Source organism: Gopherus evgoodei, chromosome 7 (assembly GCF_007399415.2).
Source record: "Gopherus evgoodei ecotype Sinaloan lineage chromosome 7, rGopEvg1_v1.p, whole genome shotgun sequence".
In the NCBI taxonomy this organism is placed as follows: Eukaryota; Metazoa; Chordata; order Testudines; family Testudinidae; genus Gopherus; species Gopherus evgoodei.
In genome coordinates, this window is record NC_044328.1 from 92,065,983 (window position 1) to 92,138,071 (window position 72,089).

Sequence of the window (72,089 nt, forward strand, 5' to 3'; positions counted from 1 at the left end):
AAGCATATGCTTAAGAGCTTTGCTAGTAGTGCTCTCAGCCAAATATTAGCTCAATTGTCTCAATATTTTAACTGGCTCAGCACGAGCATATAGGAAATCTCTGAGACAGTCTCTGAAGCAATGGGAGAGAAAGCATTCAGGACTTTACAGATCAAAATCTGATATAATTGACAAGGCACTGGACTGGGGATCTGGATTCAGATCTCAGCTCTTCAAACAGACTTTTTTTTTTCTCACCTTGGACACGTCATTTAATCCTTCTTCTCCTCACTGTGAACTAGATTAGATACTGATATTCCTTTTGCCCACCCTTTGTTTGGTCTGTTTAGAAAGTACGCTCTTCGCATTTGTAAAACTTGTGTGTGTTTCTACAACGCCTAGCTCAGTGGAACCCTGATCTTTGCAGAGGTCTCTAAGTGTAATAGAATTATAAACCACCCTCACGTAAGAACTGGTACATCCCATATGAAATATGAAGAGGATACAACAAAATAGATTAATTTGTCGGAGCAGTTTTTTAGTTCTCTACTTGAATTTTACCTGGTAATATACATTCGGTTTGTAGATTCTTGTGACTGAGATTCTTTCAGTCTTCACTCCCACGTTCAGTGAGAGGCACCTTATGAACCTAAATTATTTTTTCACACAAAACCACTACGGATATTTTTCTGATATAAAATATTTTTATTTTTTCAAAGCTTGATTACAAAAACAGAATACACATACACACAGGAAAATACAATTTTACGGAGAAATACATTCTTCTGAATTATTTTATCATGGACTAAATCCTGCAGGCTGGTGCACTTCCTCCACTTTAATGGAATGCAGGATGGCTCATCAGCACACTGTCAAATTGGGACTTAACTTTCCAGTGGGGTGATTACACGCTCATCTAGCCCTCCAACATCATACTTCAGGATATCTAAACAACATAGGAAGTAGGCTTGCATTTGTCTTGCCATTATCTCCTATTCCTGCCTTTGCCATTCTGAATGGTGTCCAACATTCTTAAAAGAATTTGCTGAATAAGAATAAGCCTCATTCTTAAATCAGCAATTGATTTCAGAAAATTTGTACTCATTTTACTCCAAAATACATAATTTGTGGGATTATTCAAGTATTTGTTCCATATCTATTTTTGGTTAAGATAAGTGATATTTTGTACACAAGACTAGCAGGCTATCAAGCAGAACCTTTATTTTTTACCACCACCCCCTGCCCCCCAAAACATCCAACAAAAACCTGAGGAACTAACTAGTTATGTGTCCTAGCTCCACTGGGTTGTCTTTTGTTACATCTCAACCCCATCCTCCTTGTGTATGCCACTTACTTAGATTGTGAACTCTTCAGAGAGGGGACTTTGTCCTCTTACTACCCCTGAATCACAATGCTAGATCTAGATATACAACTGTTTCCTAATCTGAATAACTTTTGTTGCAGAATATGCCACAGTTAAAAGGAGTGCCAATTATTTTCTATTTAAAGGTGATGCAAGGATGAGAGTACCTTTCACCTGTTATGTGGGGATGATATTCTTTTTCTTTGTGCTTGGAGACTGACCTGTTTTCCCAGTTTCACTTTTCTCTTGCATTTCTGAATATCCTAGACTTACTGATTCATGGTCTTTCTCCACAGGGTACAGAAGCAGCTGCAAACCAAACTTTCTGAGCCTCTCTAACATACCTAATAGTATGAAGCAGAGACTTACTATTATAATGTTGGCAACTCATGGATGGAATGGGTTTTCAGCCACTCTCTACCTTTTTCCCCCCCCGAAACAATCAATATGGACATTTTAGCCTAACACATTGTATTCCTGAAAGTTTGGAAACCTAAAGCCTACCACTATCAAAAAGTACACATTCTACAGAAATGTTTGTCCAGTTTCCTTGACCCTATTCCAAGATTTGTAACCAACTACTGATGGGTGACAAAATGCTAGGAATATACATATAGGAAAGGCGGTTAATAGGAACATGGCTTTGGGAGGATATTCACTGTATTACCAGTCTTATTCCAATAAAGCTTTCAGTGGAACAATCTCGTTTTATTTACTGACTCTAGATTTAAAACTGAACCACTTTAGGATTTTAAAATCATAGATTGTAACATCTGTTCAATGGTGATGAAAGCAGAACTGAATTAATGAGCCATGTTACAATATGTTATTTCCTCAGCTTCCTACTCAAATTTCCAAGCTGCATGATATGCTTAAATTACTCCTTGGAACTAGGTAACAGCTGGTTTTACACCCTCAATTCTTTTTGTAATTTAAGATTTTCTTAAAACTTCCAATTAAATGAAATCAAATGATAAATTTCAGAAATTAAGGTCATGCAACAAAAAGATATAGTCTGTAGGAAAGTTACTTTTAAATTCCTAACCTCTTTATATTATTGTTTTTCCCTTATTGCAACTGCCACTGGCTTTAAAACCAGATCAAATTGTGAGAAAAAGGATGCCTCTGTCAAGATCCTTCATATGGAGAACACCTGTTAAGAAAAGCCATTTTTGGATAAGTAAGTAAAGCCACTTGATCCAAAGAGAAAAAGGTATTCTCAAACATTCCCGTTATCTACAGCAGATACTCCTAATACACCATATCAAAAATTCTCTTTACATTAAAAGGTCAATGCCTCCAGTGACGGCATCTTTAATTACTTATTGACAAGTAATAGGAATATGGTAGTTGAATCTTTTGTAAAGCTGATCTGATTAATTGGAGGAGAATAGGTTCTATTCTTATGGCCAGTATTTTCACACACATTTTACAGTTTACATTAATCAATTAGTTTATACTGTAACAAACAAAAATTTCCATGATTTTAACCAGGCTGATTTTAAAGTACTTTGTGAGTTGGTAGTGCAGAACACTTAAAATATATTGCATAACTTACACATTACTGGACCAGAAGCTTAATGAAAATTGACCTTGTTTTGAAATATAACCTCCCTGCCACTACTTGGTTGTGAGTTATGTTGCTGTCAACTAAAAGGATTGCCAAGAATGGCTGACCTTTAAGATACCTTACCAGCTTGTAACTCTTCAGTTACCTATGCTCCCAGACATGGCACAGACAGTGAAATATATCCTCCAAAATGCTTCTCTCTCATTAAGTATTTTCTGGGTTGTGGGAGAGAAAAATGTATTCTTGATGGATCCCACTCTGCAGAAGGGTTACAGAGTAATATTGCACTCTTAAAATACATGTATGCTCAAATGGATTTAATGTAAAAAATAAAGCATTGTATGGGGAAAGTTTTAATATCTAGTTAAAACTCAGCTGGACCCCACAATTCTGTAAACTCCTCAGAAGAGGCTGGAGATGAGAACAGGACAAAGCTTGAGAAGAAAGTTTTCTTTTCCAAAATAGTCCAGATTCTATCAAACATACAGGACTTATTTTTTTGCTTTCAGATGTGCAAACAAGCATTTCTGGCAAATGTATTTCAGAGTCGAATCTCTAACATATGCAGGAAAACCTTAAGTATACTTGGAAATGAATTCCCTCAGCCTTTAGCAAAATATCTGCACCCAGTGGGGTCCGCACCCCATGTGAGAAAGTAGTTGTATACACATAGTATAATTATTGCCACCTATCCACAGTTTATGTAGGTAGGTAAAGCAACAGGTACCAATTGCACAATATTTTCAGAGAAAAAGAGATCTGTTTATTTACCTATACATAGTATGTACAAAACTTGGACATCAGGAAGTCTTCCTCAGACATCCTTTTGTCATTTTATACATTTTCTTCATACTGTAAGTCACTGATTTCTTGAACCCTAAGGAAAAAAAACAAGACAGGCAGAACTTAGGAAGAGAAACAACTATTTAATCCTTGAGAAAGCCTTAAGCAAATCTCCAGATAAAGTACTTCCCTGGAAAAGTGACCAAAGGCTATTTGTATTGCAACAACAGATAGCTAACTTTTCATTTTCTTGACAGGTTCATGATATAGTAGCTAATAGAGGCTGATGGCACGTGAGAAGCAAAATTGACAAATTCTGTGGATAGCAACAGCTAAGAATGATAATGCATGATTCAAGGCAGGGTAGGTACTGTTCACCTGGAAGTCTTCTGATGACAATAAGAGTCAAAATGAGTAAAGGACTGTGAAGTTATAATAGTATATATGTAGGCAAACATATCTGATTAGGCCAGGAGACCAAGTTACAGCCTGTTACTCCTAACACTTCTGAAGATACCTGCAGTGATAACTCAGGAGGCATTTGCATTGCATATACCTGTTGAACAGCTTGTCAAGCATTGCCGTGTCTCTTCTCTCCGTCACCCACTGCATGAGTTCTGCTGATTAGGAGAACATGACGACATGGGAGTGGATGCCAAAAAGTTGATGGAGACCATAAGTAATGCAGCAGAACATGCTGGCCCAGCAAAGGCAGAGCCGAACACTAAAAGGACTGTCTGGGGAAGTCAGAGCAGGGAGCTGAGGGGCCAGGGCCGTCACTAGCTGACAACTGAGGCTACGTCTAGACTACCCGCCATATCGGTGGGTTAAAATCGATTGCTCGGGGATCGATATATCGCGTCTCATCTAGACGCGATATATCGATCCCCGAGCGCGCTTATATCGATTCCGGAACTCCACCAACCCCGACGGAGTTGCGTAATCGACAAGGGGAGCCGTGGACATCAATCCCACGTGGTGAGGACGGGTGAGTAATCCAATCTTAGATATTCGACTTCAGCTACGTTATTCACGTAGCTGAAGTTGCATATCTAAGATCAATTTCCCCCTGTAGTGTAGGCCAGCCCTGAGAGGGGATCCTAAGTCCAACCAGCTAGGACTACCAGCTATTGGGGCAGAGGTCGAGAAGATGATTAGGACCTGAATAAAAAAATTATGCTTCTCCCAATATAAAAAAAAATCTTGAACTTTTCTCTTAAAACAGTCCTGCAGTTGAAAGAGCCATGAACTGAAAGATGAAATTTGGCAAGGTAATAGCTCTCTGAGGAAAAGTGCCTCTGAGTATTGCAGTAAAAATTTGTTCTGATTTGAGCTTTTTGGAGTAGAATGCTGCATATCACTTCTTCATTACGTGTTTAAGGAAGGACATTGCACCTGCACGCATGGCTAGTTTTCATGAAGGTGTGCAAGGGTTGAGCCAGAAATCTAAAGTAGCCATTGCCTCAGTACGTGTGCACATTCTGAGTGTGAAGGGCTGAGGGTCTATTTCTGTGTACTTTGCAAGATGCACCTTTAGTTACTGAGTTCCTAAAGTTTGCAGAAGAGGGGTCCTCTCTTTTGGGCCTAATGAAAGGGACATGATGTTCTGCTGTGTTTAACCATACTGTACCAAATTATGAAATTTAAAACAAAGTATTGCTCATTTTTGGCAAGCCAGAGCTTTGAGGTCCCAGAGAGTGAAGTTTTTTACGTATGCTTTAACCTCCTCCCCCAAGTTTTTTGTTTAAAAAAATACAATAAATTCCCTACATTACAATCAGAACAGTGAAGTTACAGGGGTAAGCACTCAGAAGTCTGAAAATCAAGATTTTAAGGCTGCACAACTATAGTTCTGCCCCCCTGTACGTATGCATCAAAATGTACTCTAAACTATATACTACCTTTTCTACAAACTTATGTATGCACATCATCATGCAGAACTGTGCACTACTCTGTATGCCAGTCTAACAAAGTCCATTAAAGTCATTTAACCATATTTGCTAAACATACTTCAGTATAACAGAAGAGTGACAGCTTGCTGACACAGATAAGCAACTTAGATTCAGAGTTAAAGCTATCATCCACTGAATAGCATCTTTGGAAAGGTGAAAAGAAGATGATTTACATCTCATTCAATTATTAAAATATACCTTAAGTGGTAATCAATTTCATATAAAAGTATTTTAAATAATATTTTAAGTCAAAGAAATACTGGACAATTAATATAATGAAAGAAGTGCAAGTGTAGATACAAACAGTTACAAGTTATTACTTGAGTAATAAACACTGTAGAAAAAGTATGATAAATCACAGAAACAATGGAATTGTGTCATTAAAAACTATAATAATGGTCATGCAGAAAAGGTTGAGTTAAGGATGTGCATGCAATCTTAATTTTTGCATTATTCACTTGAGTACCTAACTGTTCAACCCAAACATTAACACAGAACTTTGTTTGGAACATGTATCATACATACCATACACAATACTTTTCAAATTAAAATATAAATAGTTGCATGCATATAGACTCTAGAGTACTGCAGTCAAGAAAAATAAATGAAAACTAATCTGTTATTTGCATTATGGTACCATCTAGGAGCTTCGGTCATGGATAGGACTCCATTGCACTAGGCACAGTAAAACAGAAAAAAAGATAGTTCCTGTCCCAAATAATATTAAAATCGCCTAAAAAAAATATGACCCTGTTGACTACTGCCCAAGCTACTAGGGTACCATACACCAAGAAAACACAAACCTGTAATACTGAAGTTGCTGTATGTAAAAATTATGTTCTGCCATTCCAATGAAATCAATGTATTCTCACTGTAACAACAGTATGGCAAGTGGAGTATCAGCAGTAAAGCAGTTGTTATATCCCTGCAGGGCTCCTTTGCTGTATTGGCACTGCAGTCAGAAAAGCCAGTTGGATCTGCTTGCCAACCAGTACAGCCGCTTGCAGCTGTTGAACATTAAGAGATTTTCTTAATATTCTCCCTCCAGTGAGCACTCTAATGAACCCCACCCACTTGAGCCTTGAGACTGGAATCTTATGTAATCCCAACCCATCATGTTACAAACAAAATGCAGGTTCTTGCATATAGCCAACCTCTTATAACAGCCCTCTGGGTGATGAGTCACATCTGTAGTAAAAGTTAATGGTCACAATTCTACCCTCGTTTCAGAATCTGTTTGAAGACATACTCGTGAGCACTTGGACAACAAGTGTCTTTCAGCTTTTAATATGAATCCACGATTACTTGGTGAGTAGGTCTCCCTCCTTCCCCCTTAAATTTTTCCACCAGATGATGCAGAAGACTTAAAATAATGCACATGGACATACACAACTGCAAACGTTTTTAGGGATTGAGCCATAAGAGGTTGTAAGAGCTTCTGGTCATTAAGGATCCCGTATCAATTTTTTGTAAGAGTAAGGGGTTAGCCCAAATATTCTGGAATGTTGAAATTAAGCCACTTTCCCAAACTTCCCCTGTAGCTACAGTGGAGGGGGTATTCTTCACTTCCAGTCATGTACTCATGTTCAGGATTAACGTATGCACTATCACAGCGGCTCTCAACCTTTCCAGACTACTGTACCCCTTTCAGGAGTCTGATTTGTCTTGCGTATGCCCAAGTTTCACCTCACCTAAAAACTACCTGCTTACAAAATCAGACATACAAGTACAAAAAAGTGTAACAGCAACTATTACTGAAAAAATGCTTACTTTCTATTACTTACATTTCAGTGCATAGTGCATACAGCAGTATAAGCAAGTCATTGTCTATATGAAATTTTAGTTTGTACTGACTTTGCTAGTGCTTTTTATGCAGCTTGATGTAAAACTAGGCAAATATCAAGATGAGTTGATGTACCTCTGGAAGACTTGTGTGTACCCCCCGTACACACACTCCTGGTTGAGAGCCACGGCACTATTAAACAGCTGCATTTACAGTGAAGTGGAGCAGTGATTAATATTTGCTCTTGTCTGGTTAACAGCCACTGCACCAAACAATGGATGTCAACATATAAAGGTTGAATGCACATAAATACAGCAAAGCCTCCATAAAACATGAGGCAAATTTAGTTTCCAATTCTCAGAAAGCATCTCTTATTTAGGACAACACTCAAGCATGTGTGTGGACTACAATGGAACTTCAGAAACAGAGATTATTTAGTTTGCAATATTTTACCTATTAACCCTCACCCAGTCCTTGAGAGTGAAATAAAATGAAAAGCAGAAGCAGAAGAGTCCCTTGGTATAGCTAACTGACATGTATTTGTCAACATTCAATAGAATGTATATTTGTCTCCCAGAAACCTCTCTCTCAATTTTTAATTGCCATCAATATAATGATGAAGTGTGATTTTATTTCAGATAGTTTCCAAACTCAAAAATATCAACATACAATTGCTCCTTAAGAGCAACTAAATATAAAACTTTCGAAGTTTTCAGTTCCACAAGACTATACAGACTCCAGCCAGGAGGAAAAATAAATCAAATGATGGTGCCATCTCTAATAGAAAACAGACCAGAAATCTCCACACAGACTTCAGAAATTATACAGGCACATTTTCAAAAGCTAAATAGGGCATTTAACAACAAACAAAAATACAGAGCTCAAGCTCAATTTGAAAACCACACTGGCCGAGATAGATGAAGGACAGTCCTGTTAGGTGGGTTGAAATTCTTTGTTATGACTGTGTACTCTGCCAAATAATGTTAGCAAACAAACAATGTGCCAGCTAAGTAATGACCACCACCCTGGATATAAATTACTCTCACTTTAATAGTATGGTATAGATTAGCTTGTTAAAGGCTGGACTGTAGGTGTTTTAGGATCCACAGTTTCCTTTTTAAAGCAGCAAGACTATTAAAAAAGCAACAAATATTCTTTACTAATTGTACTAATTAAACATTATTTAGTGATTATCTGGAAGCTTCTGGAGTATTGATACATTATCTCCTTTTCTAAAGTCTGAACTACCAATCACTGGCTTTCAGTTAGCATGACGGTAGGAAAAATTAACATCAATGTTACACAAATGTACTAGGGATGAGATTCCAGACATCAGGCCTTGCTAACATGGTTGCCAGGAATACAAGGAAAATGAATGAAGAGCTTCAAACCATTGATTCAATGGCTGGCATTGCCACTCATCTATATGCTTGCCAGTATCACTTCAACAGGACTGTGTGAGAAAGAAGGGTGTGGACTACAATGGAACAGTTGCATACATAAGCGAAGATCCATAACACTTTTTCACATCTGTACTAGTTCAAAGTCTTCTTAGGAGAATTAGAGTTTAAAAAGAGATACCTTTGGTAAGGAAAAGAGTAACAGAATCAGTATCTTTAGGTGTAACTGAATTAAAATGAACTCAACTCTCTAAGGCCTGTCCCTAGAACAAATTTGTTGTATTGTACTATTAAAACAACTGCACCGCTATGGATTGTACCTCAATAAATAAGAAAATGAACTGGTCAGAGATAAAATAAACAGAAGTCACTCCTTTTTAAATATTAAGCAGTACAGATTAGACATTCTGAAGTGCATTGTAATGGGGCAGTAACCCTGCTCCTGCCCTGAAAGGCTTAAAACACTCCTGGGAGAGGGCTGTGGTGGGGGAAAACCTGGCCTGATTGGGGAAGTAGCCACAGCTGGGCCACACCCCAATCAGGCCTTAGTTAGCCCTTATAAGAGGGCAGTGAACCAGGAGCAGTCAGTCTCTCTCTGCTTTCGGGGGGGGGGGGGGGCTGGCTGGCTGCTGGGAAGCTCAGAGTACCTAGAGTGAGGCATTTTACTGCCTCACTCTATAGTGAGCTCCAGGAGGTCAACTCCCCAGGCTGCCGGGCCTTGTCCAAGGCCCCCTGGAGGTACTGGATTGCAGAGAAAGGCTGTAGGTCCAAAAACCCCTTGCCTGTGATGAGTGGCTTATACTACAGTCTGCCCCAGGGACCAGAGGCTAGTTGGTGACTGGCAGTAGCCTACGACTGAGGTGAGGCAGGGATGGGGGTTCCCTGGGGATGGGAGACCCTGAGACTGAGGAGTGTACCGCCAGCGGGCAGCACCCCAGATAAAGGGGCACCGGAGTCCAGGGAATGACACAGGGGGCCAAGCAGCAATGGGATACTGGCCTGCAGAAGGTGCTACAAGGGGGCTGGCAGGTCTAATTCTGGAAGAAACCAGCAGGAGGCGCAGCAGGGGTGAGTCCCACACACTTACATGCATGTATTAGTGACCATCCACTAGCAGCATATATCTAAAGTATTTATGAAACTTCACACTGCAAGCCTTCAGATCGATGGAACAATCACAAAGATTTCCTGAGCCTCACACTTGGAAGAAAATATAAATCCGTAGTAATAAGCAAATAATTCTATTAATATTTAATTTCAAGGGCAAATGAAAAAACATTCTTTCCTGAACTCCAGGAGAGATTTGGCATGATACAAATGTAAACTAAATATTTATTACATCTACAAACTTATGCTAAAAGAAAGTTAAGGTTGCGAAGTCAAGCACTCTGACATTATGAAATATCCCGTGGCAACCTTAATCTGGTCCCCTTGTTACCCTTTAATTCCATGCTTATGTATGACTTTTTCCCCTATAGAACCTCTACCTCAGTTCAGTGCACAAGATGGACGGTTTTCTGGGTATGAATCCAGGCTATGTAGTGAAAGAAACTCTTGTCCGTAGGACCCCTGCCCTTTGCTGCAGAATTTGGAAGCGGTGCAATGAGTTAGAGGATTGTAGGAAGATACAGGAGTCTCAAGGTTTAGCCAGTTGAATACCATCCTTGAGAATTGAATTCTACTTCTGTGCTGCCACAGTGTTCCCGTGTGATGGCACTTAAGCCAAAACTTTCATAAGTGGCCTTGAATTGGACATTCCAGACAGTGAAGAGGAACACAAGGTGAGACACCTGGCGTCAGATATGCAGAAGTGCTTAGTGCTCACAGCTGCAACTGAAGTTGACTGAAGCTTTGCTCAAACCTATGAAGTGCTATAAAAATGCTAAGTATTCTGGAAATACAGGCTCTCGAGTTAGGCACCCAAAATTAGGAAACACCTAACACTTTTGGCCTTCCTCCCTTCCTGCCTCCATTCTGAAGCTGTAAAAGCAGAATACCACGACCTCATCTCCGAGGGATGTTATAAAGATAAAGTAATTGTGAAGCACAAAGATACAGTGGTGAGAACACCACAGAAACAAATGCCCAGGAGGAATTAATAATTTTGTATGCAGTGCAGGTTTTGGTCTGGAGCTACACACTGCATGAAGATACAAAGAAAAACTGAGTAACTACACAATCACTGAATGATGCAGGGGTCCTGTGGGGGAAAAAACCCCAGCAGCAACCTAAATTGGAATTTCCTGACTTTTGATGCTTATCTTTGCAACCTTAGCATTCTTTTAACTTTTTTTAATTTAATTTCCTATATGCCTTTAATAAACAAACAAAAATTATCATGTAGAACCACACTGGCCCCAACTTGGGTCAGCAGAAGGGTTCAGACCTTTATATCCATACCACTTGAGCTCATGGAGGAACTGAGAGGATAACAGCCTACTCCTGCTATGTGGACCATCTCTAGAAGGGGATGATACACATTGCCAGTGGGTTTGACAAGTATTTGCAAACAGGAGAGGAATGCAGAGACTCATGATTCCTGGGTTTATTTTCAGGTTCTGGAAGGGAATAGCTGTAATAGTCACTTATCCTATTGCCCCTATGTCCCCCAGCTTCTGCCCTCCTCCCTCTATGCTTCTATCCAACCCTACCTCCTTCACACACCCCAGGCTCCTGCCTCCCTCCCTCTCTGCTTCTATACACTTATCCACCCTTCTCCCTCTCTGCTACCTCCCAACCTCTGGCTCCAGCAACCCCCTGCTCCTATTCTTCCCATTCCTCCCCACCTGTCTGCATTTAAATCAAGTAGCTTCCTCACTGCCTGGGCAAAGGTAGGAGGAGCTCTGAAAGCACAAGAGTCTCCCTACTCAGTCTCTGCAGTCCCAAGATGGAGCAGGCTCAGTGCAGACAATCTCCCAAGCATCTAGAAGTCTCCATTAAGTATGTGCAAATGGACATTTTATAGAGGTTCATAACTTGGCAAATTTGGTAGAATCTTCCTGGGGAGGGCAAAAGGCAAATCCCTGACCCCACTGCAACCCCCTCTGATAAATTTCAAGTCTCTGAATCAATGCATGGCAGTGCTAGAGCCCCACAACTCAGTGGTTGAAAGAATTTTTGTAAAAGGGTTAAAAACAACCTATTTTCCCTCAGAAATGGCTGAACCACTGAAGCTGAAATCTTTCCAATACTGTAGCCTAAGACAGACACCCAACTGGGAGATTTCAGCCCCAACAGTTAAACTTTGGCAGTCATAAACCAGTGAAAACAGGGTCTTCCATTAGGAAATGTCACACAACCGTAGCTATACAGGCAGCTCTTCCAGCTCTGCCTACAAGAAGAAAAGGATTCTGCACTTCTTCCATATTGCAATGTGGTTTAGAAAAGCTGCTCAGAAGCAGACTTTGCAGAGATACAGCACTTTTTCTGATACATGCTTTTTATAGACAGGCAGGTTTGAGACCTCAAATTGTTCTATTCACTCTGATGTTAAAATTAACAATGACCACACCTCAAGATGTGTGACTTTGGTAGGCATCCAGAAGTTCAGATCCTTATCCAAACTTCCCAAAGTCTGGAGGGCTCATCTCTGCACACTTTAAGGCAGGCCAGTAATCCTAATAAATCAATCCTATTTTGGTGCTTCTGCTTTTGGCAAGAACTAGGTAAGAGGTGTATGAAAAAGGGGAGGGAAGAAAGAAAAGAGAAGCAAACCTTTCAAGACTCACTGGGGTTTGGGTTTGGTTCAAGTTTGAGGCAAAGTTTCATGCTCATTTTTATTTGGCCTGAACTAGCACACCTAACCCTTCGTTTCCAAAAGTAACATGGAAATGTGGAGAGGGTTACCAACTTTTTCAGGGATAAATGTAATCCCACATGACTGGCTAGTTAAAAAGCAAAAATGTTGTTTATGGTAAGGTACTAAGTTAATGATACTGTGTATCTAGGCACAAAACCAACATTAGAGAAGAAGGTGAGAAAACAGATCTCAAGATGGCTCCTGATGGCCGCAAGTCTGCAAGCTATCGATAAAACATATGCAGGCATACAAAGCAGAAAGCATTACAGAGACAACAAGTCTTCATAATGTGTTTTTAGGGTCCCAAGACACAGGTAGCCACATCACAGAAATCCCTGTAAGTAGCCTGCTGAATAGGCATGGAGAAAGAACCACCAATGGACTGTCCGAGGTGGGTCCCTTCAGGTGAGAGTAGATCGGGGTGGCCAACCTGTGGCTCCGGAGCCACATGCAGCTCTTCAGAAGTTAATATGCAACTCCTTGTATAGGCAATGACTCCAGGGCTGGAGCTACAGGTGCCAACTTTCTAATGTGCCAGGGAGTGCTCACTACTCAACCCTTGGCTCAGCCACAGGCCCTGCCCCCACTCCACTCCTTCACGCCCCCTTCCCTCGCTCCTCCCACTCCCCCCGCCCAGAGCCTCCTGCACACCAAGAAACAGCTAATCCGGAGGTGCAGGGAGGGATGGGGAGGCGTTGATCAGCGGGGCTGCCGGTGGGCAGGAGGCGATGGTAGCGGGGGAGAGGGGTGTTGTAGATACTCAGGTAGTGCAATGGGAGGAAGCCTGCACTGCCACCCATGGCTCATACTATAGCAGTTTGTATACGAACAGTCTCATTCTCCCAGGCAGTCACCTAACTTTCACAAGCACTAAATTCAGAGACATTTTTGAAGGTTTAAAAAACAATATTTTGCACTTCTATAGCACCTGCCATCTGTGGATCTCAACGTATTTTACAAAGATGAATGGATCAAATGCTACAAGAAGTAGCTAAATGTTACCCTTTCTTTTACAGAAAGGCAAATTGAAGCACAGAAAGGTTAGGTGACTTGCTCTAAAATCACACTGGAAGCCTATCTCAGAGGCAGGAATTCAACTTCAGATCTTTCAACTCCTATTCCTGAGCTTCAACCTCAAGCCCATCTTTCCTTAGCTTCAGATGCATTTCCTTCTTTTGACATATTTGAACTTCACAAGCCAGTTTTTTACATCTAAAAATACTAACGTATTAATCAGTAGTGTGTGCATGTGTATGAAAGAGTGAGACGCACACCATGTGCGCAAGAGAGACAGACACATACCATGTGCTCATGAGAGAGACACGCATTGCCCCTTTAAGTATGCTGACCCAACTCTAAGCACACTGCCTTTTTAAGCAGATCAGCAAGTTGAGACAGCAGCTGCTGCCATCAAGCTCCCTCTGTCCTGAGCCCTGCCGTGCCCCACTCCTTGCTCTGTGGGATTGGGGTACAGGAGCGGGAGAAGGGGGACACCCTGACATTAGCACCTCTCCCCCCAACCTCCACAGCAAGCAAGAGGCTCCCAGGAGCAGCTCCAAGGCAGGGGGCAGGGGCAGCACAAAGCTGAGGGGGTAGGGACAGCTGAACTGCCCGGCAATTGATAGCCTGCTGGGCCGCTGCCAAAGAGGGAGCTTACATGAACTGATAGGGGGGAAGCCGGTCCACCCTGCTTCCAAGCCCCCACCAGCTAGCTCCAACAGGCTGCTCTTCCTGCAAACAGTAGACAAAGCAAGCGGCTGCCAAACAGCACTGAGACAACTTTAAACAAGCAACATAACAAAGACTGATCAGCAACATAATGAAACAATGTTAACTGAGATGAGGATAAGTGAGGAGTTACTTTATAAACGGACTGTAAAACATCATGATTTAAAAAAACAAAACACATCAACCTACATAGTACAATCATCTCTATTCTATAATTATTTTAGCCAAAGTAAGATAGTAACGGTCCTGAACACTGCAAAGCACATTGCTTTTAGACAAGCAACAGGCATAACATTTGGAATAGCCATAAGATTGATGCTCCCTAAAAGTGGGGTCCACAGGTACCCGAACCATGCCCCCACCCCATCCCTTCTCCCCGACGTCCCGTTCCACCTCTTCCCCTTTTACGACAGGTAAAAAGTGAATGGGCTACGGCCCCCTGGCTCCCCCTGTTCCAGCGCCCCTGAGTCAAGATGGATAACAGCTCTGGAAAGTCAATCCTTCACTGTGTGGTATGGAGAACAACTTCTTAAACCATAAACATCATAATTTTTATACGATCTACATTTGGAAGGTAGGGGACATTTATCTGAGCTACAACCTGCATCTAGTCACCACTTTGTGCAATGTAAGAATTTTTCTTGAAGTGAAATTTAGAAAAAGCTCCAATGTGCCAACCAGTGACCCTGGCTTAATGAGGGCCCAACTTACCCTGCTACTTTGATGACTCAGTAACAGCTTAGGCTCTAATATATTTCACTCTAAATTAGCTGTGAGGTAAATAGTTTTTTAATCTGGAACATCTTCATATTAGATCCACTGTAGGAGGCAGACAGGTAGCAGCACATCAGGATGGGGTATCCAGCTATCGAGACGGTGATGAGGTTTTTTCGATGAAGGAGGAAAAGTCACCCAATCTTCATGTGTTCCCCCACAGCCAATCAATTATTTTCCCTCAATCAGCTGGTCTTTCCCAGCCCAATGTATCTCTTTTTAATTTGAATATTAAACAGAGTTAAGCCTTTTCTCAAGTGGCTTTTATCAGTGAACTCCTTTTCTAAGATAGTTCACTTATTTTCTTTCTCCTTTAAGAACATGAAAGTATTGGTCTCTTAACTGCGGCTCACCAGCTATAGAGCAGTTTTGCCTAGTGGGTGGATCTAATGCTGATTTCTGTCAGAGAGATTCGTCAGAAACATGATATGGCAAAATATTTATTTTACATGTAGTCTGAAACTTCTGTCAGTCAATGCTTAGCTTAGTATCATTTTTAGGGAAAAAATTCTAGCCTCTGGTCTACATTGCGAATCTCTACTCTCATTCTGCTCTCCCCGCATGTGTAGAAATCCTGAGGGAATTCTAAAGGAATTTTACTCCTTATGGGAGTTCACAAGAAGAGCAGAGTATCGGTACAAATTAGCCAAGTGCCCTACAGAGCAGAACTCTAAAGTAATATATTTTTTTAATATCACATCCCCACCACACCCCATTTCAGATTCTCTTTGTCTTTTTATGATTTCCCAATAATTATAGAAAATAGAGAGGCAATTACTAGTGAAAGTTTCCAGTGGCTTCTCTGTTTCCCAAGACCAAAAAGTCTATAATTTTAACTTCTGTAACAGAGAGAGCTTGAGGTCTTAAAATTTGTACTTTCTGAAACCAAAAGACTCATTTGTATATAATGGCAGATGTCCTTACCAGCTGTTAGTATGGTTTTAGAACTCTGTATTAGACTGGAAGATCTCACAATTCCTGATATGCCTGTGTATAGAGAAGAGATATAAAACACACAGATGTTATCCATCTTAGTCTTAAAAAAGAGTTAAAAAAAATCACAAGTTAAATATTTTTTCAGTTATACAATAAAGCATCCTGGAAGTAAAACTTACAATTATTATAACAAAAACTTTCTATTTTGCTTTGTCATGCTCATTCGAGAATTTGTTCCAAATGCTCTTTTAAAATTTTGTATATAACATGGCATTGTTTATATGGAAAAACAATATTGAAGACTTGGTAGTAATTAATAGAGTTTGATTCCTTTAATTCAATCTTCCCCATTATATTTCTGTACCCAGTTGCCCAGTCCTGGGTGGTTCAATCAATCATGTTTCCTCAGCATGCACAGTTTCAGCAGGGCTTTGTCATTCCATATTTCACTGCCCGGGCTTGTTAAAGAACTGAACAAACTATTTCAATATGAAATTGTGTTTTCACATTCTGTTTTACACCCCTTTCCCCTGTCCTGTGTCAGTCTTATCTATTTAGATTATAAACTCTTTGGGGAAAGGCCTGTCTACTTCTGTCTGTTGACACAGTGCCAAGCACAATGGAGCTTCATCCTCGGTTAGTCCTTAGATACTGCTGTAAAAAAATACAATTAATAATAATAGTGGCTGTAAAAATACTTTCAAAATTGTTTATCCATTTTAAAACAGCACTTAATTTGTATTATGCAAATATACTGTCAATTATAATGCACACTTATTTGTGTGAACTTCTGTGTACAACACTGCCTTAGTACACTATCTCACACACAGAAGAACGTAGAAGAGTATCTGTCTCAATTATAATGTTTCTATCTTCATGTGCATTATTGTGCTGCATTACAAAGTAAGAAGTGAAATCTTTTTAGAAACTGTTTTTATCAAAACTGCATAATTAATTTTTTTCCTTGATTGGAGAAATATGTAGGAAAATACCTGTGCATAAAGAAGAGAAATGATCACTGCTCTGACAGACTCACTATGTGGTCCTGTACAAATCACAACTATGTCTGTTTCATTATTTTCTATGTCACAGTGTTGCAGCAAGGATTAGTTAGTGCTTGTAATGTACTCTGAAGGTGTAAAGAGCTGTAAAAATGCTAAATATTTTCATCTATCTACAGAAGAACAGCATTGGTGGCAGCAGCACAAGCGTCTATACATTAACCTGCTAACATGACTCAACAGTTCTTTTTTGCCCAAAGTTTGATGTCTCTGCCAAGACATCCCAAATATTTACTAATTATAATGTGAGGATTCTGCAGTTTGTTGGAGTTATTCTTCCAAATTCAAATGAACTGAGTAGCACAATACATATTTGCATACTATTCGATTGAAACTATGCATTTCTTCTCACAGGCAAGATAGTCCTCTCAGGCAACCAGAAAATTAAATATTCGAATTCAACCAAGTTCCTGTTTAAAATGATTTCTTTTAGGATTTGAAATGAGTACTTTATATTTTTCTGTTAATTTGGACAAGTGGAAGTTGATATACAAACATGAAGATTTTTGAGAAAGTGTTTGCATCTATTGTATCCTAAAATTAAGCATTTGGGTACAATGTAACATCTCAGAATTGTAATTTCTCTCTTCTGCCTCTACCCCTCTAAACTGATGGGCTGGATTCTCTTAAGCTGTTTCCATGTAGTATAATAAAACTAATTCTTAAATATATCACTTCCAATCAGAGACTGCCTCTCATGCATCCCAGACCTACCCTGATGTACCACTAATCCACAGTCAGGGTCATGGGCCACTTTCAGTAAAACCTCTTCCACATCTCTGTTCTTCCCAGGAGGGTCCACAAAAGAAGTTATCTTTTGTTGAAGAGTCCTCGGCAAGGCCATTAGCTGCATGAATTGACCTTCTGGACTTTTATCGATCTGAACATTACAAATACAAAAACCAAGGAAAATTGTGAACTCAGTCACATGTAATAAAGATGGTTAACACAAAATCCACACATTTCCAAAATAAGCACCGATGGGTTTTGGCTATCTTTGGTTCCTACTAAAGCTGTGCTGGTCATAAAGCTACAAAGTTGCATATATATGCAGAAAGATAATACAGTCTATTACATGTGCACATACACAGAGTCATGGGCAACAGAAGTGAGAGCTGCTTTTCCCACTGCTTTTCCAGAGCATAATCTCAACCATTACCTTGAAATACAACCTAAGCGCAAGATTAAATTTTTAGGTAGCCATCCAATTTGCACATGTTATCTTGCTGATAGTGCAAGCAAGATAAGAACACAATTGCATATATGCATTTTTAATTTACTCAAATTACTCTTATATAAAACAAACGCAGAAAACAAAGAAAACAAATATAGTCTCAAAGACCATGGAACTGTGCTGAATACTCCATGCGCTGAATATGTTCAAGCATTGAGCAAAATTATTAATGTCATATATAGGGATTCTCACTATTTTACAATTAGTTTTCCTTAAAACTGTTTGAAAAATCTCTCTCTCATCTGCATTAAACTTTGCATCATGTCTGGTTTATGTAACTTGAAGGAAATGTTTTGGTCAACACTCTTTGCTCAACATTTTTCAGTTTTTCTATTTCTGAACTTACTAGTAAGTCTTTTTGTAAAAAAAAAAAAAAATCCCTCTCTCATCCCAAATAAAAAATTCCATTCTTCAAAGCAACAGTTCACTTAAAATATTTATTCCATTGCAAAGTTCCTCCGTGCACTGAACTGAGAGGAGCTAACTGTTACTGGTTTGCAACTTATGGTTTTGATTGCTATATTTCAACAATCTTTAGAATGTACACAAGAACGTGCACACTAGGGCTGAGTGACCAGAGTGTCCTGAGAGGACAAGAAAACACACCCTGGTGTTATGATGTAAGTCCCCAATCACCTGCAACATGGGATGGGGGGTAACTCAAAAGGGCCAGCATTTTCATCTGGTACTTTCTGCTCTGATGATGCACTTTCAAGTCAAAGTTTTATTCTTGGTCATCCACTTCCTCCAGGACCTTCTCAGGCTACCTGAATTTCAGGGATGGACATCTGGAGTATAGGCTACGGTGCGATGATGCCAGGACTCACTTTGGGTTTGGTTCATTGAACTGAAACTCCTCTGGATTCACTGAAGCCTAGGCTAATTTGGTTGCAGATAGTAATACCTATAAGCTATTTATTGTCCAATTCTTTGTTGCAAACCACTTGTTTTTGGCCATCACACTCCATAATCTGCTGCTTCTGAATGGCAGTTATCAAGCCACCTGTTTTAAACCAGCCTCCTCCCCCTTGCCAAGACTCCCTCCTTCAGCAGCAATACCCAATGAGAGGTTGAACAGCAGCTTACTGTGCATGAGAGCTAAACCTCGTTCGTATAGATTGGTATTTGTGTCAAGTCTGCTAATTACTGGAAGTAGTTTAACAGAAATATAATAAATGTAAATGAGAAAAAACAGAAATTCACACTGATGCATTGTGCGATTCCTGTTCTCTGTTTAAGTAATAAAGCAATTCCACTTGTGGGTTTAAAACGTACAATGTAAACCCATTTACCTCTAGTCTGCCCAGCTGGTGCTTATACACCACTTGAGGGCACTCCTGTAATATGTTACTGTAGAGCTTCTGAAAATGGGGCACATTCGGTTTCACTATATTTAGCACCTTTGACCTGTCTTCTCCAATTATCATTCTGAAATCACCTAAACCAAAGAAAGAAAAATAGTTAACTGACAAAAAATCAGGAACAGAGAACACAAAGCCATGGAACCCACAGGGGATTAACAAGGCATAGAATTAGATACCAGTCATCTGAAGCTGTTTATGCTCTGACTATTGCAAAGCCACATGCACTCCTCAATGAGGATTGTCTTCTAATAATGAAGTACTTTCCAGACACCTGCCAGCTCAAGGAAAATAGCCTAGAGATGGCATCTGGTTCACACCATACTGTGCTTCCACTAGCCTACTGTGCTGACATTTTTACTCAATTAAAAAAAAACCTACCAAACTGCTAAATCAATCCCATCTCTCTAAGATGGCTGAAAAGCCCAAATCCTTAACAAATGAAGTTCTTAGCCCTCACATGACAATCTTAACAGACAGCCAAGTGTAAAGTTATACTGAGCAGTGCTGGTGCTTTAGATCCTGAGATAAGCACTTTAAAAATACCAGAGGAAGAGAGCAAATGCTTTGCACTGAAGTCAATGGCAAGTGCATGCATGTATCTGAGGGCTGAATTTAGACCATAGTCAGCATCACATGACTAGTGTCATATTTCTCTAGGAATGAAAAGCTATGTAACAAAGAGTCCTGTGGCACCTTATAGACTAACAGACGTATTGGAGCATGAGCTTTCATGGGTGAATACTTGAGGTGGGTATACACCCACGAAAGCTCATGCTCCAATATGTCTGTTAGTCTTTAAGGTGTCACAGGACTCTTTGCTGCTTTTACAGATCCAGATTAACATAGCTACTCCTCTGATACGTGCTTTGTAACATACTTTAACACAACACAGGACTGAATATCTGTATTTTACTATCTGTAATTTACACTTTTACTCATTTCCATCACCCTCCAATTTCCTTTTTCAAAACATACTGGATAGTCAATCCATGTAGTTCCTAATCCAATCAATGGGTTTCAGTGCATAGCAGACCCATTTGGCCAGCTCTGCAGCTCCTTCTCCCCTCTTCCCACTGCTTCTAATAATCACATCCTTCCTGTCTCTTGTCCTCCCCATCCTCCATTTACAGCAGGATAAAATTTTCTCCTGCTACATCCATGAGGTGCAAAGTTCTGGGCTTCTCTCTTGGCAGGCCCTGCTGCTGCACATGCGTGCCCTCTGACCCTCACACCCCACCCCTCTTGCTCCCAACTCCCAACCCTGCACCCTGATTCATCTTTCAGCTACCATTTTTCTCTTCTGTCGTCCTCTCAGAAATAAAGACACTAGTAAGTATATCATAGACATGGTAATTTTTCTACCTGTAGGCAACAATTCATGCTTTTGTGATCATAATCACTAATATATATATTCTCACCCGCTTTGATCAAACATCTGCCCTGCTCCCTAAACCCACTGCTCTTTTTCACAGTTAAGACTCTTCTGTTAAGCACTACACACCACTTAGTTCTTTCTACTGCAAGACTGACATTACTTGTAATCTGGAAGTGCCTGGAGCAGTGGCTCTCAACCTTTCCAGACTACTATACCCCTTTTAGGAGTCTGATTTGCCTTGTACACCTCCAAGTTTCACCTTACTTAAAAACTACTTGCTTACAAAATCAGACATAAAAATACAAAAAAAAAAAAAAGAGTCACAGCATACTTACTGAAAAATTGCTTACTTTCTATTCTTACTATACAGTTATAAAATAAATCAACTGGAATATAAATATTATACTTAAATGTCAGTGTATAGTATATTGAGCAGTATAAACAAGTCATTGTTTGTATGAAATTTTAGTCTGTACTAACTTCACTAGTGCTTTTTATGTAGCTTGTTGTAAAACTAGGTAGATATCTAGATGAGTTCATGTACCCCGTGGAAGACGTCTGTGTACCCTCAGGGGTACACGTACCCTGGTTAAGAATCTCTGGCCTAGAGGGTCCAATCAGGAAAAGCCTCATCATACTGCACTCAGTCTCCAAAACAAGCATCCAGGAGACAGAGCTCACTCTGATTTGAATTAATGCACAGCTAATAGTATTATGTGAACAACAAAATCATGAATCAATTTTTGTTTCCCCACATTTACGAGCTGAATACTGCAAGGCAGCAATTTAGTTTTATTATTTAGTTTAATGGATACTGTGCTCTCCTTAGCCTGTTCTCCCACAGCCTCCAAAGAAATAGTCCAAGTAAACAGCTCGAGCTGAGAGCAAAACAAAGCTCTGTCATGCCAAGCACAGAAGAACTTACAATCACTGTCTGCCCAAGATGCAGTGTGATTCAGGGGTTTAAAAAGTAACTTCATAAAGCTCATGAACAACTTTATTTGAGTGTCAAATATACCAGGTAAGATACTGGTTGTCTCAAGGGGATTGAGCAGGCAATATATAAAACAAGTTTGATCTACTGGGATTGTGAAAACAGTAAAGATTTAGTTCAATAGCAACAAAGCAAATGCTGTCCATAAACATCTCATCAACACTCACTTATTTTCTCAAACATCCCAAAATTGGAATGTTACCACTTCAAATTTTATTCAGGCAGTAAAGCCAGTTCCAATTTTTTTTAGTCAAATAACTCATCTCCCACTTTTGTATTAACTATGTCGTTACTTACGATAGTCAAGAATTATCCTGACCACTTGTGGTCAGTGCAAATCCCACAGCACTTTTCAGATGAGACTCGATCAGATTCCAACTGGGGTGACTATGTAACCCACTAGTAAGTGTGTCTAGCTAAAACACCTTTACCATTTCACTTAGATATGGTATCCCTTTTTTTTACTTCATGATGGTTCAATGCATAACACTTTTCACCCCTGAGGACGCTGCACTTCAGTGGTGAGTGAAGTGATTCATATACAACTTGCAGAGTGCTTTGAAGTCTTTTAAATTAAAACTTCTGTTATGAATAAACTCTTCTCTATTCCATTCTTCCAAAATATCAGAAGACTGCAAGAGGGAATATAAAATTATATGAGGATGGATTGTTTTAAAAACTGATAACTGTGAACTTGAACAGGATTTCCATAATGAAAATGGCAACTACATTTTTAGGAAAAGCTTTTGATAAAAAATAAGTTGCAGAAGATTTTGATCACAAAACATAATATTTGATGAACAATAAATCTCATTAGCATCTGTCAGAATACTGACTAGATAGACCTTACGCAGTGGAGAAGGGCACCAAGTATATTTCCAGGTCTTTGAAATATTAAGAACAAAAGTATGTTGAGGTAGCCCACAGTAACATAAGAACAAGCTCATGCCCTTATTATCCACAGGCACAAACTAAATCCTCAAGTGTGTTTTCAAGGTCTCCTGAAACACAGCAATTATCACTCAGCCTTACCTAAAGGGCATCCCAGTATCTCCTTTGGAACAAAACTCTCATGAAGTTACTGGAGCATGAAATATTGTAGGCACAATGCCGTATGGTGGAACCTTGTTCCAGTTGAAATTGATAGCAAAACTCACACTGCATTCCAATGCAGGATCAGACCTTACACAGCCTTCCTTAGCTCAACAAATGTATGATTAGTCACAGCCTCACTGAGCCACTTCTATTCTGGAGTTTACCATTTATTAGACTTCCTATTATTTGTGGTATTATCTGTGCAGTATTACATCTCAAACTATAAAGTATGAAATCCTATCAAAGACTTTTTTCTCAAGAGAAGCTTTAAATGCATATACTAACCACAGTAGGAGAGTCCTGCAATCTGCATATAGAGGTCTTCTTCAGAGAAACTTTCTGGCAACATGAGAAAGGCTGCTGTGACTGCACTCTTCAGATTGCTAAGCAGGGCAGCCTGCAGCTTGCCATTTTCATTCTGTGTCAGTATTTTCACCTGAAAAAAATCGAAGTATTTGGGAACAAGATTTCATCAGGAAAATACCACTGAAGACAGATCAAGAATTATTACTCAATCCAGTGTGTAAAAATAAACTACCTTTATTTAAAATCATTCACATCATTATGATGTAATTAAGACTAGAGAGTGTTCATTTTCTACATAGATGTTCCCTTTTCAGTACTAGTAGCCTATAGTTACAAGACAGCAATGAGTGAAAGCTATTAGCTCTTCTCTTGCTTTTACAGAGCTCTTTGCCTTCCCCTCTTTTAGAAACAAATCCTGGGGTTAATCAAAATAGCAATTCTGAGTGAGTGTTAAAAAGACATCTGATGAGGAAACAAGAAGTGACAGAACACCCACTAGACTAATGTGAGAGAGAAGGAAGGAGTGAATGACGTGATAAGAGTGGAGCTCTCTCCCTGGTAACCAGGAAACTCATTCTCCCTTAATCCTTAACAGGTTCCCTTGCAGTATCTTTGGTCATTTACCATATGATGGGTTAGGAAAACCATGAAGTAGAACTTTACACAAATTAGTTCTCCTCTTAGGGCTTGTCTTCACTATTGGAGTAAGTCGACCTAAGTTATTCACGTAGCTGGAGTAGTGTAACGACAGGAGACATTCTCCAGTCGATTTCTCTTAGTCTTCTTGGAGAGCTGGAGTACCAAGGTCGACCGGAGAGAGCTCTGCCATTGATTTAGCGGATCTTCACTAAATAGAGTGATCATCAGATAGAGATTAATGGGAGAGTCACACATTCAAGCAGTGTGGAACATGGAAGTCGAGTACATCTATACACCTCAGAGAAGTTTGCTCTTCCAAGGCAAAGCAGTGTTGTTTCAATTGATTTGACTTAACTATAGACCCTAACACTCTGAACAGAAAACGCATGTTTTGGGACATAGGAGGCTGGTTGTTAGCAAGATAAAACAAATCTTAATACAGAACCTTATGTCAACAAAGCTACTTTGGGCTACCAGGGAATAAACTGCTCCTTCAGAAGACGACTATTCCCTAAAGTATATTTTCTTATTGTGGGTTCTCGTCCTTGGTAAATGCTCCTGTTTCTGTTAGGCAATGCTGAATTGCTTTGCTTATAAGAAACAGATTTTCTAACAAGCATGGGTGCTCTTGCAAAGCTACATGCATATTTGCAGTGGGTGACTATGGATACAAGTCCCACTGAAGTTAATGAGACTATATGCCCAAGTTACTTGGGTGCTTTTGAAAATCCCATCTTGTATCCACAAATACCTGTCATTGGAGTGTACAATTTAGCAGCTATGCAGCTATGTGCTTATTTGACATAACTCTGGTTTGTTTAAAGAAAAGTGGAGTTAGTAGGTGCGATTGGCGCACTGTGCATTTTTGAAAACACAGGCATTATGCTATCCCAAATATGATACAAAGAAATCCAAGTCCATCTCTACCTTAATCACCTGTTTCTAATGGAACTTCCATATGATTTAAGAGTGAAAAAGTAGGAATGAAAAAGACCAGCTAAAATCAGATTCTGTAAATGAAACTAACAAAGGAATCATCCAGTTACAATATTTAATGCCTTATGTAGTTAGGACATGGACAAAGAAAGGCCTGACAAACAGATTACTATGTCTGAAACTGCACTTTAAGAACAGGGTTGAAATCAGAATGAAGTCCCGATATACTTTGGCAAATGTGACAGTATATGATTTTCTTATTTTCCCCTGCATTTGAAACGTGAAGTAAAATCTAGACAATTGTTTTGAGGATAAACTGGTTCACAGAAGTTTAAGACAAATGTTTTTTATTTACCGTGCTTAATACGAGATATTGGCTTTACAAGCAAGTATTTTAGGGGATTCTTCCTCTCCCACAAACTACTGTATTTTTTCCTAATAATAAAATTGACCTGAAAAGACAATGATGAAGTGTTAGGTGATCAATGATGAAGGCTGGTGAGTCTAAAATGAAGCTGAAAACATTTACTTTTGCAAGCTGTTCAAGACCTAATGCAAGGAAAGACTAAAAAGGAAATAAGCGAAAAAAAACAACATCTTCAAAACAGAAAACGCATGATAATATTAAGATTAATATGCCACCAGCCATGTGTCCAGAGCACTTGCTTTTGACATGCTACTTTGCATCCAATGCTGATCTTGTAATGTAAACACTCCAGGTTACTATATCACCAACACATTTACAAGTCAAAAGAGCATCCTTATTATATATGTTTACAGATAAAACAAAATTTCACTATAGTTGTTTTTTAAAAGTTTGTATCGAAAGATCAACAGCAGAAGTGAAACTGTGACCAATAAGAACAACCTAAAATGCGAAGTCTACAAAGACGGGCTACAAGGATGATCCGAGGAATGGAAAAACTGCCTTATGAAAGGAGACTCAAAGAGCTTGGCTTGTTTAGCCTGGCCAAAAGAAGGCTGCGGGGGGATATGCTTGCTCTATATAAATATATCAGGGGGGTTAACGTTAGGGAGGGAGAGGAATTATTTAAGTTTAGTACTAATGTAGGCACGAGGACGAATGGTTATAAATTGGATATTAGGAAGTTTAGACTTGAAATTAGATGAAGGTTTCTAACCATTAGGGGAGTGAGGTTCTGGAACAGCCTTCCGAGGGAAGTAGTGGGGGCAAAAGACTTTTCTGGCTTTAAGACAAAGCTTGATAAGTATATGGAGGGGATGTTATGATAGGATCGTTAATTTTGGCAATTGATCTTGGATTACCACCAGATAGGTCTGCTCAATGGTCTGCAGGGAGATGTTGGATGGGATGGGAACTGAGTTACTGCAGAGAATTCCTTCTTGGGTGCTGGCTGGTGGGTCTTGCCCACATGCTCAGGGTTTAGCTGATCGCCATATTTGGGGTCGGGAAGGAATTTTCCTCCAGGGCGGATTGGCAGGGGCCCTGGAGGTTTTTCGCCTTCCCCTGCAGGGTGGGGCACGGGTCGCTTGCTGGTGGATTGTCTGCAGCTTGAGGTCTTCAAACCAATTTTGAGGATTTCAATAACTCGGTCCTGGGTTAGGGGTTGTTATAAAATTGGATGGGTGGGGTTCTGTGGCCTGCCTTGTGCAGGAGGTCAGACTAGATGATCATATTGGTCCCTTCTGACCTATGAGTCTATGAGTCTGAGCAAAGGTTTTTCCTCAGAACTTCTCTAAGTAACATTGCATAAAATTCCTTGTTCCTATTAAGTAGCACATAACCTTGCAGATTTTAGTTCTGGACCTGGATGGGTATGGAAAGCAAAGATGGTTTCAGGCTTCAATGAGTATAGCTCAAACTTGAGCAAAAGAGCAAATCCTTACTCAGCCAGAACTCCCCATAGCTTAATGGGAAGGACTCACATCAATAATTTCTTCCACCTATCAAGCACATATGCTTGAAAGGCTATTTTTCATGGAAGGGCTTAAACATTAAGTGTCTAACGCCATTGTGATGATTGGTAGGGGAGGTACAAATTTATCCTAATTGCAAGTTCAACTGTAAAAAAGTGAAAGTTCCAAAATGACACAATAGCCTATACACAACAAATGGTGATGGGAGAAGGTATGAAAGGGAGAACAAAGACTGAATTAGTTCAAAAAGGCCTACTGATATAACTCAAGGACAGTGTTAACATCATGCCTGGTAAACAAGAGAAGTGTGGGACTGGAAATCAGTGAATCAAAATTAATGTGTCAGAAATTAGGCCTAATTGGTGTACAAAATAATGAGGGGATGGACTATTCCCATCACCCCCATTTGGGGTCCTCAAAAAGAGAGCGGGGTGAGGGGAAAGCTGGCTACCACAATGATGGCTGACTAAAAGAAGGGGAAGGAATGACCTTCATTATCACGACTGCCACCCCCATCATCTCCTTTGACCCCAGGATCCAGTGTGACAATATTGTGCCTTCGTCATCCTGATCCTAAGACATATCCTGAGCAGACCGGGCCAAGAGGACCCAGTTGACCAGCTCTACTGGCTCCATCTGAATCCCAAACCAACACCCAGGATGAGAGGCTGTCACAATCCCTACACCACATGTTTTTTCCTTCCCCACTTTAATTTTCATTTTTTCCTTATTTCTCTCTTCTATTTAGAGTATGGCTAAGCCAGTTAAGACAGTATATTTTGCAACACTGCTATACGCCTGACAAAAAGGAGGCAACTAAAAGCAATGCCCTAAACAGCACAATGCTGGTACAAGTTTGCCAGGTCACAGGGTGGCTGATAAGACCATGTACTGTGCCAGTGTTTTTCCAGCAGTGATGCAGCACATGAGAGTCAATATCAGAGACAGAGGCTGCATTTTTCATCTTTGCTGTTCTTTTCTCCCCCCTCGTGTGCATGTCTTATTTTGTCTTCCAGAAAATACTATAATGGCAGCAGCAACAACAACAGCTCTAGCCCATCTCAACTACCTTCTTCTCTTTTCCCCCCAAAAAACAGTTAACACTATTTTTAATATTACCTAAAAGACTGTCAAAAAACGGGGGTTTCTTTCCAAAAACTCTCTTCTGCTAAAGGAAAAGGGAACAAGAGATGTTATTAAAATGAAAGACTTCACTTAATGTTTTATATTTCAAATATTTGAACAATTTTTCTTTTTTTATCTTCAATAAAAAAGTTTAAAAGGATGTTTAATGCTGTGTTTGCCATGGTACTAAGCAGGCTGAGGTGACTGTATACCAAACCCCAAACCTTCTTTTAAACTGTTTAATGTTGGACAGTGACAGGGTCACACTAACGCCTTTGACTCTTCAGTATCTACATTCCATCTAAATTAATACAACTTCACCTTCCATTATGAGTGTACAAGTCCCACTGAAGTCAAGAGGGGATGCAGAAAGTGAGGCTTGCACATGATAGAAAGGCAGCATCTCTCAAAAGCAGTAGCAAAAATAAATCAAAATGAAAATAAAAACTTTTTTTTTTTGATAGTTGAAGTTATTTGGAAATTCATAGATCTCCTTTCAGATGTTTTTTTCAATGTACTATGTGTCTGGAGATTCAGACTATGCTTAAGTATATATTCCAGCATATTACATGGAAGACACTTTACCTCACTCCAGTTATTTAAGCAAAAAGGAGAGAAAGAATTCAGCAACTGAGCTGAAATATTCCCCTTTTAATTGCTACCTTAAAACTGATTTTTTGTATTAATATTAAAATCAGCTCCCTATATTACAAGTTTTCTCCCATTGAACTTATATCTGCTGCCATCTAGAGGTCTGAAAGAACATTTGAAACATACAGTCATTTAAAAGTTTCAGAGTGGTAGCCCTATTAGTCTGTATCAGCAAAAATAATGAGGAGTCCTTGTAGCACCTCAGAGACTAACAAATATATCTGGGCATAAGCTTTCGTGGGCCTATGAAAGATTGTGCCCAAATAAATTTGTTAGTCTCTAAGGGACCACAGGGACTCATTTAAAAGTGCGTATCAAACTTTTCATGACACTGACCTGAAAACAGACTGTCCAAGCATCTCTGATGCATCAGTTTGTATCACTGAACAAAGGTATTATAAGACAACAATGAACTAGATAATACCTGTACAACAAAGCAGCTTTCATCCTGAAAGGTATCAAAGTGCTTAACGTTTTTTGAACTAACTAATAATTTCAGCTACTCCTGAAATGGATCAGTCCCTGGGTAGGAATGTGGCAGCTTTTTAACAGCACACAATCCTACATAACAGTTCAGATTAGGAATACCGTATCTAATGGCAGAGGGGTTAAATATAAATAGAATTCAGTTACTCAAAATGTAATCTGGTCAAGAGACTCGGGTTAATATCCCTAGTTTTAGATGAAATTATATGGGACACTGAATACTCTCTTTTTCTCCCTATCAAAAGACTGGGCTTCTAGTGGAACTGGCTCCTTGCAGGAACATTTGCTCAGTAGTGGCTCAAAGAACCCGACCAACTAAAATCATCTACTTTCTGCCTCATTTGATCATCTTCCATCTCTGTAGTTTCCTGTGCTTCAAAAACACAAGCCAGCTGAACAGAATAAGATAGTTACCGGCTTTTGCAGACGTCCGGCAACATAGAGAGTTTTCCAGTGAAACAGATCTTCAATCAGAGCATCAGTGCCAATTACGCCATATTTTATCATCTGAAAAAACAAAATAGAGGGTCTCACACAATTGTTTGTTACACACTGCCTGCATTAGGTAAAAAGATCTGGTAAAAAGAAATCTAATTCACAGAAATGTAAATCTCTTAAGAAAAATGTTAACACAAATATTAACAGTTTACTGGTTAGAGAACTAAACAAAAATATCACACTAACAGTTGCCAACCCTACAGGACTGTCCTGGAGTCTCCAGGAATTAAAGATTAACCCCTAATTAATGATTGTCATATGATAAAACCTTCAGGAACACATTCAACCAGAGTTGGCAACCCTTGTAGAACTCTACCTTCCAAGTTTTCTTTCCAGTGGATCCCAACAACACAAAAAGACCCTTTACTGATACTCCAGACAATGCACTGAAATGGGCATGGATATCACACTACTCTCTCTCACTCAGATGGTCTCTTCAAATCATGGTTGAGATACATTGCTCAGTCATATTTAAAAACATGCCATTTATTCTGTGATTCTGCAAAAATTCACTTGATTCTTTCATTACATTTACAAACAGTACCTAGCACAACAAGACCCCAATCTCTGAAGGAGGTGTCTAGTTGGTACTGCAATGCAAATAAATAGATTATTACAATGTGCCTTTTATTTTTTATTTGAAGGGGAAAGCACTGCTTCTCTCCAGCCACTCGCCGCGCGGCTGCCCCTGCTCCTCCTGAGTCCTCCAGCCTGTGCTCGCAGGGCTGCACTCCTAAAGGGGCTTTAGAGCTGCAGTCCCTAAAACCCCTGCGTTCTGGGTGGCCCTGCCTGCTGGGGGGTGGTCAGCTCCCAGAACTGTGGCCATGGGGGCGGTGCTGCGCTGCGCAGAGCCACCTGCACACCCCCTGTACCAAACAGGAGCTGCTTCAGGCAAGTGCTCTGCACCTCCTCCTGCCCCAACCCTGAGTCTCCTCCCGAACCCTCACCCTGAGTGCCTTCCTGCATCCCAACTCCCTCCCAGACCCTGCACCCCACCCTGAGCGCCCTCCTGCACCCTAACTCCCTCCCAAACCCTGCACCCCCAGCCCTGAGCCCCAGGAGTAAGACAAGGGCACCTCCCACTACAGTACAGTACTGTGCAGTATATAATGCCTTTTGTCTGCCCCAAAAAAATTTCCTTGGAACCTAACCCCCTGCATTTCCATTAAATCTTATTAGAAAATTGGATTAGTTTAACATCGTTTCACTTAAAGTTGCATTTTTCAGGAACATAACTACAACGTTAAGTGAGGAGTTACTGTACTGACCTTAGTACTAAGTGATTAGAAGAGTTATATACTTAATTGGCAACATTTTGTACAAAGTGGCAAATCAGTATGAAAACCTCTTGGTATTCGACAGTGATATTAAATGATGATGAACTCTTTGAGTATGCATGTAAATGTAATGGGCAGTTCCAATGGAATTTCATAGTATGAAAGAATTTCAAAGTAATCAGTGTTAATCAATGCCTACTTACCATGAAGTAACATCACAAAATGAAGCCTTCACAGTAAGAGGTTATACACCAAGATTTTAAGTATTTCATTAAAAACTCTACCACCCAATTCTGCATGAATTGAGTTCATGCAATCCTAATCTACCAGAGAAGACAATTCCAGCTGCTTCTCGTAACAGTTTCTTCAAATTCAATTATTGCTTGAATATTTTAATTCAACTATACATGGTCTGACTGTGTTTTATGTAAGGGTATGCATGTATGTTCTAAAGAGCTAACTCAATACAGAACAGATTAATTTTACAATTCTCCTCCATTGTCCCATTAATCCTAGAAAGCCACGATGAAGAATGAAGCTCACATTTTGGTCAGTGTCTTTTTTTAATTATATGACATTATGTAATGGAAAAGCTCTACAGAGGTTAATAGAGAAAGGGTAAAATCCATAGGGTTCCAAAGAAACTACACCGAAAACCTAAAGTTTACCAGGAAATTGTGATGGGATCCCTACCTCTGCATGATAGATTTATTTAAGGATTTTATAGAATGGTTATTTTCTACTAAGTGCCATAAGTTTTGAAAAAAACTTGACTAGTGCACACACTGGATGACATGATATTTGAGATAGATCAGAGTGCATGGCAAAATGTCACAGCAGAACAGGAACTAAGTTCTGCAACTTTGGAAGGCTTAAAACAGAATAACAATGATCATTTTAGGACCAAGTGATGTGCAGAATACTCCCCACCAATTTTTGCTATTTGGAATACTCAGTATATAATCCTACAAAAGAGTTGCAGGTCCATTTCAATAGTTAAAAGGATTCACGCTGAAGAGTTTGTTTCCTGTCAATCATAAGTTAAAGTAAAGTAAAGCTGCCTAAATAATGTAACACACAGCAGATTTCTGTACATTTCAGGATTCCAATGATTACTAACAGGGTCAAAGTAACTCCAGAACTATTCTTAACAGACCATGCACGAACAGAATGGAGACCATCCAAAAGCTGTCACCACCACACAAATTGAAGGGAAAAGCAAGAGTGATGGGTAGGAGTCATAACAGAAGTCTTTATAGCAAAGACACTGCTCCTGCTCCACTCAAAGCCAAGGTAAAAAAACTACTTCAAGAGGACCAAGATTGGGCTCATAATTCATACCTCCTCCAAGTGACTTACACACATGAAATACATTAAAGGGGGCCTCTCTTTCCATCTCCAAATCAGTGAGGTGGGTTTTTTGGTGAATGTCTAGTCACTTATACCATGCTCACCCTGGTACCCCAAGCCTGAAATTCCTTAGCAAAGTCATAGTTGGCTGCAAATGTAGTTTTTCCTGTGTTCTTCATTCCATTTCCTGCTTTTGGTGAAGAGATGGAATTTGATGTTCTTGTCGTTACCACAAGTTGAGAACAACTTGAAACAGCACTGAGGCGGTGGAAAGGCACTAACACACACATCAACACTACCGGTTTAGATACAGATGTTGGAGTATGACTAGACAGAATAAATACCACACTACCAGCACATGATTTATTAATTACACCCACTGTTAAGATGAGAGAGAATTAGTATTAAATAAGACAAATGCCAATTACGTCATGTCCCATATTTGCACTGACATCAAAATACAAACAATCCACTCTACTCTGTGAACTGGCCAATCTCTGAATCTAGATCTCAGTTCTCCCATTTGTAAAATGACGACAATACTTGCCTCCTTCCCACATTGAAGGCTGTAATGTGTTTAGAATTATTGCTGAGAAAAAGAATACAAGTTCAGTTATTATTCTGAAAATGCTTAACTACTGAGCGTAATTGTTGCTTTTATTGAGCACAGTCTCGTCTTCTGTTTTGCTTTCCAGGATTTAACATATTACTTTGTAAAACAGCTTGAGATACTGAATATTAAAGATGCTATGTAGAACTGAAGCTTTTATTTAAGTGCTTAAGTGTCAGTCAAGGATCAGCTACTATCTGTAACATAAATGCAAACTGCAATTTGTATTTCCTGAAATACATCTTCCCTAGGCTAGTAATTCTAATACTCTAGATGTAAACATTTGATATATACAAATTAGTCACAACCTATTGTACTTACCCTACCATTACATTGCACTAAAGTATTGTAGTAAATCCCTGCTCCACAGCTCTGTATATTACTGATGTGCTTTGGCCCAAAAAGTTTTAGGAAGGAATAATGACTCCTATTCTTTAACAGGTTCATCATATGCCAAGTCACAGAATCATCTACAGCAAACACGAAGTCCAGCATATTGTGCTACAAGGTAAAGAGAAAAAAGACACGGTTACATATAGTTTAGGAAACAAGCAATATCCACTCTATAAGATTCTATTGATCTTTACATTATGCCCAGAGATGATAACAGAAGACATCAACACACAGACAGGACATAACCAACCCATACCTGACTTTTAAAAAAAGCAAATTAATTCATGTCCAACACATTTCTATAGAAGACAAATCTTTGCATGAGAATCTAATGTAATTTTTTCATTTGGAGTTCTCAATACTTGGAAAATTACACACAAACCCCAACACTCAGTAGACTTCTTTTTGTTTTTTTCAAGACCTGATATAGTTTGAATTTCTCACTATCTGTAATCAGTTGTTTCTGACAACAAAAGATTTGTGATGAAGTAACAGTTTGAACTGAACTCCAAACCTAAGAGACTTGAACATAGACTAGCTAGTTCAGAACAGTTTTAGTTATTATATGTAACATTTTGAGATATGCTGAAAGTTCTTGAGGAATGACTCTCTGCATGCCTTGCCATTTCTGGATTGGTTCGAGTTGCTCAGCTAATTAGTGATTGAACAGAGTTGGTACAGAGTTAAACAGACTGTTGTTAAATCTTCCAAGTTATTCTCCCTTCCTCATGTTTGTGGGGAACAATATTAAATATGTAAAATTCTTATTTTTCTTCTTTTGCCTCTTGTGGTGAGGAACAAGAAGAGGGAGACATTTGGATTGATCTAGTTTGCTTGGAAAATAAAACCCAATGAAAAGGCAAGCTATGCCTATGCATGAAATCATGCAGTTTGGCCAATTTAAAAGAAAATAAAAGCTTCTGGCAGTCAGATATCTAAGATCGTCCCGAGCATGGGCCTGTGTCCCTGACCATGTTCACTAACTCACTGAAGGATCTAGCCTCTATGAATTTTTTTAAACACAGTTTCACTTTTGGCCATCACAACATCCTCACAGCAATGAGTTCCACAAATTAGTGGTTCACTGTGTAAAAAAGTACTTCCTCTTGTTTGTATTAAATCTGCTGCCTACTAATTTCATTGTGCAACCCATGATTTTTGTGTTGTAGGGAAAGGGTAAATAACACTTCTCGATTCACTTTTTCCACACTTTTCAGCTCAGAAAAAGAGATAACTAAGAGAACTACCTCTCTAGGTGCATTCCAGGGGATATAAACCTGTTAAGGGCAATGCCTCTGCCTGGCCCCCAGGCGTGCACAGGGTGTGGGGTAAAACCCATCGCCAGACAATGCCCCCCTCCCTCCCTGGTGCACTGGGGAGGTGATAACCCGTAGCTAGGCACGGGGGGGGGGGGGGTGAAAACCGTAACCGGGCAATGACCCCTTCCAGGTGCACTGGGGGGGTGTGTGTGTGAAAACCCATAGCCGGGCAATGCCTCCTCCAGGTGCACTAAGCGGGGGCGGGGGGATTACTCATAGCAGGGCAATGCCCTGCCCTGCCCGGCCCCTAGCTGCACATTCCCGCTTACCACGCTCTGGCTGGGGGTGGCCCCCGTCTGCCGGAAGACCCCAGACCCATAGGCGAAGGCCAGGCTGAGCTCCTGGGGGAAGTGAGCCAGGATCCTCCGGAACTGCACCCCCGAGCCGGACAGCGCCGGCAGCGCCATCAGCGCGGGGCGCGGCAGCAACTGGTGCCTGCGCCCTGCGTGCGGGGGCTGCCGGGCTGAGCGTGGCCCCTCCCCGGCCCCGCTGCCGGCGGCTGACAGGGGACGACGGCGCAAAGCAGCGAGAGAGGCCGGCGCCGCTCGGGGAGGCCAGCCAGGTCCACAGCGCCCCCCGCGACAGCCTGGGTCGCAGGAGCCGCTGGTGCTCGGACCGCTGTGGTGCCTTTTTCCCTTCACCCCATAACCCGAGTGTGCCTGCTCTGCTCTGCCCAACCGAGGGGCCCTGCACCGGCCAAGTCTCCACTCACAGCCCGCACACTCCCCCCCCCCCCGGTCCCGGTCCTTCTAAGTATCCCGGTCCCTCTAAGTCCGCACCCAGTGTCCCTGCTCCAGGCACCCCCCGAGGACCTCTGCGATTGCCATGCCCTGTAGTCCCAATTCCCCACCCACAGGCCGTACACCTTCCCCATACACAGGGCTCATGCACACCCAGATTTCCTGAGGTTCCCCTTCACCCATCTAGGGTCCTTAACTCCAGATTTCTACTGGTTTTTAAACTGTGCATGTTCTTATTGCATAATCACCCATCACCATGGCCCAGCATCCCATCCTCCTGGCAAGGCTGGTGCTGCTCCACACAAACCAGAGACAGCAAAGTGTTAAAGCCAAATGAGGGTTCCTCTGGTCCACATCTGCTTCCTCTCCACCAGCCACAGGACCAGAACTAATAAAGAAGGCTTGTGGGTCAATATCTTCCCCCCCAGAGGTCCAGCATCCCACTCCCAGTAAGCTCTGAAATGGCCAAAGGTATCCTGTTCAATATTGCTCACCCCACCAGACCAAAGCAGATTAAATGACACTTCCTTGCAGAATCCTGTTTCAGTGGCCAATGCAAAATCCTCCAGACAAACACTTGTAATTACCTACAAGTCCCTCATTCTCTATGGATGTGATCTTTTCGTATCCAGTTAGTTTACAACATTTCTGATTTTTCAGTCCACAGAGCATTCATTTTTTCCTTACATCACTTATTCAGTTTAAACTTTCGCTGTGGTTTCTTCTCTCTCTTTTCTTCTTTGGTCTCTTTCCTTCTCTCCTGTTTTTATTGTACATCCCCTTTGCTTTTAGAGGCTTCTCAGAGAACTTTGGCAGTCCTATTTCTTTTCCCACATTGACAAGAAAAAAGTGTAATTGCCAGTTCACTTTCCTTCACTCAGTTGTTTTGTCACACACTTTCTTAGTCGATGTTGTCTTTTATTGAACCTTTCTTAGTTTTAATTAAGGCCCTGATCCTGCAAACACCAATTTAAATTCAATACTGCTATTCCCATGTGTAAAATTAAGCACATGCTTAAGTGCTTGCAGGATTGGGACCTAATTTTTTTTGTCAATTTTATGCTTTCCCGTTTCTGACTTTTTAACTTTTAATTTGATCTTTTCTGTCTATCAGAATATTCCCTTTACATGTTGTAATCGGGAATATTGAGAAAACTATGACATATGACATCTGATCACAGAAGCCTCATCTTGCAAATGTTTGCATGTACTTAACTGGAAACGAGACTAAATCTCATTGATTTCAAAGGGACTATTTGCATTCTTAAAAGGTAAACATATGCATACGCATTTGCAGGATCCAGGCCTTTATACTTTATTGCAGTAAATAAGTTTCTGATATACACAGTGAAGTCAGGGTTTATGCAATTACATTAATCTGCAATATTAGATGTACAAAATGCTATGTGATTATTTAGTCTACATTTCATGTGAAACTCTTGCCATACAGACCATCTCAACTAACAGCCTGATCCAATACCTATTAAAGTCTTTCCATTTATTTAATGCACTGTGACTCAAGCCCTGTAGACCTAATCTTTTTACTCACTAAACATTTCCTATGTATTATTCATAATTATTATTTGTTAAGCAATCATGATGTACTAGGTGCTGAACATGACACAAATAAAAATAGCCACCGCTTGAGTTTATAACCAATGGGCTTTAATCCTGCTTCCATTTAAGGTAGTGAGAGATGTGCCATTAATTACAGAGCAGAATCAGGGCCTAAAACATATGAGTAAGGTCTTACCAAATTCACGGCCACGAAAAACGAGTCACCGACAGTGAAATCTGGTCTTCCTCTATGAAATCTGGTCTTTTGTGTGCTTTTACCCTATACTATACAGATTTCATGGGGGAGACATTTCTCAAATTGGGGGTCCTGATCCAAAAGAAAGTTGCAGGGGGGTCACAAGGTTACTTTAGGGGGGTTGCAGTATTGCCACCCTTACTTCTGTGCTGACTTAAGAGCTGGGTGGCTGGAGAGTAGCAGCTGTTGGCCAGGTGCCCAGCTCAGCAGGCAACAGCCCATAAGTCAGTGGGTCTCAAACTTTTTACTGGTGACCCCTTTCACATTGCAAGCCTCTGAGTGCAACCCCCCTAATAAATTAAACACACTTTTGAACATATTTAACACCATTATAAATGCTGGAGGCAACCAGGGTTTGGGATGGAGATTGACAGCTCACCACCCGCCATGTAATAACCTCAAAACCCTCTGAGGGGTCCTGACCCCCAGTTTGAGAATCCCTGCCATAAGTAATGGTGGCAATAGCATACCATGCCACTTTTACTTCTGCGCTGTTGCCTTCAGAGCTGGGCAGCCAGAGAGTGGCGGCTGCTGACTGAGGGCCCAGCTCTGCAGACAGCAGTACAGAAGTAAGGGTTGCAATACCATACCATGCCATCCTTACTTCTGCACTGCTGAGGGCAGCAGCTCTGTCTTCCAAGCTGGACTCCCAGTCAGCAGCTGCCACTCTTCAGCTGCCCAGCTCTCCAGGTAGCACCACTGCCAGCAACAGCACAGTAGTAAGGGCAGCAGTATCACAACCACTCCTACAGTAACCTTGCAACTCCACCCCCAGAACTCCTTTTTTGGTCAGGACTCCTATAATTACAACACTGTGAAATTTCAGATTTAAATAGATGAAATCATGAAATGTATGATTTAAAAAATCCCATGACCGTGAAATTGACCAAAATAGACTGTGAATTTGGTAGGGCCCTACACATGAGGTAATGAGATTGAGAGGAAGGTGTTTACAACATTTTTAGTTCCTTCATTCCCTGATACAGGGTTAGGGTGAAGATGACATTTGATTGATCAGGGTGTTTGCCAGTCATTGATTTCACTGGGAGTTTTACCCGAGTAAGGAGCATCAGATCAGGCCTTTTATGGATTTAATCTTGTTGAATTAATTTTGCAAAGTTCTTGAGCACGTTCCTCCTTGATTATCACATGTGTGAATGAACTGGGTTAATACATTTTCTGGTAAGCTTTTAGTCGCCTAGAAATCTTTTTAGTCTGTGTCAAGTAGTGGAAGCATGTCAACTGGATGCAGATATAAATGATTATATTTGTTCTGGTTACCAAGCAGTTTAATTTGCTTATTTCAGAATTAATACTTGCTGACAAACTCTAGGGGATATAAATAGTTGTTCAGCCAGTTACTGTACGCTACCAATGATAATGCTTGATAAGCAAGCTCCTAAACATCTACTAACTCTTTTAAAGGTCAGGCTTCTCTTCTGGACCCTGTTTCTCCACCTTTCCCTGTAGAACTGCATGGAAACTCACACACAAAGAAGAGGCTAACTGCTCTCAGTGGATTATGATATTAAAATATGACCAAAAAAGTGTAGGTGGAAAAGGCTCAAGTTTAGATTATTTGAAGGAAAATTTAAGTACAAAGGAGAAAAGAAAGTATTTAATTGGAACATGATTTTCTGTGATGACGGTTTGACAATAAAAGACCCTTTAACCATACGCTGCTTTCTTCCTTTACATTGGTTTGTGGTTGAGAACAAAGTCTCCCACTTCCTGGAATACTAGTTTGTTTAGAAACTTTAGCAGAACAAAACACACCATGAACATAAAGTTCAAGATCAGTTGTTTCTTTCAAACAAACGGCTTGTTTCAGTTGTCGAGCTGTAGAAAAGCAAAAACAAAGTAAACTGTTCCAAAATAGATGAAGGAAAGACCAGGCTTTCATGAGAGGCCCAGAGCCCTGATGTACACTACAAACTTGTGTTGGTATAACTATGTTGCTCAGGGGGGCCCTGCAGTGGATCCAGAGTCAAACCTCAGGTTAGGAAGGACTGGAGAAGATGCTTCCCTTACCAGCCAGGTAGAAGGCCTGGTTGGAGTTACCTGAAGCGAGAGACATAAACAAAACTCTTAAGAAGGGGTGTCATGGGACTGCTGAGATAATGAGGGTGCAGTGAATTGGTGATCCTGTAGAAGAACAGAATTTCTAGCTTTGAAATAGATAAGGTGTGTGACATAATATATTTTATTGGTAATATCTTTTATTCTGTTGTTGGAAGAGACAAGCCTTTGAGCCTCAAGGAGCTCTGTTTCAGGTCTGGGAAAAGTAACCCCATAGTGTCATAGCTAAATACAAGGTGGAATGCATTGTTAAGCATAAGGGGTTAACACGTTTTTCAAGAGACCACATAAAAGTGAACTAGGCTATTAACACCTCTGCTGTCATAGCACAAAGGAGGATTAGTAAGTTATAAATTGTTGTAATGAGCCATAAAACCCTGTCTCTGTTGATTTTTGATGTCTAACAAAGTTATGAATTTAAGCTCCCAAGTTCATTTTTTGAAGGTGTTGTGCAGGTTTCCTTTGAGGATAAGAACTGATAGATAAGATATGTAGCAATTGCTTTGTGAAGTGTTTGTCCATGGATAATAGGGTGTTTTTTGTCTTTTATCATTTTTCTGTGTGAGTTCATTCAAGAACACGGTGATTGTCTAGTTTCACCCACATAGTTCTCGTTGGGGTATTGGATTCACTGGATGAAATACACCACATGTGATAGGCATGTGTAGGACTCTTGGATCTTGAAAGGCGTGTTGTGGGGGGTGTTTGTTCATTGCAGTAGCAGTGGAAATATGCTAGATTTTGCATTTGTCGTTCTGGCCAGGTCTGGTGCTGCTTTGAGCTGGTGTGGCGTGGACTATGGGTAGTTTGCTTCTGATGATGAGCTTGGTGAGACTGGGGGGTTGTTTGAAGGCCAGAAGAGAGGATTCTGGAAACATGCTAGAAGGATGGGGTTCCCATCAAGTATTGGTTGTAACTGGTTGATGATCCTCCATGTGGGTTCCAGTGGAATGGTAGGTGACAACTAGGGATTTTCTCAGTGGGGGTCTTTTTCTGTGTTGAAGTAGGTTCTCTTTGAATAGCTTATTCTTTGATAGGATCTAGTTTTCTGATGGAGTGTCTTTTGGTGAAGACAATTTTAATTGTGGTAAGATGTGTATCCCAGACTTTCTCCTCAGAGCATATTCTGTGGTATCTGAGTGCCTGGCTGAGAATTTCTTGGTGTATTTGGAGTGGTTACTGGATCTGTGGGGATAAGTGTGGTGATCCGTGACTTTCTTGTTTATAATTGTCAGTAAAGTTTCATTGTTGAAGTGGACTGTGGTGTCCAGGAAGTTGATACAGGTGTGAGAGTGTTCTAGACAGACTTTGATGGATGGGTGATGGTTGTTGAAGTTGTGGTGGAAATCCGTGAGTGAGTTTAGGTCATCTGTCCAGAGGATGAAAATACCTTTGATGTATATCAGGTATATCATTGGTTTTGTGGTGTATTTTTCCAGAAATTATTCCTCAAGGGAGCCCACGAAGAGGTTGGCATATTGGGGAGCCATCCTTGTGCCCCTGGTTGTTCCTATGATTTGGACAACATTTCTTGCTTTGAAATAAGCTATTATATTCTACTAAAGAAAAAGAGAGAGTGATTCAAAAGCACTAGTTGTGGTGGTTTGTTTGGCTGTGGAAGTGAGGAAACTGAGGCAATGGCAGAGTCTGATAGTGGATGAGATAAAGTACTGCCCCCCTTTCCTTTCCAGATGCATAAACCAATATGCTGGGAATTTATGTAAGGCTCCTAAATGGGTTAGAGACGTGCATGTTGGGTGAGTCTTCAGCTCTCTCACTACTGTAGCATAGAATTCTGTTTCCATGATGGGATCATATGCTTTGCTGATTTCAGTGTGAGAAGCCTGTCTTACACCTGGTAGTGACTTTCATGTTTCTAATGGCATGTTTAATTTTGTAAATTACAATGTCTCGTGTTGATGTGGGTGCAGAATTATTCAGCATTTGAATCTAAAGCTGACTATCTCGTTCTTTCTGTGAACATCAGGTGCACTTTGCAGCCTCAAACCTGCCTTGTTTAAGAGTATGTCTACACTACGGGATTATTCCAATTTTACAGAAATCGGTATTTAGAAACAGATTATATAAAGTCGAGTGCACGCGGCCACACTAAGCACATTAATTCAGTGGTGTGCGTCCATGCACTGAGGCTAGCGTATATTTCTGGAGCGTTGCACTGTGGGTAGCTAACCCATAGCTATCCCATAGTTCCCGCAGTCTCCCCCGCCCATTGGAATTCTGAGTTGAGATCCCAATGCATGATGGGGCAAAAACAGTGTCGCGGGTGATTCTGGGTAAATGTCGTCAGTCAATCCTCCCTCTGTGAAAGCAACGGCAGACAATCATTTTGCGCCCTTTTCCCTGGATTGCCCTGGCAGATGAGATAGCATGGCAACCATGGAGCCCGTTTAACCTTGTTTCACTCTCACTGTATGTGTACTGGATGCTGCTGACAGACACAGTACTGCAGTGCTACACAGCATCATTCACTTGCCTTTGCAACGTAGCAGAGACGGTTACCAGCCCTATTGCACCGTCTGCTGCTTTGGAAATTGGCAATGACGAATACCAGTCATATTGTACCGTCTGCTGCTGTCATGGGTGCTCCTGGCTGGCCTTGCTGAGGTCGGCCGGGGGCGCATGGACAAAAATGGGAATGGCTCCCCGGGTCATTCACTTCTTTACATTTTGTCTAAAAGTAGAGCCAGTCCTGCCTAGAATATGGGGCAAGCCTGCTAAAGAACCAGAGAGGACAGCCGCTCCGGGTCAGAGCCCCAGACATCTCGCAGAAATCATGAGCTGCATGCCATTCTAGGGGGTGCCCCTGCAACAACCCCACCCGTTGCTTCCCTCCTCCCCCACCCCTTCAGGGCTACCGTGGCAGTTATCCCCCCATTTGTGTGATGAAGTAACAAAGAATGTATGAATTGAGATAAAATGAGGGGAAGGCAGCCTCCAGCTGCTATGATATTCCAGGCAGGACTGAATCTCCATTAGTCATTAAAGGATGGGGGGGAGAGGAGCGCAGCCTCCAGCTGCTATGATATTCCAGGCAGGACTGAATCTCCAGGAGACAAAGCTTAAAGAAGGGAATGACCAGGAGTCATTCCCATTTTTGCCCAGGCGCCCCCGGCCGACCTCACCAAGGCCAGCCAGGAGCACTCACAGGATGATGATGATGGTTACCAGTCCTATTGCACCATTAGCCATCAGGGAGAGGAGAGGAGGGGATGCTGCTGTTTAGCGCTGCAGCACCCCTTCTACCAGCAGCATCCAGTAGACATACGGTGCCATTGAAAAAAGGCGAGAAATGATTTTTTTCCCTTTTCTTTCACGGGGGGGAAGGAGGTAAATTGACGACATATACCCTGAACCACCCGCGACAATGTTTTTGACCCTTCAGGCATTGGGAGCTCAGCCAAGAATGCAAATGGTTTTTGGAGACTGCGGGAACTGTGGGATAGCTCGAGTCCTTAGTCCCCCCTCCCTCACTCCATGAGCATCCATTTGATTCTTTGGCTTTCCGTTACGCTTGTCACGCAGCACTGTGCTGAGTCCCTGCTGTAGCCTCTGTCTATCATAGCCTTGGAGATTTTTTTAAATGCTTTTCGTCTTTTGAAACGGAGCTCTGATAGAACAGATATGTCTCCCCATACAGCGATCAGATCCAGTATCTCCTGTAGGGTCCATGCTGGAGCTCTTTTTGGATTCTAGGACTGCATGGTTACCCATGCTGATCAGCGCTCCACGCTGGGCAAACAGGAAATGAAATTCAAAAGTTCGCGGGGCTTTTCCTGTTTACTTGGCCAGTGCATCTGAGTTCAGATTGCTGTCCAGAGCGGTCACAATGGTGCACTGTGGGATAACCCCCGGAGGCCAATACCGTTGAATTGCGGCCACACTAACCCTAATCCGACATGGCAATATCGATTTCAGCGCTACTCCCCTCGTCAGGGAGGATTACAGATATCGGTATTAAGAGCCCTTTATATCGATATAAAGGGCTTCATTGTGTGGACAGGTGCAGGGTTAATTCGGTTTAATGCTACTAAATTCGGTATAAACACGTAGTATAGACCAGGCCTAAGCCTCACTTGGTCACTTTTTGCTTTGCTGACTGCTCTATTATGAGCTAAGAAATTGTGCAATTGCCCAAAAGCACTTGCTTTAAAAGTCTGTTTGTACCTGAAGCCTGACTATGCCTGATTCCCTGTGTTAGAGGCAAGTTTAGAGAAAGATACAGGGTTTGTTTGTTTTTTGATTGCATAATCTTTTATAAAAATTATTCAGAAAATGTATCTTTTTCTTTTTAATCAAATGGATCCCAAATATCTACTACAGTATGTCATGCCCTGCCACATGGAATAAAAATCAGCCAAGACACAACTGGGTTTTTCAGTTGTGCCACTGGGAACTAACTATATGTACTTCAAATAACTGCATGAATAGCTCCCACCTCACTGGAAAAAAATTTCTCAGGCAAGTTTAGGTTATGTATTTTCCTTCTCCATTGCCAGTCTCTTTCTTTAATTCATTCTAGGTCTGACTTTTGGCACCATGCTAAACAATCTTTAATGTAATTGGCACATCTTTTAACTACAGTTTGTGCTAAATTAGCACAAATATGTTTGAGTGTAAAATTGCTCATTTATAAATGACATTTATTTACTTATATTTAAATACTATATAAGAGTATAATCCTCAGTCACTGGTTTGTTTCATAGCTACAAGCTTGATTTGAAGGGGTTTGAGTAATCTAAACTGGTCAGCCACCACCTTTTCCTTTATTTTATGAGTTTCCTTTAGTTTATGAGTCTGTACAGGGGAAATTAGCTGTCTCTAGGGCTCAAACCCTCAGGAAGGGTAGAACAGTGAACAGTTCAGGGGCCCAGACCCTGGGGCAGGGTGCAGCACCAAGCACAGTCTAAGGGGCCCCGGCAAAGGGGGAGCACCCAGCGAGCGCAGGTCTCCTGACCTGAGGAGGGGAGAGTACTGCCACTCCAGGAGAGGGGGGACAGGGGAGACACAGACCTGCCCAACTCCAGTGTGTCCCAGCCCAGGGCCCTAACAGCAGCAGAGTGGTGTCTCACTGGGTCCGTGGGGAATCCACCCGCAACACGCTGATCGTATCTCCAGTGGCACCACAGCCAGATCATAGTCTGGTTCTCTTGGGCTACTTCCTATACTCCCCCTCAGGTACACTGCGAGAGGCAGTCCCAATAACTTTTCAGCATCTGGCAGGTTGGGCCGTACGGGTAGCTCGGGGACCTCCTCGGGACAGCAGAAGACTTCTGCAGGCTTCTGCATCTGCAGTGGGGTGGATGCATCCATCTCCTTTGGCAGCTAGCTCCCAACTCACTTCAGGGCCCACCTTTTATATTTTCTGTTCGTGTCCCTCCCCTCTGCTTCCAGCATGCAGAGTGTGGCCTTCCTGGGTTCTGCCCACCAGGGAGCAGCTGGCCACCTATCACTGCTAATCTCCAAAGGTGGCCACGCGTCTTTGCTACATAAGCTTATAATAATTAACTTTACTATTGGCTTCCTAAACAGACAGAAACATTCCATTAACATCAATGGAACTGCAATGATTGATGTCAGCAGTGAATTTGGCCCAATAACTGAAATGCAATCAAAATATGCCTAGTATACAGTACTTAGCATGTGTCTTGGTGAGGGCAGAAATCAAACTTGATTTTTTCAAAAACCTCTGCAGTAATCCTTTGGAAATCACTTAAGAAGAAAGTTTGTAGAGTAACACAATGAGCCAAATTAATACTTGCTGTAACTTCATTGAAGTCTGTGGAGACACATCAAATGGTGAATTTGGCTTACTTTCTATGTAAACATATATATTTACAACCAAACACCACTAGATGTCCTCTATTATTAGTTATATTACTCTCTGCCATGCTAGTAGCAATACCAGAACAACTGCTGCTCATTAGCACGTTACATGTTTTCATGTGGGTGAAAAAAGCACTTTATTCTTTGTCATAGTTAATTAAGTGTTGGTCACAAGAACACATGACCATCCAGTTAAAATAAACACTTTTAAAAGAACAGACATCTGTGTCCACTATTTGGTTATGTCCCCAAATAGTGGGGTTAGTCACAGTAGAAGATTCATGAGCAGTTTTGAACTTTAGAATGCCACTGCTGTATTACATGACTTCCATCAATATAAAATTAAAATTAAATAACTGGTTGGCCATTGACTTTTCTTGCACTAATAGATAAGAGAACGTTAACGTTCCAATAATAATATGTTGGTCTGAGGAGACTGCTGCCTCTGAATGTGCAAGAGCCAAATTCAGCACTAGTGTATGTAGGTGCAGCTTCTTTCATCCTGTTTCACCTTTGCTGAATTTGGCTGTTCATAAAAATAATGGATCTATGGATGATTAAACTTGTTATAGGCACTTTGTTATAATAAAATAACTGCAGATGTATATGCAAGAGGTATTCTGAAATCTTGGCGGTACAAGCAAGGGTAGGGGTAGGAGACCAGGCCCTGTTGATGTTACTTTGCCTTGGTTCTATTTATGGTTGTTGTATATTGAGTAAATGTATTTTAAATGATTGGGTTATGAATCAACCCGTAGTAAAAGTATTCCTACTCAATTTTTTCCCCAGGAATAAATTACAACTCTTTCCCCTGATTACCACAGACCTGCATCTTCACCCTTTCATAGGAGTTCTTCCCTCCTCTGACAGCTGGCCTTTTACATCTGGGAGAGACAAGCAGCTGCAGCTCTAAAATGCACAAATTGTATTTGACTGCTACAGGCTGCACCTTTCTCCTTTTTCTCTACTCATTGTAAGTACCTATTATGTTTCCTACTGGTTTGCCCTTTCTCTTATTCTCTTTGTAAAATCTCAACAGGCTAAGTCATGGAGAGTGACCAGGCATGGCCGCCAATATTTTAATATGAGACTTGGACAATAAACTGTCCCCCACCTCCTCTCAGCTTTTGTTAAAGCTTATGTAGCTAGGGTTCCTATGGCTTGAAGAGATAAGGAACTGGGGAATCTCTTTCTGTTTAAACAAATCTCCTTTTTATAACCAAAGTAGGAGCTAACATCACTTGGTAAACAATTCTATTAATACTTCTTGCTGTAAGCATTTATATTTTGTTCTTGAGAACTATGTTGTGAACTTTGGTAAGTGAAGATACTGATAATTAAACATATCATTTGAAGAGGGAGGAGGTATGAAAATCCTGTTAAGTGGTTTGGGGTATCTTCCACAGAGAAAAATCTGCCTTTGATACAATTTGGTCCATTCCATAGCCAACAAAAGGTTCTTCTGAATCATACCTATATATATAATATTTAAGGGGAGGTTTAGCAGTACACAGAGAGGGAGTGACTCTCCAACTGGGGTAAGGAAATTACTTACGTGGAATTCTCACAGAATCCTAGAAGCTTCCAAGAGGCTCCTCCAGCCCCAACACAGAGGATGGCATAGACTTCACCACCACAGTCAACACAAATACTTCCTCTCTCTTGCTGATATTAAAGGTTAACAGGCAACAACAGGATTAGTTTCCAGGAGCCAAGATCATTTTGTTTTTAAGTTGTAGAAAGGTATGGCTCTCCTCCTGCCCCAAGTTCTGTCTGCCTGATTGTGCTAGTTAGGAAGGGATTCTGTACTGTGTGCTTGCGTGTGTGCACCTGCAATGATATCCTCTAGTGACTCACAGACAGAGGTTATGGTACTTAATATTGCTTGATAATGAAGATCTCTACCTGCAGTTAAGGAGGATAAAGGACCTGGGTTCTAGTGTCTCTGACTTGAACAGAAATTTTCTAAATCACATGCCTTTTGCGCTATCCCTTCCTTGCTCATTTTAGATCACTGCACATCTGACCACATGTATTACTGGTATGTGTGATGGGGGTGAGAGCATTGTCACTTTTCTCTGAATTTTTTAGGTACTGTATCTTGAATTGTCTAGAAATGTTTTCATCAACTGAAGTCTGTAAACAACACAATATAAAATTTTGGGGCATGAAGATGCTGTTGGGTCTGGCATTATCCATTTAGCTGAGGGAGCAAGCAGCACTTAAAATGCTACTAAAGTGGGATGGCTAAACCTGAAGAGGAGCTCTGTGTGGCTCAAAAGCTTGTTTTTCTCACCAGCAGAGAGGTGCCGGCTTCCTTACCCTGGGGGTGCTCAACCTCCACTCAGCCATGGGCTCTGCCCCACTCCACCCCTTCCCACCCCGCCCTGCCTCTTCCCATCCCTGCTCCATCTTGCCCTGCCTCTTCCTGCCCAGTTCCACTGCCCTCTGCTGAGCGTGCCCCTCCGCATTCCTCTCACTCCCCCCAGCACCTCCTGCATGCCGCAGAACAGCTGATCGCAACAGGTGGGAAGCGCTGGAAGGGAGAGGGAGGAGTTGATCAGCATGACCACCTGCAGGCAGGAGGCACTGGGGGTAGCAAGGGGAGCTGGCTGTAAGTGGGTACTCCAGCCCTGGAGCACCCACGAGTTGATGCCTATGCCAACAGAAGTTGGTCCAATAAAATGTATTACCTCACCCACCTTGTCTCATTAATTGGGACGCATTTTGAACACCAGCCAAGTGAAATAATTACTAGAGCATAAAAAATATAGATGGAAAAGAACAAAGATTCAAGTTGAATAATATCTGGAGAGGCAGGGGGCAAAGAATCTGAAACAACAGAATCCTGGAAGACAATAGTACTGAAATACCTGTGGGTAATAGTGAGTAGTAAAGTAGATGAGTTTCCAACATAGTACTGCAGCAGATGAGGCCCATGCAGGTATGTGCTGCACAGGTGTCTGAATCATGGAGCAGGGGAGTGTTAATTCCTACACAGTTCTGCTGAGACTTGGGGAGTATTGAGTCAAGTTCTGGGCCGTCAGTACAAGAAAAATGTGACAAACATTAGAAATCTGAAGAGCAGCTGAAATAATAAGGGATCCTGTAGGGATTGATTTGAGTAGAGATTAAATGACCTCTCTACACCCAAGGAGGTAGACAAATATCCTTGTTCTACAGATGAGGAAACTGAGGCATGGGGTAGTTAGGTGACTTGCCCAAGGGAACACAGGAAGTCTATGGCAGAAGCAGGAAGGGATCTTGGTTCTCTGGCTTCCAGCCCTGTGCCTTTATCTAGAAGATGATCCTTGCTTTTTTGCAGACAATGCATCTGTATTTTACTGATTATTATCCTCCCGAACAAGTGATTTACAACCTTGCATTTGATTTAGGTTTGGGGGATTTATTTGCCACTACCATCTTTTCCTGTTAAGTTAAACTCCTAATTTCTTGGTTTCTGTGGAAGACAGTTATTTGGCTAGATGGCTCACTGGTCTAATCTGATATAGCATTTCCTATATAATTCCAAATGCAAATAATCTAGTGAAAATTCTGTGTTGCAGTACAAGGTGGTGGTCCTAACCTCATTAATTAATGCCAATTTCTGTTGTAAAGTAGCTGCCTGCTCCCCAGTACAAAACTTCTTGCTCTAAGGTAACCTGTGAAGGGGCTGCTACTTGAGGTTGCTGTACCCTCAGAGTAGAGTCTAAAACTTATGCCTTGTGCAACATGTCCGAAGTGTTTTGTTATTTAGTAGCAAAAATAATGTCTGTTTTATATTAAAAATGTTCTTTAGTCTCTCTGGTCTTCACATCCTCTCTTCCTTAGGAATATCCCCTGTTTTTGCCTCTGCTTGGAATAAAAATACCATTTAATAAAAATATCTACTGGAAACACCTTAGAAATATGACTGTTCAGGAAGTAAAAACTAAAAATGATCTCACTTGTGATGGTTTAATAAAAAATGGCCCATTCCAGAGCATTTTAGATCAGCCAGCTTATGTCTTAAACTGGGAGGGAGTGGAGGGAACCTAGTTATTGGCTTGATCTATTGAAGGTCAAGACTGCATTCATCTAGGTTAAAATAACAGACATAGTTCAAAATGGATTCTATGTGGATGAAGAAAGTTTAGATCCCTCCTTAGCAAATTGTTTTTAGTAGTAAATGTAGTTAGGCCTCTGTTGGGCAGAAACATTGCTGCTATATTAACTATCAGTACTAAATTACTTTTTTACACTTATAATCCTCTGCTTATACTCATTAACTTTACTAAGTGTTACATTAAGAAATTCATGATTGCCTAGGACATCATGGTTTTCACTATTGCACACGAAAGCCATTTGGCACAGTAGTGACAAAACACAGATCCTCATGCCCCGAAAGCACAAACTAAAGGAGGATTTGTAAGCAATATAGGACCTATCACACAAAGCTGAGCTGTTCTGACTTCACAGGTATACAAATACACACTATTATACACATAATACATTATAATACTTAAAAGGGTGAGAGTCCAAAGAAGTAGGCAACTGACTAAAAGTCAAGAGCAATACAGTATTATACATTATGCATACAAGTATCAAGCTTGACCCAGAATAACACAATATCCCTTAGAGAGACTTTCAGGTATATCCAGAAGGAATAAATTAAGTCTACATAAAGAGTAAAATGTTTAGTTCTGACATTTTGGGTGTTTTCCTTGTTAAACCAGTAGGTCTCATCTATCTCTTATTCAGAAAAAAGGGAAAGGAAGAATGGTCTGCTTAAGACTGTCCTGAGATTCAAGAGATCAGAGTTATATTCCTGGCTCTGTCACAGATTTTTTGTTACCTTGGGTAAGTCACTGAACTCTGCCTCAGCTCCATCAAACAGAGAATACCTGTCATGGAAGTTGTGAGGATAACTTCATTAGTGTTAGTGAGGATCTTGTACCAATGTCACAGCCCCATATAACAGGCACAGTCAGAAGATTATGCATGTTTATATGACTCATCTGCACATGTAGGCTGAGCTAGTGTCAATGCCTTTAAACAGCTCTAAATACATAAGATTTTTTTTCCACCCCTTCCGAGGCATGCAGATTATCCCTGGAGCTGTTTGGCTTATAAAGCAGCAAGATTTTGAAAATAACAGTGAAGAATAGTTATGTATTTGCATCAACATTCCCTTGACTAGCAAGAATGATTCCAGTTGTGGTCTTGCGTGAAGGTGTACAATTTGCATGGTACTGAGCTGCCACAAAATGATTCTGAACTGCCACAAAATGATCATATAATAATGTCAATCTTGTTGGATAGTGTGGTACAGCAATGTCCTTCACAGGGGCTTTTAGAGAAAGGATGCAACACCGTGCCTTCCTCTGAGCTTTGCTCCTACATACAAGACCTTCAGTTAGAACCAGCTGTTTCCGAAAGCTGTGCATTAACTGCAGGCTTTGCTTGGCTTTCAATCTTGGGTCCCAGTATCATACTTTTTTTCACAGAAAACATCTGCCCTTTAAGAAAGCACCAGTCTATCAAAATAAAACTTCTGTGTTGAAAAATAGCACTGAAAAAAGGCCATTTTTCAAACCTAAAGTGTTCAGCGGAATGTTGCTTTCTTGTGAGGAACATGTGGAGGAATTGTGGGGATGCAGTTGAGTCACTATGACAGTTCAGTTACTACCTCTTTAAAAAGTAAGTTTAAGAACTTCCCAGACAGCTGTTTAATCCTGGTACAATTTTTACATGTGATGAAGTGTTATAGAAGAGGCCAAAAGATATTTTTTTAACCTGCATACCACCATTTCCCACCCCCCATGGAAATTTGAAGCAGCAAGTCATGGTATCCCCTCATATGTTATTAAATGACATGAGTGGTCATCTATATCTCCTGCCAACAAAATAGGAAGGAATGAATTGAAGGATAAGCTATGGTATGTGGCTCCCACTTGTTGCTTGGGAATGTGAGAAGATAACAGAACTATAGGGTACTGGCTGAATTTATAGTCACCCCAGCCCTGAGTGGTATTGTACTTTGAATTACTGGCTAGTGTCAGTGTTCATACTCCATGTAGATATGTCAGAGAATGAATGGAGAAAAATCTCCTGGAGAAGATTTTGGAAGCAACAAGGAATTGCAAAAGGAATTTCAGAGACATTATTTATAAGTGTGTTTATTGGCTTCCCTTACATTGTTGATCCATTTAGTGAGAACTATTAGAAGAAAATACTGCATAATTTTTATAAAAGGCTTATTAAAAATTAGGGATAAAAAGAACCCTAGTCTAATAGCAATAAGTAATGCTGAAGTGTTAGATTAAGAGTGCATTCTATGGGTGGCTAATGACATTCACCCTTTAATCCCCTTGCCTCACAAAGTATATAAGATGCACATCAGTAACCAACTAATGCACACCCTGGCAGGGTTTGTTGCTATATTTGAATACATTTTTAAGTGGTCAAATGTTGAATATAGTTTAGTTTCAAATTAAGAGCTTATTACAGAAATTCAATCTAGCAATTCCCACTGCTTTGATTTTACTAACTTTACAGCTCAAGAGTGGTTCATGAATAGAATGGTCTTTTTTTATACATTCATAGATTATAAGGTCACAAGGGACCACTCTGATCATTTTAGTGAGACCTCCTGCATAACATAAGCCATGGAACTTCCCTGAATTATGGATAGACAGTACACCACAATTGGTAAATTGCTCCAGTGGTTAATTACCCTCACTGTTTAAAAATGTGTACCTTATTTCCAGTCTCAATTTTTTTAGCTTCAACTTCCAGCCACTGGATCTTGCTAGACCTTTGTCTGCTAGACTGAAGAGCCCTGTAATGAAATTTCTGTTTTCCACAAAGGTACTTAGAGACTTATCAAGTCACCCTGTAAACTTCTCTTAAGCTAAATAGATTAAGCCACTCAAGTCTGTCGGTGTAAGGCATGTTTGCCAATCCTTTAATCATTCTTTGAACCCTCTCCAGTTTTTCAACATCCTTCTTGAATTGTTGACACCAGAACTGTATACAGTATTGTGGGAGCAGTCACGCCAGTGCCAAATACAGAGGTAATATAACTTCTCTTCTTTACCGGATATTCTTTTATTAATACATCCAAGGATTGCATTAGCCCTTCGGCCACAGTCTTGCACTGGAAGCTCATGTTCAGCTGATTATCCACTATGACCCCCCAATCTTTTTAGAGTCACTGCTTCCCAGGACAGAGTCCCTCATTCCATAAGTATGGCCTGCATTCTTTGTTCCTAGATGCATGACTTTACATTTGGACATACTGAAACACACATTTTGTAAACTGAGCACAAGCAATCAGTGAGCCAGATTGCTCTGCATCAGTGACTGTCTTGTGGTGCTTATTTGGACAATTTAGGAAAACTCACTCAGTTATAGAAAGCCAAACTGATGTGTGATACCTTTTAGGCATTTATTGAACAGATTTTTAGATCTGCTCATAAATAAGGCAGCTCCAGTACCTCACATTAATTATTTATGACCCCAGTTACCTTAACTCCTTCAAGCTGAATCTTTGTGTCTATCTAAATCAGGATTGAAATTCACTGCACAGAAAAACAAATGAGAATGAAAAGGATCATTATGTAGAATAAATAGCAGATGACAGTTTGAAAAATCCATTGCAATTTGGCATTTCAAACCAACTTCCCTTCATTGGATGCATAAGGGCACATACAAGAGTTTAGTTGTTACAATCCCATTGCAATGAATGGTACCACTGAATAGTAATTTGCATTATCTCTCCCTTAAACCTTACCATAACAACTATAGCCTTTGGGGAGCCTTCACACATCCTAATGCAACAGACGGAATATTTAAAATATTTACTATTCTAAACCACACTATCATTCCCATGCCCAGTAAAAGCCACTACAAACAGTGGATGGCTGCTATCAAAGACATTTCCTACCTTAAGTATAAAGGGAAGCTGTAAGGTAGTCTCATATATCACTATGTTCTCAGCAAGGGAACTTTTTAGAAAGTGTGTGCTTAAATGGCTGTTTCCTGATGTGGCATCAGTGAATCTGTGGTCTGGAACTGGAGGACACATAGCAAATCAGTTTTTAATGTTGACCGCTGTAATTGATGGTAACAACATGTAAACTCTAAAGGATTCTTTATAACTATCACAAACATACAGCTAAAGGTAGCATAAAATCCCTCCTTTACCTGAAAAGGGTTAAGAAGCTCAAATAACCTGGTTGGCACCTGACCAAAAGGACCAATGAGGGGAGAAGATACTTTCAAATCTGTGGGGGAAGGTTTTTGCTTTGGGCTCTGTGTGTGTTCTCTCTGAGACAAAGAGAGAGAGACCAAGTAAGTAATCTAGCTCCTACTGAAATGATACATCTAATATTACAGAAATAATAAGTAATAGCAAGGAAATGCGTTAGATTATCTTTTGTTTTAGCTTATGAATTTTCCCTGTGCTAAGAGAGAGGTTTTTGTAACTTAAAAATTTTGCCTAGAGGGGAATTCTCTGTGTTTTGAATCTGACTGCCCTGTAAAATTACTTTCCATCTTAATTTTACAGAGGTGCTTCTTTTACTTTTTCTTATAATCATGTTCTGTTTTTAAGATCCTGATTGGGTTTTAGTGTCCTAAAAACCAAAGGGGCTGGTCGGTGCTCACCTTGGTTACTCTCAAGCCTCCCCAGGAAAGGGGGTGAAGGAGCTTGGGGGCATATTTTGGGGAAACAGGAACTCCAAGTGGCCCTTTTCGTGAATCTTTGTCTAACTTGGTGGTGGCAGCATACCATCCAAAGTCAAGGAAGAATTTGTGCCTTGGGAAAGTTTTAACCTAAGCTGATAGAAATAAGCGTAAGGGGCTCTTTCATGCAAGTCTCCACATCTCTACCCTAGAGTTTAGAGTGGGGAGGGAACCCTGACAATAATATTTAAAAAACATGTTAAATAGAACATTATTTAGGTTGCAAAATTAAGAACTTGACGTTAGGAAATGCTAGATTATGGTTACCCATGCAGCCTTAATTCAGCCCCCTTTGTGCATACAAATTATGATACAGCCTATGATTGCATTAGTACACACTTGTTTTTTTCTACAGGAGTCCTGCCTCGGCCAGGACCCAGGATGGATGGTGCTTGGGGCATGGGGCAGCTTTTCATTTTTGGTCTTATCTAATTAGTGGCTCAAACTTACTTACTGCACACCATCCAAGCCCTGTGCTGTATTGAATTATTCATCTCTTCATGGCCTTTTCTAGAAGGCTCATCACCACAGTATCTGAGTTCCTCACAACTAATCTCCACATCTCCCCTCTAACAAGCTTTATTCCTACTTGAAAGATGTGAGAGTGGGGAGTAACCACATAGTGAGTCAGTGTGAGGGCTAGAATTATAGTGCAAGACCTCCAGACTCCCAGTTACATGCGTAAAGCCCCAGACCACACTACCTTATTGTCAGAAGTGCTAAGCATCCACAGCCCCTGTTGACTTCAGTTGCAGTTGTAGTACTCAGCAATCTGGCAAATCAGGATGTAGGTGTCTCAACCGGGACACTCAGAAAATGAGCAACATGCGGTAGTGACCACCTGCCAAAATTTTGGTGTAAGTGACTTGTTTAGCTTCACAAAGGAAGACTGACAGAGAGAAATGAAATCTCTTGTGGCACTCACCTCTCTTAACTATGAGAATGTTCTTTCTCTTCCTACAATCCCATGCTTTGTTCACTGCACTTTCCAATTTCTAGAGCAAATGAGATAAAGATCCTACAAATAGCCTCGTTCACTACAGCTGGTTATCTTAGCTACCTCTTTGGGAAGGATGGATGTGTGTGTATCATATGGCTGGTGTCAGTGGGACTGACAGCTTCTACTAAATTAGATAAAACACCAGCTAGTTAATTTTCTGATCTTAAAAGTAAAATGTAAATTTAAAAAATCCTGATCTTATAATGTGAGGGATAGTTGATGGAATTCTCTCTGTCCAGAGCAGAATCTCTGCAACTGAAGGCAATTTACATCAGATGCTCCTGTCTCATAGCATCCACAGCCATGATGTCATAAATCCCCAAAATACATCACATGACAACCTTTGAAAAGTCATATTTTATGTGTCCAAAATATTTTAGAAATGAACATGTCTATCTTTAATGCTTCATATTGGATGTTTTCAGAGGATATTTAGAGTATGTAGAAAGAACAGGAGTACTTGTGGCACCTTAGAGACTAATAAATTTATTTGAGCATAAGCTTTCGTGGGCTACAGCCCACTTCTTTGGATGCATGGAATGGAACATATATTGAGGAGATACATATACACATACAGAGAGCATGAAAAGGTGGGGGTTTCCCTACCAACTCTAAGAGGCCAATTAAGTAAGGAAAAAAAACTTTTGAAGTGATAATCAAGATAGCCCAGTACAGATAGTTTGATAAGAAGTGTGAGAATACTTACAAGGGGAGATAGATCAGCCATCTATCTCCTGAATAATTTAAGATTAATAATTAAATATATATGGGAAGAGCCCTCTTGTCCAGGAAAAAAGCTCATTACAGGAATATGTAATGTAATCTCACCACTAATTTCTGAATAAACTGTAAACGTTGTGGCTCCCAAAACAAAAGGCTTCATCTTTGCAGACATGAAAATGCATGTCAAATTTTTAAAGAAACTCAATATTTTCTTAGATAAGTTTTCAAATGATTGCAGCTCCTTCCTCACTTGCTCATGTCAGGCACAATATGTGGAATGATGTTTCTAATAGTCTGGAGGAGTGGAAAAGGGGAACTCTGTAGCAGCTGGTCTTGCTGCAGTACTCTTCCCAATCTCTTCTATCGCCCCTACACCTGCCCAAACGTGGCCTCCTCCGTAACTCCTTCAGCTGCACAATGAGAGTGGAGAAGTGCCCCTACCACTACTTCCAAGGCAAAGATGGAACCTCATTTAGAGTAAAGCATTTTGTGAAAAGGGACACTTTCCAATAATGGGATTCCCCTGCATATAATATACCAGTAAGATATGCATTCCAATGGTGTTCCAGAGAGATGTTCCATTCCTTTAAATTTTAAACATAGTAACTGCCATTTTTAAGTCACTGTAATGGTCATTCACTGACTCTCAATTCTTGTTTATTCACTAAAGAAAAAAAGAGCCAGATCGAAAATTAAATGGAAAAAAAGGTTCTGAAATTGCAGTCATCAGTTCAACAATTTCCTCACTTTCTTTTTCTTGCCTATTTAGAATGCAAACTCTTTGGGACAGGACATTTTCAGATTCTGTGCCACTCATAGTGCTCAAAGGGGATAGAAACTTGCTGCAACTTACTGGCAGAGAATTCCTCTGTTGGAGAGGGTTTCCTTCCTCCTGGCACAAATGTTCCATCACTGGGCTTCCAAAAGGCCCCTTCAAAAGCGCAGATGGGGTTATTCTGCCATGGTCATTCTGCCCATGGACCCTATTTTAGCTGTACAATTTAAAACTCATTATCAGCAGCTCAAGGCTGCATTGGGCCAAGGCTGATGCCAGGAAATTGGTATGTTTGTTCAGTGCCTGGCACAATATTGTTTGGAGCCTTTACGAACTATTGTAGTACAAATAATAAACTATTGAAATTTTTGGGATTTAAACTCTTCCATTAAAGTTGCTGGATGTTATCTACATCATCTGGGCTGTTTTGAAAACATAAGATGATAATGGGAGAAGTGTGTTAATTTGTTAGAGCTGACCTTATCTAACCCATTCATAGATATTCTTCGTGCCTTCACTTGTGAGTTATGATAGGTCATGCTTAAGTCATGTGTAACAGGGTGAGACTCATCACTGCAGTGCCTCCTGCTAGCCATCCTGGGAATTAGCTTTTGTTTCGCTGGAGTGCCCTCGTCTAGTGGCGTCTCACCCATCGTCACTCTCGCCTACACCTCTAGGACCCACATTGCTCCCCAGATAATGGTGTCCTCTTCTGGACACAGCCCTCTGGCTGTGCCCCACTCGGTTCTCTCCCTCCTTCCAGGGGACCTGAAAGTCCTCAGTCCAGCCACTTGTCTCGGTGGCAAACTGCAGACTCTGATCTAGCCTCTCACCTCAGTGGCAAACTGCAATCCATGCATTGGCCACTCCCCTCAGTGGCAAGTGGGGGAGGAAGGGGCAAAAGGGGAGAGAACCCGGGCCCGCCCACTACTCCAGGTTCTGACCCAGGGACTCTATAGCCAGCAGCCACATACTGCCTCTCCTCCTACTCCGCCATCTGTTTCCATGGGCCCCTTCCCCGCAAACCTCACACCTTCTCTGCCCTTGTATCAGGGCCTCAGTCTGGCAGCCCTCAGGCTGGAGCTCCTTCTTGCTCCCCTGACAATGCCCAGCACTTCTCTGTCCAAGGTGCTCTCTCTCAACCCTACTACAAGGCAGCCAGTCCTCCTCCCTTGACCTCCAGGAAGAGGTTGCCTATTTTCTGCTCAGCAGCCCGTCTTATATGGGCCAGTCTGGCCCTGATTGGCTGCTTCATTAAGTCTTCTCTCTCTTCTAATTGGCTGGGTTCTCCACATGGCTGCTTTAACCCTTCTTCTGCCTGTGTGGGTCAGCGGCCCCACCACACATGAAATTGTTTTTCTTAATACTATGGCCACTAGGATATGTTTCCTATGAACAACATTCTTGGGGCTACAGTGTGGCTCCTGGACGAGCCCTTTTGACATGCCTGGATGCTGCAATAACAGAGGCAAATGGTATCCAAAGAGGATGATAGTACAATATACAGGTTACCTGACTTCCCAACTCCTTCCCCTTCTAGGAGTGTTGTTTCAGTCTCAGTCGGTTTCTCTCTCCCTACTTTGGAAGTGCTGTTGGTAGGCTAAAATGGATGGTTTCAGTTAAAGCTGTGCAAAAAATAAGCAATAAATAATTGATAAGATGAATTTTACCTTTTTTTCCTTGCAAGTTGTTATGAAGCTTATAAAAGTTCAGGAATTTATTTTTTGTTACTTGAATATTTTATGTGAAAAACTCTTGGTCTGCAGCTTTTGTGAGCAGCTAGTGATGAGCAGTTGCAAATTTGAGCTGTCTTGATAGGTTTTGTTTAGTCACCTGTTTTTTTTCCTGTTCCCAAACTAAATGAGTGAACTTCTAGAATCAAGTGTGTAATGAAAATACTCAAGTTTTTTACTAAATCAAAACTTGCTGAAAATATTTGTTTAAAATTATCTATTTCCATGAATAAGCTAACCAGTACAGCTGGTGCAGTCAAGAGGGAAGTTGGCAATGATGTCCAGGCATTCCCCCTCTCCATGTCCTTCAGCACTGGCCCACTCGGACGGAGAACCTACTCACTTCCAAGCTCTCAATGCTCGAGTCACCGAAGCTTGGCTCCTCCATGGTCTTCAGTCTCGGAGACCTCAGAGTCAGAGTCTGACTCCTACCACTCTTGGAGGAGTAGGAGCTGACAATCGAGGTCAGGGAGAGACAGGTGAGAGTCCTAGGAGTGGCCACCACAGTGGCAGAATCCACCACAGTGGCCATTCTGGACCCCATGGGCCTTCCACCAAAGCCAGGGAGGGATCCAAGTGCACCACTCTGCAGTGTCTTCCGTGGCCTTGGCCACGTTTGTCCTGCCATTAACCGTGCAGCTCGCCTCATCGCCTGCCCACACGCCAGGACCAACCTCAGCACCGACCTTGGCATCGGTGACTCAACCTTGGCACCAGCACCGATCTCGGCACTGACTGCTGCACTGGCACTGACAGCATTTTTAGCACCAGTGATGACCCTGGCACCGATAACTGCACAGACAATGGCCCTGCCACCTTTGTCAGCTCGGGCAGCTGGTTTGGCACTGGCTCCATTGGTGGTACCACCAGTGTTTCTGATGCCTGTACCAACGCCAAGTTCGGCGTCGACAGCCCCAGCACCGACAGGCACTCTGTCAGCACCAACGTTCCCCCAAGACTCATGAGAGTCCTGGGACCCCTTGGGACCTGATGGCAGGGAGCATCCGCTGCTCATAGGGGCTTCTTCCTCCTAGTCGCCAGATGAGGGATTGGCAGGCACAGCCATAGCTCTGGTGCTTGAGGACAACAGAGTGCTACAACAGTTGCTGTGAAGGGCTGCTCAAGGTCTGGGCATGAAGGCTGAGGAGGTAGTCAAGGAGGCTGATCCCATGGTGGAAATCTTACCCCTCCTCAGGACCTTCTCATATTGCCCTACCACTTATTAAGACTATTGTGGATACTACCAAGACCCTGTGGGAGATTCCAGCTTCCTTGCTGACCACCGCCAAGAGCAAGGCCTTATTTCGTACTGTCTCTTGTTGTGGTCGCTGCTAACCAGCATGAGCAGCAGAGTTTCCAGGGGCCCTCCCCTAAAAACAGGGAGGCTAAGCAACTAGACCTTGTCGGGAGAAAGGTTGACTCTACAGGAGATCTTCAGTTCCGTATTTCGAACCAGCAGGCCATTGTCAGCAGGTACTCATACATCACCTGTGCGGTGATGGCCAAATTTATGGAGCTCCTCCCTTCAGTCTCCTGAGCCAAGTTCTTGGCCTCGGTGGAGAAGGGGAAGCAAGTCTCCCGGGCTTCCCTACAGGCCATGTTGGATGATGCTGATGCCACCACTAGGTCATGGCTACTGGGGTGGCCATGAGAAGGGGCTCCTGGCCCCAAGTCTCGGGGCTCCCTTATGAGGTCCAACAGACCATTCAGGACTTCCCTTTTGAGGGACTTCCCTTTTGAGGGTGTGACTCTTTTCTCTGAAAAGACATACAAGAGGCTGCATACTCCCACCACACAGCAGAAACATGTCAGGCTGCAACCTACTCCGAGATTCCATCAGCAGAACTGCCAGGATAGTTCTCGGAGGAGGAACAGGAGAGACAGGAAAAGATAACATGCATCTTCAAGCCATGGCTCTGGCCAACCCAAACCACCTTCTGGCCCCAAACCAGCCTTTTGAAGGTGCGGTCAAGGACTGGCTCTGCCTCACCTTACCTTTTCCTCCCAACTGTCCCCTTTCTACCGTGCATGGTCCCATATCACTTTGGACCACTGGGTGTGCCGCACGGTAGAGAGAGAATACTATATCCAATTCTGTGCCATCCCGCCCTTCCACTCCCCTTCCCTGTCCCTCTTCAGGGACCCTTCTCATGAGTAGCTCATTATCCAGGAGGTTCAGTTGCTCCTATTGCTAGGGGCAGTGGAGGAAGTTCCTCAGGAACACAGGGACGAAGGCTGTTATTCCTGATATATCCTAATACCGAAAGGCCTGAGGCCACCTTTGGCTATCTTGGACCTGAGAGAACTCAACAAGAAACTCAAGTTCCTCATGGTCTCCTTGGCCTCCATCATCCCCTCACTGGATCCAGCAGACTGGTATGCCACCCTTGACTTTAAGGATGAATATTTTCATATCACAATCACTTAGCTCCACAGGAAGTACCTCAGGTTTGTGGTCAACAGTACACACTACCAATTTACTGTTCTTCCATTCAGCTTGTCAGCAGCACCTTGAGTTTTCACCAAGTGCATGGCAGTCATTGCCGCATTCTTGCGAAGGCACCACGTACAGGTGTTTCCATACCTCAATGTCTGGCTGATCAAGGGCCGCTCCAGGATCCAAGTGGAAGTGCAGATCAGATTAATCAGAGCCACTTTCGACAACCTTGGTCTACTTCTAAAGAAAGCAAATTTGACTCTATCTCCTGTCCAGAGGATAATGTTCATAGGGGCAGTACTGAACTCGACGCAAGCCAGGGCATACCTGCCAGAGGCAAGGTTTCAGGCCCTGAACAATATAATTCGAGGCCTCAGACAGTTTCCCATCACCACAGTGAGGAACTGCCTGAAGCTTTTCGGACACATGGCTGCCTGTACCTACGTGGTACAGCATGCCAGACTCAGGCTTCAACCTCTTCAGTCTTGGCTTGCATCAGTGTATCACCCAGCCTGGGACAGCTTGGACAGGACCCTGCCTTGCCTGGTTCTTGACTCCCTCCTGTGGAGATTGACCCTCAGGAGGTATGCTCAGGGGTTCCCTTTGCCACCCCACAGCTGTCTCTGTTGCTAGTGACAGACACATAAGACTTAGGCTGGGGAGCTCATCTGGGAGATTGTAGGACTCAGGCCTCTGGTCCCAAGCAGACCTGGGTCTTCACATCAATATCAGAGAGCTCAGAGTGGTGCACCTAGCATGCCAGACCTTCTATGCTTACTTAACTGACAATGTGTATCAACAAATAGCACGATGTACCCTCCTCTCCCCTGTGCCAAGAAGCCCTCATGCTCTGGGACTTCTGTGTAGAACATTCAAGACAACTGCAAAAATCATACCTCCCTGGGGTACAGAATGAGCTGGCAGACATACCCAGTGGCGGTCTGGGTATTCGGCAGCGGGGGGTCCTTCACCCACTCCCGGTCTTTGGTGGCATTTTGGCGGCGGGGGTCCTTCAGTGCTGTGGAAGACTTGAAGTGAGTGAAGGACCCCCCCACCACCGAAGTGCCACTGAAGACCCGGACCGCCGCTGGGCATTCGAATCGGGCCCTGCAGTTCCTGAAGCTGGCCCTGAGTGAGGCCTAGGGGCCATGGCATGAGCTGGCACCTGCTCTGCCAGCATCACAACCTAGTTATCTTGTGCATATGTACTATGTATGAACCTTGGCAGTTTATTTGTGGATGATATCCACAAAGTTATTGTAACTCTATTCCTTCCATAATCAGTTAACAATGTCATGCATTAGGATATAGTTAGCCAAACAATTCTCTTTCAGAGTTCTGGTGCATGGGTAGTACTGAAGAACCAGAAAGGACTAGATTTCTATCTCCAGTTTTATTTACTTTTTGCATTTATCATAAGGCTCCTGTCAGGACTACATGAATAATTTTAAACAAACTGAGCTTTAAGTCTTCTCTTAACAAGTGTTTTCTAGCTTTCCCACCAGACACTTAACAATGATTCCTCCAAACACAGCATTCATCACAACTGGATTTGTTAACTCATTTCCCCCAATAAAGCTTAAACCTAAGACCTTACTTTCCCAATTTCCTTTTTCCAACCATCATTCAGTGCCCCATTAATGTTCTTTTTAAATGGCTTATTGGAGCATCACAGATTCTTTATACTCTTTTCTGAAGCATGGCACTGAATCTACTCTTGAGACAAAGATCAAATGATGCTATTGTTAACAGTATTGCTTTCAAATCACTCTGATTCTAGGGTCTGAGAACAGCTCAAAAGTTATTTTTTTCTGCCAAGGTGACTAAGGCAAATTCACAAATGCACTTGATAGCTTTACTAACAAGCAGTAACAATCCAAGTTAATGGCAGCACATATATTGTCATCATTTCAAATAGAGTATAACATCTGACAATAAAATTCCATTATGGGGAGCTAAGGACATATGCTTTTCTGATCAGATTCTTGGCAATGTGGACATTAACTTCAGTTGTAATTTCCTGCTAAAATTGGTGGTACGTAGGACCCAGGCTGTGAGAGGAAGGTAGAATGGAATACACTAAACTGGTGCTGCAGTCCCTGGCTGGACTGTGGTACCGTACTTAACACATTGCTGACTGGTCTGTTGTGTTATGCATTACCAGCAGATGTATTATATTATGTATAACGGAGGAGAAAAGCAAGACTGTTTATTAAGTAAAGCAGATATAATTAAGATACAGTATGACTTCCTTCACTTCATATCTGGGTTCAAGAAATAGAAGGACTCAGAAAAAATGGAAATTCCTGCACCATGTTGTTGGTGATTTAAGGGTTCGATGAGTCAAGGGGACTAGTAATGGTATTAGGAGCTTTTCATTGCTTCATCACTAGTTTGAATATAGCCCAATTCAGTAGTGACCAAAGACTGCCATGTGACAGCTATTTGATGTTTCATGTCCAGTTCCCAGTGGATAGATATTCCTGTAGAGACCCACACCACCAAAAAAAATATTAATCAGCACCATTGCTGGCAGTCTGAGCAGTTAATGACTGACTGAGAACAGACAACCTACTTATAGGGGTCCCTCCAGGTCAACACTGCAATATATTGGTAGAGGTAGAGCAATGCTTTTCAACCGGTTGTCCACGGACCCCTTGGGGGAAGGAGGGCTCAGATTATGTCTAAGATTTTCAAAAGGGTCTGCACTTCCATTTGACATTTTTTAGGAGTCTACAAATGAAAAAAGGTTTAAAACCATTGCATTAGAGCAGTGGTTCCCAAACTTGTTCCACTGCTTGTGCAGGGAAAGTCCCTGGTAGGCTGGGCCAGTTTGTTTACCTGCCACGTCCGCAGGTTCGGCCGATTGCAGCTCTCAGTGGCCGCAGTTTGCTGCTCCAGGTCAATGGGAGCTGCTGGAAACAGTGGCCAGTCCATCCCTCAGCCCGCACCACTTCCAGCAGCTCCCATTGACCTGGAGCAGTGAACTGCAGCCACTGGGAGCCGCGATCGGCCAAACTCGCAGACACGGCAGGTAAACAAACCGGCCCAGCCTGCCAGGGGCTTTCCTTGCATAAGCGGCGGAACAAGTTTGTGAACCACTGCATTAGAGCAATATGGAGAAACTTGTAATGCCACTGGGTACTTGCTGGTCCTGGACTTAATGTCCAGTTCTGTTATTCTGATACCTTTCATGAGAATTACATTGTCATTTTTAAAAACTAATGTATTAAGCCAAAATATGTGGTCTCTCTTCAAATACTGTGCTGATTAGGTCATCATAAACCAAGTGTGTTAAAGATTTCAAGCTAATTAAGTTGACTCACGTCTCTCTCTTCTGTCCTTGAGAAACATTCATTGTGATACTAGAAACACTGATTAATCTGTCTGTTAGCTTTCTGGTATTTCTGGGACCTATACAAAAACTTGTTTCCCTTCCTAATAGGAAAATCCAGACTGATGAAATGTACCAGTTGTGTGAGTGCATCTTGTCTGAGTCAAATGGGGATTTTCACATCCTTTGTAAGAGAGACTTGCAAATGCTTTGTCTTCAAGTTTTAAAAAAAAATCCACAATTTAACTGAACAACAAAAACACATTAGTGATGTCAGTAACTCCCTCACTGTGATTGCACTAAGGTGCTTCTCTCCTTGCGCTGTGATGTGTGCATAGATTCTCAGATTAAACTGTCCTGGAGGAATTACAGAGTACTGGAATGGAATAAAAAAAGACAGTAAAGCTGCAGAAGTATCAGAAAACATTTCCTGTAGATCAGATCAAGGAGAGAAAAATAAATCAGTGTCTGGCCAGCAGAACACTTATAGCACAATATGGGTCATCTCTGCTGGCCTATAAAAGAGCTCTGATTCATACAGTAGTCAAGCTTAGCTTCTCTGTGGTAAAATAATTTGTTAAAATAACAGATGGAGCTCTGACATTCTTCTGTAGTCACGAGGAATAACATGGAGCAGGATTAATTTCTGAGGCTGTACGAAATCAGACTAGCTTATCTTTTTAAAATGCTCTGAAAATGGAAACTCCTAGGGGGCTTTTGTCTCGTGTTAGCAAAAAAAGGCAGCAGTAGCTCCAGGAGAGAATTTCATTCCAGTGCATCTTCTAAGCTCTTCAGAAGAGAAACCCTGGTTTTATGTAGAAATGAATATTTGCAGGAGTGGGACACCCTTTATGTATACATGTTAGCAGATCTACAGCATTGTGATTCCTCTGTATTGGGTGGAGATTGTAGTTTGCAGAAAACTCTTTGGCCATCTGCTCAAGAAGGCAAATTCTGCCCTCTCCCTAGCTGACCTTCTAGGATCTGCTGGACTGGGCCTCTGCTATCTTGCACTTCCTAGAATTTTCAGCAACAAGGCTTTTTTTCCTAGCTTAATTTAGGACTTCATCTTAGGAAAAAAGAAATTCCCAACCCAAACACTTAATTAAGGTTTCAGTCATGTGACAATACTTTGGATGTAAATGACCTTTCAAGAAGGATGGAGTTGATTAAACAAAATCCAAAGTGGTAGAAACACAGTACTTTAAAAGTTAAAGTCACACTACCACCACAAGAAACAGCTGACTTTCAGATATTGCTAACACATCTCTAACTCTGCCCCAATGGAGACAACAAAAAATAAAACTCATACTTGTGTTTGTGAGGCGCAACATTCAATCATACTGAATGGCCCTCAAGAAATGCAAATGAAGTGACTGTATTGCTGCAGAAAAAAATTGACTCTCTGCAAAGTAGCTATAATAGAACTAATTCAAAATGTGGACACTTCCAGATTCACTTTTTGTACACACACCCAAAATCCTAGGCTTGTACATACTTGCACACAGGGAACACCACTTCCAATTTCACAACTGATATGAGCACTGCTCCTTTTTGAAATTCAAATGTGGAGAAATTGTGTATCTTTTCGTCAGTCAAATTATGCAGTTACATTCATTTTACCTACCTTTAAGTTTCTAACATTAGTAATTTCAAAAAAATGTTTGTGTACATATATGTGTGGTTATGTCCCACATCAAGATAAAAATGGATAATGGAGACGTTCCTCTGCCCCATTACATATTAGGAAATATATGCCTATGATGGTAAACTGTGAACTTCATTGTGATGGTATTTGTCAACAGGAGCCAATCTGAAGTAATCTTTCAGGCCAGCTGGTCATGAATATTTGGACAGCTGGTCCATAGCACAATTCAACAATCTTACCATTGCTCTCTTAACTGACTTACATCAGTAAAAGATGTCCAACTAAACACAGGCTTTTTTAAACCAAATTGCAAAAATAACATTGCAATATTTTCTAAACCAATTCGAGAACGTAAACACACTAACTTCTTTAGGGCTGTTAAGGTTGTAGCGTGGTGTGGTTTGCATGTGAGACTGTGGCTTCTTGTAGAAGTATGACCTTTGAATTTTGCAGGTTTTCAATTTTTGTTTTCAATCTTAACCTTTTTAAAAAGTATTATAGCCTTAATTTCATAACCACGAAGATTTTTGCATGTTCAGCTTCATCTAATGCTTCCTACTGTATATGCTCAAGGGATCTAATAGAATCATAGAAATGTAGGACTGGGAAGGATCTTGACAGATGCCTGCACTGAGGCAGGACTAATTATTATGTAGACCATCTCTGACAGGTGTTTGTCTAACTGGCTCTTAAAAACTTCCAATGACTGAGATTCCACAGCCTCCTTAGGTAATTTGTTCCAGTGCTTAACTACCCCGACAGTTAGGAAGCTTTTCCTAAAGACTAACCTAAATCTCCCTTGCTGCAATTTAAGCCTGTTACTTCTTGTCTCCAATTTATTACTCTCCTATTTATTATAATTTATAATATTAAATGAGCATCACAAAACTTCTGGAGAAGGATTCACTTATTGATGCTGAACATGTTTCTATGTTTCATAAGGACTCCAAACTACATTTAATAAATATGGCATGCATATTCACACAATGCACAATTAACCTATGAAAATTATTGCCAGGGGATGTTGTGATGGCCAAAAGTATAACTGGATTAAAAAAAGATCTAGATAAGTTCATAAAGGGTAGGTCCATCTGTGGTTATTAGCCAAGATGGTCAGGGATGCAACACCTCTAACTACCAGAAGTTGGGAAGGAAAGATGGGGTGGATCACTCCAACTGCCTTGTTCAATACACACACCCTGAAGCTCTGGTACTGTGCATTGTTGGAGATAGGATACTGGGCTCGATGGACCATTGATCTGACCCAGTATGGCAGTTCTTATGAAATACAGATTCTTTTGATATGGTGTAGGACTTAAAACCACATCATGTAACATATACTTAGGAGTTCAAAACGTGGTTCATTAGTGGATACCTTTATTCAAAAAGGTGATGTAGGACTACTTTAGAATCAGTGCTGCTCAAGCACAGACTCTTGATTATGATGGGTGCACGTGAACCATGTTTATTTTCATGTTGATGAATTTCCTTTCAACAAAGCCATTGGATTCAAACTTTAATACTACATGGGGTTTGATTTGACCAGGGGTCCCTAGTTGAAAGTCATTTTAAATGCAAAAAGACAGCTGCAAACTAAGATAGTGAATTATTCTCTCTTATGCCTCTCTATTCTATGCAGAGCCGGTGCTAGGCATAAACAGACTAAGTAATTGCTTAGGGCCAAAAGCAACTCAAGGGGGCCCCCTATTTGATTTTTTTATTATGAGTTTGGGGGTGGAAATATTTCTGTTTAGGGCCCCCAATGGGCTAGCACTGCCTCTGATTCCATGCAGAACATAGGGCCTTCACCACTGCCTTCCATCTTCGCTGGTCTCTTGGTGCTGTTTAGATTTCAGTCCTGCTTCTATTGTGCATTTCCACATTATCCTTGGTCTACCTTATTGCCCTGTGCCCTGGGGATTCCAGTCAGACACCTATCTTGATATGTTTTTCTATGTCCTAACCGTCTCCATTTTGGTTCCATAGTTATGATTTTAGTTTTTTCAGTACTGATGTTCACCTATTCCTTGTTCCTAGGCCTAAGGATCATTTATTTTGGCTTGCATGCCTCTTCGGTATGGGATGTCTCCTGCAAAATCAAAGTTTTCTAAGATCTTTGTGAAAGGCTATTGTATGCCACTTGGGTGTTCTGTTTAAAAAACAAAAACAAAAAACTAGACACCCCACCAAATTAGTGATTATTAATAATGATCAGATGTCAATGTCATTTGTATTTGGAATGGGTACCAGAAATATAAACATTATTTTAAAACCAAAAATGATAGTACCTTAACATCAAAAAGGACATTCTAAAGACAGATGAAATAGTCCAAACTCCAGGTGAAGTAGCCTAAACAAATATGGTGACTGACAGTACTTCAGAGCCTTGTAGGAGGGGAGCTAATAAAATGAGTTAACTGGCTAGACAATGCTCTCTCTAAACTGTCTTTGCTAGAAACTGCAACACTGACAGGGTTTGACTTTGGCTGTTGGAACGCCAGAAATCTTCTGTGATATAGAACACATTGAACAACCCACTTGTTCCAGGATGTATTTTAAGGGTAGTCTGTAATTGTTTTCTCATAGTGTCTGCAATGCATTTTATTTAACAACCTGCTCTCTCTCTATTTTGTTAACTAAAAATTACAACTCTTCTGGTTTATGTAACCTGAACTAGGATTTGAGTGTTCAGTTTGACAAATGTAATGCCTCATGCTCTTCCAGGGAACAAAACTGTGTCTCATCACAAGGAAGATGGCTCAACATGATTGCCTGTATATGTTTTTAACTTGTAGTCACTATTTCTGGGGCAAAAATAGCTCATGATCCTGATAATCTTTTCAAGTATCAAGAATCATATTATGTTATAATTGTTCTATTCATGGCCCTGGAGATAGTGTTATAATCTGAAATTTTATAATACTACTGAAATCTTCAATTATAGTGGGATGAAAAACAATAATGCTGATATGGGGTTGTGGGTGGAAGACATCTGCTGATTTGCCTGAAGATTCTGTAGTAGGAAAATGGATAATATAACAATACTATATCTGGAGAATATGGAACTAATCAATTCTGATGAAAAAGTGTTTGGTTTTGTTAAGCATAGCTATCCAAAACTTCCATATTAGGTGTTGTATTCCACTGGAAACTGATCTGCCTTCTGTGCACTACAACTTAAAATGTCTAAGAGACAGTAGCCAATTTGTTCTCAACATTGCTACAACTTATTACAATACAGTGTCTTCTCTTTTTATGGAGACTTTTCTGTTAATTCTTTTTCTTCACATATATAAAAATTCTTAGGCAAAATATATAGTAGAATGTATGTAGAATCATAACTAATGTTACAAACTGAAAAGTTGGTCTAAATTTTCAATCCTGCATTACCTAATGGTTTAACGTGGAAACTACGTTAAATTAGTCAATATCCCATACTCAAATGTTAGCACCCCCCCCCCCCAATTAACCTCAGTGCTGTTTCTTCTCATGCCTGTAGGTTAGAAGCCATTTCAATAACCATATCTGTTTTTTCAAGAAGTGTTAAAACATCTTAACTCTGATCCTTGAGATTTCTTGCATGAATGCAGATGATATCTTTTGCAGGGACATCTCTATTGGATACCAAAGCATGCTTGTCATCCAACCACATCTCTCCCTTTTTCAAGTCTATTTTATATTTCTAGACACTGTTTAGATTGCTGTGAAAGCTGTCTTCCCTTTTTTCCAGTAGCAGACAGCTACCTAAGTAAACTTGGTGCTGTCTTCGGCTGTGAAACATCATGCAGATTCATCACTCTTAAATTTACTATCCTCAGAGTGAACCTGGAACACAGTCATCTGTTCAGTAATGTTAATCGTGTAGATTTTACAATTATTCAACAACTTGAGTTGTTGGTGTCACTAAGCATAACCCTACGTAACTCGGGAGGGTGGAAGGCCACAAGAGTATGGAGCCTTCCTGGTTTTAGGCCTCAGCAGACAAGAGTCCCTCCATGTTTGAACTTTAATCGACCTAAAAGGCCAGGTGTAACAGCCGTTATCAGTTGCAACAGTTCTAACTGGTCTAAAGCAGAAATAATGAGGCCTGTGCACCTTTAGCAGAAGGACAAGATAACTTGCAGAAGGAAAACTTACTAACGAGCTGCCATGGCCAAGATTACTTAATGCACCTGCGCTTACGTAATTGCTACAGGGGGAGGAAGGAGGAGGAGGGAGGGGAAACGGGGGATTGCTAGTCAGTGAGAAAAGTTCTCATGGATATAAAGGAACAGACTGCTTGTTTTAGGTGTGCTTGATCTGAGTCAATCTCCCTGCACCGCTTTGAGATCTCAAATAAACTTGGTTTGCTTCTCCACCCTGGTGTGTTTATTGGCGCAGCACACCAGGCGACGGACCTCCCCGCTGTTGCTTGGCCTCAGGCAGTTATCTGCCGGCAACAGTTCTTGGCGCCCAACGTGGGGCATTGAGGCTAAAATTAGCCGTGCCTGGATCCCTTCTGGTGGTCGACGGATTGCGGCGACGACCGACGCCCAGCGCGCACCGGTGACTTCACCGGGGGCCTCGGCGGAGACGCAGTTTGACTGACCCCAGAGGGCACAACGGTGCAACGCGCTCGAGTAGTGGAGAAGCAGTTGAGGGCGACGGTGAGGAACCGGTCCCTTGGATAAGGTAGGAACAGTCCAGTGGTCTGGATTTTTGCCTGTTATGACCTGGGGACGCCCAGTGTCACCCTAGGATATGGGGCAGGGACAGAGTACAGGCAGGACATGGTGTACACCCTTAGAATGCATTCTAGCGAATTGGGAAGTGCTTGGATCAGATCCACTAACTAAAAGCAAACTAAAAAGTTCTGTATAGTAGATTGGCCTCAATATCAACTAGAGGACCAGAAAGGTGGCCACTGGAAGGATCACTTAATTATAACACGATCCTCCAATTACTCCTGTTTTGTCAGCAAATGGGTAGCTTCTGAAGCTGTTTGTGTGGAGAGCTCTTGTAAAAATACCCCACTGTAGCTCCAGTTCTTCCCTCTGTCTGGCAGAGTGCAAGGATCCAAAAAGCAGGTTAGGGATAGTGCAGGGACAAAGGAGGGACCTGTCTAGAAAAGGGAGACCCTATGTCCTAGTGCACTCTCTCCCTGTTGTAGCTAAAAAGCAAGATCAGATGCAGAATGGTACTGGGGGCCAGTGTGAGTGACTGTTACCGGAAGACGCCCAGAGTACCCTGTGAAGCAAAAGCTCGTGACCAGGACTACTCTAACGCAAGCCCGGTAACTAGTGGATCTTTAGGAGGTACGACCCATGGTGGGCTGACTTGGCCTGGCATCGTCCGGTGAGGAAGCTGCCTGGGTCTAGGAGTGTGTGTACCCATCTTCCCTTCCCCTTTCCTTTCCGTGTGGGCTACTGACAGTCTGATCATCTCACTGGATGCAATCAGAGTAAGCGGCGCCGTCTCCCAGAGACTAGCCGACGCTCTTTGCTGAAGGGAGGTGTAGGAGGGTCGTGGCCATCCTCGTTAGCCTCTCCTGTGTGAGTACCCTGTAGGGAAAAATCCTTAGTTTATGAGCCGCTAGCGCAAACAGGGCACCCTCCCTGTGTGTGTAAGTGGAAAATGGGTGGGGGACAGTCTAAACATTCCACCTCACCCCCTAGGGTACCCCAGCATATTACATGTACGTACATTATGGTTCAACAACCTGCAGGTATTTAGAGAAATGGAATATTTACACGTGTGAAAATCCATCTAAACAATGCCCACTAGAAGGTACTTCAATCTAGATAAGATCGTACATCTAAGAGGAGCGTTTAATCACCAAAAAGCCCTGACACAGGGTGAGCAAATTTGTCTATTGAGGAAAGGAACGGGTTAATTTAAAAATCATCTTGGCCCAGGGATGGAAGGGGGGGATTGCTCTGCGTTCAAGGTCCAGAATCAAAGCAGACTACGCTAAGTACAAAGAAAAACTGCTTTCGGCCCCAGCTGGCTGTGAAGGAAAAAAAAATATAGACAGAGGCGAACCAAAGGCAATACAATTTACAGAACTAAGATTACATTTGCAAAGCTTAACTGTCCAGTAAGATCCAACAGTGTGCCTTTGTGACCCCGGAGCCGGTGTGGCTTGGTGACACTGAAGAAGCCGCAGGCAGCTGACCTGGACTGGAATCTCTGAAAGAGACGCTGCAGAAGATTCCAGGGTGCAAGAGAACAGCCCTTCAAAGGGCGGAAGCATGTTAGAAATTCTGGACAAGCTGTATACAGGATAATCTCCTGTCCACCTCTCCCCCCTTCTCTGAACATTATACACAGAAGTGGCCAGTCTGGACGTACGTGTGTGGGTATGAAAGGGGCTTGGGGCATTAATGTTTTCCTGAGTGATGAGGGAGCGTTCCCAACACTCTCCATTGTTGTTTTATTATTTTATTAATGAAGCTTTAAAATTCAGTTATATGGTGTGTTTTCTTTATCTTCCCCCAACGATCCTGTAGTGTCAGCCTGATCACCTGACATGAGGGATAGATTGGTAACAGAAATTTGTCACAGTTTGGTGAGCAATT

At 41.5% G+C, this 72,089-nt stretch overlaps 1 protein-coding gene across 6 annotated transcripts; it reads right to left on the reverse strand.

Moving 5' to 3' along the window:
• Window positions 1–1,464: 1,464 nt before the first annotated feature.
• TAMM41 (TAM41 mitochondrial translocator assembly and maintenance homolog) lies at window positions 1,465–35,143 on the reverse strand. 6 transcript variants are annotated; one of them, XR_004001266.1, is made up of 9 exons: window positions 34,949–35,143; window positions 33,289–33,468; window positions 29,647–29,739; window positions 23,476–23,626; window positions 19,655–19,800; window positions 17,843–18,008; window positions 16,056–16,118; window positions 3,036–3,789; window positions 1,465–2,495 (listed from the first exon to the last, which is right to left on the reverse strand). XR_004001266.1 is itself a non-coding variant. In XM_030569590.1 (9 exons), exons 1-8 carry the CDS (start codon window positions 35,084–35,086, stop codon window positions 3,713–3,715), a joined length of 1,014 nt encoding a protein of 337 aa, XP_030425450.1. In that variant the 5' UTR covers window positions 35,087–35,143; the 3' UTR covers window positions 1,465–2,495; window positions 3,684–3,712. The 6 variants fall into 6 exon arrangements, 5 of the variants coding, with proteins under 5 accessions (XP_030425450.1, XP_030425449.1, XP_030425448.1 ...); XM_030569590.1 differs by having other exon boundaries at window positions 3,684–3,789; XM_030569589.1 differs by having other exon boundaries at window positions 1,465–3,127; window positions 3,684–3,789.
• Window positions 35,144–72,089: the final 36,946 nt, after the last annotated feature.

Bases quoted from the DNA above. Each gene is read 5' to 3' on its own strand.
- TAMM41 (XM_030569586.1), bottom strand. From the start codon at position 35,086: ATGGCGCTGCCGGCGCTGTCCGGCTCGGGGGTGCAGTTCCGGAGGATC. The intron at 23,627-29,646 runs GTAACTATCTTA...GATTTTTTTCAG, and splicing joins CCGGACGTCTGCAAAAGCCG to GTGAAAATACTGACACAGAA. The intron at 18,009-19,654 runs GTAAATGGGTTT...TGTAATGTTCAG, and splicing joins ACCAGCTGGGCAGACTAGAG to ATCGATAAAAGTCCAGAAGG.